This window comes from Lathyrus oleraceus, chromosome 2 (assembly GCF_024323335.1).
Source record: "Lathyrus oleraceus cultivar Zhongwan6 chromosome 2, CAAS_Psat_ZW6_1.0, whole genome shotgun sequence".
Classification (NCBI taxonomy): Eukaryota; Viridiplantae; Streptophyta; class Magnoliopsida; order Fabales; family Fabaceae; genus Lathyrus; species Lathyrus oleraceus.
The window spans coordinates 117303494-117375582 of record NC_066580.1 but is presented as its reverse complement, the minus strand read 5'-3'; the positions used below and the strand labels follow the sequence as shown (position 1 = coordinate 117375582).

At 41.5% G+C, this 72089-nt stretch overlaps 1 protein-coding gene across 1 annotated transcript; it reads left to right on the top strand.

The window, feature by feature from the left end:
• Nucleotides 1–53561: 53561 nt before the first annotated feature.
• On the top strand, nt 53562–57086 carry LOC127122177 (uncharacterized). Its single transcript, XM_051052559.1, has 2 exons — nt 53562–53719; nt 56672–57086. Exons 1-2 carry the CDS (start codon nt 53562–53564, stop codon nt 57084–57086), a joined length of 573 nt encoding a protein of 190 aa, XP_050908516.1.
• The last annotated feature ends 15003 nt before the right edge of the window (nt 57087–72089 follow it).

The following is a 72089-nucleotide window of genomic DNA, read 5'->3' as shown; positions in this document are numbered from 1 at the left end:
AGTGCCATTTTGATTGGTGAGTTTTTGGTAAATGGTGATGACAAATTTGGAAAGAGGGCATCAAATGTGACTTGTAGCATGATTGAGCCATTATGATGATGTTTGACATGTTATATGAGGCTTATATGGACATGATTGAGCCCTCTCAAACCAATTCCCACCATCAAATCACTGATTAAATGCACAGTTGACCAACAGTTGACTTTTTAGGGTTTCTGATGGACTGTGCATTGACTGATGACTTCTGAACCATCAAACCTTGACCAAATCACTTCAAAAGGACCCCTAGGTCATGTGAACATGTTGGACCAACCCTAGGGCCTTGTCTCAATGGAAATTGCACTTGCTTGCTTGATTGACTGATCTCCTGACCAGTTTGACCTAATCTGACTGATGATCTTGTACTTGGGGCAAAGGACAATGCAATGCTATGCAGTGGACTATGTTAATGTTATGACCTAATATGAGAATGTATGTACAAAAGGTAGGTGCAAATTTGAGGTGCTACAGCTGCCCCTATTCAATCAGCTGGGAACCCGAACGGATGATGGCAACGGTTGTCAGACTTTCAGGGTAAACAGGGATTGAATACCAAAGAACCATAGAAATTTGCACCCTGCTGGATATGATACAAGAAGAACCACGTCATTTACCGATGACTGCTGCATGACAATTTTCGAGAAAGCAAAACCATTTACCGATGGTTGGATACTGGAAACTTGATATTTACCGATATCAACTTCAGCGAGACCATTTACCGATGGCTGCTGGGAAACAACTTGATGTAAAAGGAAGCAAGACCATTTACCGATGGTGGCTTCAAAGAAACTTGACATTTACCGATATCAACTTCAACACGACCATTTACCGATGGCTACTGCACTTGGGATCCGATATTTACCGATATCAAAGAAAACGGGGCCATTTACCGATGGCGAATAAAACTGGGCCTTCAATATTTACCGATATCGAAGCAAACGGGGCCATTTACCGATGGCGTCTCCACTTGGGGAGGAACAAAATCTTTGTGGTGTAACGGAATCAAACAAGACGTTTACTGACGACTCTTGGGGATCTTGATTTCATTAACAAGAAAGTGACACACGACCAGACATTTACCGATGACTGGGATGAGACTTGATGTTTACCGACATCGAAAGATGATGTTTACCGACATCCAAAAATGACCAGACATTTACCGATGACTGGGGAACACTTTACTGGGAATAGAAAAACAAATATTCGCAACCGGAAACCAGATAGGACATTTACCGATGACTCTACTGGGGATTTCTAACTGGGGAATTATCAGACATTTACCGATGACTGAAGAAAAGACTCGATGTTTACCGACATCGAGAGATGATGTTTACTGACATCAAATAAAGACGACCGGACATTTACTGATGACTGGAGAGAAAACTCGATGTTTACTGACACCGAAACAATGGTGTTTACCGACACCAAAAATGACCAGACATTTACTGATGACCGGAGTGAGACTCGATGTTTACCGACACCGAAACAATGGTGTTTACCGACACCAAAAAATGACCAAACATTTACTGATGTCCGGAGTGAGACTCGATGTTTACCGACACCGAAACAATGGTGTTTACCGACACCAAAAATGACCAGACATTTACTGATGACTGGGGAGAAAACTCGATGTTTACTGACACCGAAACAATGGTGTTTACCGACACCAATCAAAAAACACACGCGGGTGCTGATATGACACTTACCGGTATCACAAGAACGACATCTTAAGTATGTCAAGGCAAGGCTGATCACTTGCTGGGGATCTCACTGAGGAGAAACAAAATTTCTGTCACCAACGGGTGAGGAAATAAACCTCTGTGGGGATATCAATCCTGAGTACCGTCAGGAGCAACTGTAGCAGACGTGCTGTGCCAATGTTGAACAAAATGATCCGTCTCTGCCGGGGATACAGTCTGATGGGGTTTCGAACACATGAATGCATATGTTTGAATTTTTCTATGGCGTAATGCTCCATATGGAATGGGAATGCTACGCAGTTTGAGCATGCAATGATCACTACATGCAAAATGCAAAATGATGAGAAACTCCGCCGGGGAATACACAGGACGACTGTGCTGAGAAACCTTCAATACAAATCCGCTAGTGGGAATAACAAGGCAACTGCCGGGGGACCATCAATACAACTCCGCTAGGGGGAGACAAGGCAACTCGCTGGGGAGTAATAAAGCAACTTGCTACTGACAAAAACGGCAACTATGCTGGGGACGGCCTAACCAATCCACAAGTAGGATAAACTCCGCTTGGGGAAATAACTGCTCCGCTGGGGAAGATAAACCAGGCAACACTCTGGGGATAATATTCGACGAGAGTAACAAGACGACTTTACCGGGGAGTGATAAAGCAACTTCACTGGGAAAGACTTAAACAAGCCTCAGGTAGGATAAACTCTGCTTTGGGGAATATCTGTTACTCCGCCGGGGACGACCCACGCGATCCACAGGTAGAATAGATTCAAGCTGGGGATGCACACACCGATCTGATACTGAAACCTGTCCAATCCACTGGTAGGATGAATTATGCTGGAGAAATATTTCATGAAACCTGCTCCACTCGGGGACAAACTAACCAATCTATAGCCAGGAGAAAAGCTTTGTTCTGGGAAATAAACTGCTGGAGAATGCTCACAGGTGACGACCTGCACAACGGAATAACGGATGCCCCAGGGGATACATGGACAAGATGTGCTCAAGTGTCCTCAACATTCAAAATGATTTTCAAATGTTTTGATCTTTTGCACGTTATTGTTTAGCCTTCATGTTTTTATATGCAATGTTTATCAAAAATTCGGACGTTTTCGCAAACAAAACAGTAAAAGTAAAAACAAGAGAGCAATTTATCTGAATAACGACTTTTATTGATTGAAAATGTGCCTGAAAAGGCAAATACATTGGGAAGCAATTCCTGGGAAGAGGTAATTGCGCACAAAAGGAAAATAAACTATCCTAATGGCAATGTGAACACGGCATCCACTGTTTCCCAACTCTGTTATAACTCATAGATCATCAGTTTTTTCCCAACTCCTTGCTTTCTGAGAAGACTGACTGGACCGATCACATCTTTCGAGATGGCCGCTGACGAAGCGTGATGAAGTACAGATAACTCAGACTGTAGTCTTCGCTCTAATCCCTCTTTTGCCTGGACCGCCCTTTCGGGTTTTCAATCTGCCGGGATACCCATTTTTGCCTAAGCCGCCCTTGCGGGTTTTCGACTTACCGGGTGTACAAATTTTTTATTTTATCCCTAATTTTTGCCCGAACCTTTTCTTTCTGTTTTTTGGTTCGCCGGGATGCCCTTTTTTGCCTGGACTCTTTTATTCTTTTTGTCCAGCGGGTCAATTTATGCGAAGTATTTTTTGACTACATCTGAGTTAACAGGGGAAGGAAAATCTTCACCATCCATAGTCGTAAGCATCAAGGCTCCACCGGAGAAGACCTTCTTCACAACATACGGACCTTCATAATTAGGAGTCCACTTGCCCCTGTTATCTGTACCGGGAGGAAGGATCCTCTTCAGAACTAAATCACCAGTCTAAAATGTCCGAGGACGCACTTTCTGATCAAAGGCTTGCTTCATCCTTCTCTGATACAACTGCCCATGGCACACAGCTGCTAACCGTCTTTCTTCAATAAGGCTTAACTCATTAAACCTTGTACGAATCCACTCGGCTTCGTCCAGCTTGACATCCAATAATACCCTCAGAGAAGGGATCTCCACTTCAACTGGTAGGACTGCTTCCATACCATACACAAGGGAGTAGGGGGTTGCCCCGGTCGACGTACGCACTGAAGTACGGTACCCATGCAAAGCGAAAGGCAACATCTCATGCCAATCTTTGTACGTTACGACCATCTTCTGCACAATCTTCTTGATATTCTTGTTAGCTGCCTCTACAGCACCATTCATTTTCGGTCTGTAAGGAGAAGAATTGTGATGTTCAATCTTGAAATATCTGCATAGTTCTTTCATCATCTTATTGTTGAGGTTTGAACCATTATCAGTGATGATTCTCTCAGGGACTCCATAACGACAGATGATTTCTTTCTTGATGAACCGGGCAACCACTTGTTTGGTGACACTAGCAAAAGAAGCTGCTTCTACCCATTTGGTGAAGTAGTCAATCGCAACCAAGATGAAGCGATGTCCATTCGAAGCAGTAGGCTCAATCTTCCCAATCATGTCAATGCCCCACATGGCAAACGGCCAAGGCGAGTTCATGACATTCAACGGGCTTGGTGGTACATGCACCTTATCAGCATAGATCTGGCATTTATGGCACTTCCGAGCATATTTGAAGCAATCGGATTCCATAGTCATCCAGTAATATCCGGCTCTCAACAATTTCTTGGACATTGCATGACCACCAGCGTGGGTACCAAACGAACCCTCGTGCACTTCTTGCATCAACATGTCTGCTTCGTGTCTATCCACGCATCTGAGCAAGACCATGTCAAAGTTCCTTTTATACAGCACGTCATCCTGATTCAAATAAAAGCTTCCAGCTAGCCTTCTCAGGGTCTTCTTATCATTCTTTGATGCACCTTCAGGATACTCCTGAGTCTTGAGGAAGTTCTTGATATCATAATACCACGGTTTCTCATCAATCGCAACAGACTCGGCTGCAAACACATACGCAGGCCTCTCGAGTCGATTCACTGCAACATGTGGCACATGATTCCACCAATGAACTTTTATCATAGAGGATAAAGTAGCCAAGGCATCAGCCATCTGATTCTCATCCCGGGGGACATGATACACCTTCACCTTCTTGAAGAACGTCAGTATTCTTCTGGTGTAATCTCTATACGGAATCAGATGTGGCTGGTTTGTATTCCAATCTCCATTGACTTGATTGATCACTAGAGCTGAATCTCCAAATATGTCAAGGGTTTTGATCCTCAGATCAATGGCTTCTTCTATCCCCATGATACAAGCCTCATACTCAGCTTCGTTGTTGGTGACATCGAATGTCAATCTGGCAGAGAAAGGTATATGAGCCCCTTTGGGATTAATGAGCACTGCCCCAACACCGTTACCGTTCATATTCACAGCCCCATCGAACATCAGTGTCCACTTGTCATCAGGATCCGGTCCTTCCTTGACAAGCGGCTCTTCGCAATCTTTTACCTTCAGATACATGATGTCTTCATCAGGGAATTCAAACATCATAGGCTGATAGTCATCGATCGGTTGCTCGGCAAGGTAGTCTGACAGAATACTACCTTTGATGGCCTTCTGTGACGTGTACTGAATGTCATATTCTGTTAAAATCATTTGCCATCGAGCAACGTGCCCGGTGAGAGCCGGCTTCTCAAAGATGTACTTGACTGGATCCATCTTAGAAATCAACAAGGTAGTATGGTTCAACATATACTGCCTTAGTCGGCGAGCAGCCCAGGCCAAAGCACAGCAAGTTTTCTCGAGCAGTGAATATCTTGTTTCACAGTCGGTAAACTTTTTGCTAAGGTAGTATATGGCATGCTCTTTTCGACCAGACTCGTCATGCTGCCCCAATACACACCCCATCGAGTTCTCGGTAACTGATAGGTACATTATCAACGGCCTCCCTGGAACTGGAGGAATCAGGATTGGAGGTTTCTGTAAATACTCTTTGATTTTGTCAAAAGCTTTCTGACAGTCATCATTCCACTTGATTGCCTGATTCTTTCTAAGTAGTTTGAAAATTGGTTCACACGTGGCAGTTAAGTGAGATATGAACCTTGCAATGTAGTTCAACCTCCCTAAAAACCCACGGACTTGCTTTTCCGTTGTTGGTTCAGGCATTTCTTGAATAACTTTGACTTTATCTGGATCAACCTCAATCCCTTTTTCACTGACAATGAAGCCCAGAAGCTTCCCTGATCTCACCCCAAACGTACACTTGTTCGGATTCAGCCTCAGCTTGAACTTGACCAATCTGTCAAACAACTTCTATAGATTAACCAGGTGCTCCTCTTCTGTATGCGACTTCGCAATCATATCATCCACGTACACTTCGATCTCTTTGTGCATCATGTCATGAAAGAGAGTCGTCATTGCCCTCTGATAGGTAACACCGGCATTCTTCAGCCCAAATGGCATCACTTTGTAGCAGAATGTGCCCCAAGGTGTAATGAATGTCGTCTTTTCCATGTCCTCTGGCGCCATCTTGATTTGATTATAGCCCGAGAAACCGTCCATGAAAGAGAATACCGAGGATTGAGCCGTATTATCCACCAATACATCGATGTGAGGTAATGGGAAATCATCTTTCGGACTCGCTCTGTTCAGATCCCGGTAATCGACACACATCCTGACTTTGCCATCCTTCTTTGGCACGGGAACAATGTTGGCCACCCACGGTGGATAACTGGTAACAGCCAGAAAACCTGCATCCCACTGCTTCTGAACCTCTTCCTTGATCTTGACAGCCATATCAGGACTTGTTCTGCAAAGCTTCTGCTTGACCGACGGACACTCTTCTCTGAGGGGTAGTCGATGTACCACAATGTCTGTATCCAACCCAGGCATATCTTGATATGACCAGGCGAATATCTCCACATATTCTCTTAGCATCTCAATCAGCCTCCTCTTGACAGAGTCCTCTAAAGCAGCCCCAATCTTGATCTCTCTTCTGGCGTCCTCAGTACCCAAATTAACAATCTCCAACTCCTCCTGATGAGGTTGGATGACCCTCTCCTCTTGCTTCAGTAGTCTGACCAATTCTGCGGGGAGTTCACAGTCTTCCTCACTCTCCTCTTCAGCTTGGTAGATGGGATTATTGAAATCATGACGAGGCATAACAGAACTGTTCATAGTGGATGCCAAAAGATCACTTCTGCATGTTTAATGTTTTGTTTTTAGAAAAAGATTTCAATAAAGTCACAAAAAAACAAAAACATTGCCATTTTTATTGTTTTTTTTCTTTTTAGAAAAAGTGAAAACAAAAATAGAAAGACAAAGATCTCAAAATTTGATTGCAAAACGTCCTTTATTTATGATAATCATTAAAACATGATGAGGCCCTACAATGAACCACTACGCCTTGGGCAGAACGTAGGGTTTTCATGCAAAATGATAAAAACAAAGGAAAATTACTCTGTCTGAAGAGTAACTTGAACCACTTCTTCAGCCGTCCAATTATTGATAGACTCCCCTGGTGCACAAGGGCGGACCCAGATGTCCAAATCACAGTCACTGTAACAGTCTTCACCACCGGTTGCAAAGACGTCCCCATGATTCATCAGCCCGGCGCTGGTAAAAGTACTTGGACCCACACTCTGCTCTGCTTGGAGAGGCTCATAACCGATACCGAACTTGTCTTCCTTTACTGGCAAGTCTACCATCTTGCCCCAGCCCTCAGCTTTACCGGAGTCAACCACCTCCTTGGCTTGCTTGTACGAAGTAATCGAAGCACCCGGCTTCCTCTGATCAGCATAAGCTACCCTCTCAAGAGCCACGGTCTCAAATGCCTGGCATAAAGTTTCGTGGATCTCGCCATCCACCTCGACGTACTTGAACGAGGATAGGTGACTCACCAGAATCTCCTCTTCGCCACACACGGTCACAATTTGGCCGTTCCAGACATACTTGAGTTTTTGATGGAGAGTCGACGAGACTGCCCCAGCCGCGTGAATCCACGGACGCCCCAACAAACAGCTATAGGCGGGTTGAATGTCCATTACATAGAAAATGATGTCGAAAACTTCCGGACCTATCTTCACTGGCAAGGTAACTTCACCAAACACAGAACGTTTGGATCCATCAAATGCGCGCACAATAAGGTCACTGGGAGTGAGCACAACTCCCTCAACATCAATCTTCTTCGAAATCTGCTTTGGCAGGACATTCAAGGACGACCCGGTGTCTACCAATACGTGAGACAGAATAGCACCCTTGCACTCCATAGTGATGTGCAAGGCTTTGTTATGATTACGACCCTCAGGCGTTAAGTCTAGGTCAGTGAAACCTACACCATGCCTGGTGCTCACGTTGGCCAACACACCCTCCAGTTGGTTGACGGAAATCTCTTGCGGTACGTATGCCATGTTCAACATCTTCAGCAAGGCATCACGATGTGCCTCCGAGCACAACAGCAAAGAGAGAATTGAAATTTTGGACGGAGTCTGGTTGAGCTGATCTACGATCTTGTAGTCACTCTTCTTTATAATTTTCATGAATTCCTCAACGTCCTTTTCAAATGAACCCTTAGCCTCCTTCTGAGCCGGTTCCTCGTCAACAGCAACTTGTTTACCCTTCGCCCTGGCAGATGCCTCAGCATTAGCATCTCTCATCGGCTGAGGAGCAAACAGTCGTCCACTCCGAGTAAAACCTCCTGGTCCACCAACGTTGTCCACCACGGGACTTGCAACCACAGGAGCTTTTACCGGTGCACTGATTGTCACAGGCGCTTGACTTACTGGCCTCATCTGATTATCAGCCCTCCGATTGCTGCGATAGGCATTATCATATCTCCAAGGCACAACCCTACTATTCTCAACTTGTCTTCTGTCAGACGCAACGATAGTAGTCGGAGCACTGATGGTTACCGGAGCGGGAATGGTAACTGGAGCACTGCTTGCTGCTGATGTACCAACAACCCCTTGTCCTCTTCCTTCAGCCGGTTTAAAGTATTTGGTGACAGTCGACACCGACCCATTATCTTTGGCAACCCGACTAAACTGGAGACAACCTTCATCAATCAGCTTTTGAATACCAGCCCTCAACTGGTCACAACCATTGACAGCTTCAATACAACCCAAACAGCCCTTATCACAGCCCGGGTAGACACCCCCCTTCAGCAGACGGCCCTTTACTACCAGTAGAGGAGTCTCAACATCATCAATATTATCAACTAGGTCTTCAGCTTCTCCCCCTTCAATATTGTTCACCCTATGCCCACCATGCTGAGGCATAGGATTGTTCACTACATTGGGCACCGGAGCAAAGTTGATCGCCTTGGCGTCAATCAAGTCTTGAACTTTGTGTTGCAAAGCCCGGCATTTCTCAGTATGGTGGCCTGGTGCCCCAGAATGAAAGTCACAGCGGACGTTCGCATCATATCCAGGTGGCAACACTGTTGGAGGAGCCATTGTACGCAGCTCAACAAACCCTAACCGGAGTAGTTCGGGCAATAATTCGGCGTACGACATTGGCAAAGGATCAAAACGTAGATCAGCCATCCTCTGTCTGGGCTGATACGGACGTTGTTGCTGTTGCGGTTGTTGAACCCTTTGTTGTTGTTGTTGATGAGGCTGAGGTGCAGGAATGGTCACTGCAGCAACTGGACGATACTGTTCTCTATTCACAACCCCTCTGTACACATTCCCTCGGTGAACAGCATTGGTCTCTCCTTCTCTACGGCGAGGTGCCCCAGAGAAGGGTTTCTTCGATGACGAAGAAGAACCCACATCATGAATTCTGCCAGCCTTGATTAAACTTTCTGTTCTCTCGCCACAGATGACGACATCAGAAAAACTTCCGAATGGGCAGCTTCCCATCCGGTCCATATACACACCTTGAAGAGTGCTGATAAACATATCCGTCAACTCCCTTTCCAGCATAGGGGGTTGAACTCTCGCGGCAAGCTCGCGCCATCTCTGGGCGTACTCTTTAAAGCTCTCATTGTTTTTCTGACACAGACTCTGCAGCTGAGTCCGGGTCGGCGCCATATCCATATTATGTTTATACTGTCTGAGGAATGCTTCACCCAAATCCCTCCAGCATCTGATCGAATCCCTCTTCAACTCCATGTACCAGTCCAAAGACGCCCCAGATAGGCTGTCTTGGAAAAAATACATCCACATCTTCTCGTCGTCAGTATACGCCGAGATCTTTCGATAATATGCTTGCACATGAGTGCGAGGACAGGAGGTGCCCTTGTACTTATCAAAGGACGGTGCTTTAAACTTGTGCGGGATTCTCAGTCCTTCTACCAATCCCATATTAGTAACATCAAAACCGAGAGAGTTTTGACATTCCATAGCACAGATTTTCTCAGCAAGGGCCTCAACTTTGCGGTCTCTTTCATCAACCCTCCCCAAGATGTCTTCGTCTTCACTGAGCAGAGTGAACATATCCTCTTGTCTGTCAACAATCGGAGCTTGATTACGGACCGGAGCACGGACTACCCTGGCATTAGCAGCATCTGGAGCAATCGGTTGACCATTGATTCGAATACCTCTTAACTCTTCTCCTACAGCATAATTGTTGACGGGCACAGCCGCAGTAGGGTTATCATTGGTCGGGCCTCCCTCTGGCAGAGCTTGGTTGGGTGGAGGAAGTGCAGCTTCTTGTCTCTGGACCAAGGCTCGGAGTTCTTCTTGTCCTTGCGCAACCCCTTGCATCATGTGCATGAACTGGGCCATGTTAGCCCTCATCTCTGCTAGCTCAGCTTGTACTTGATCCATATTCCTTTGATGGTTGAGTCTCGTTGAGTAGCGGTGCAGTCTCTGATCAGCTATCCTGCCTGAACACAGGAACCAAAGTGAGAAGTCGGCACAAGAACACCTGTTATGCAAATGAGATGAGTATGATGTTTAATGATGCGTATGATGCACATGATATGCTCATTTCTCAGGCATTCAAAGAGCCTGATCCATCCTCAAAAGATGGCAACCTTCAGCAACGAGGAAACAACACAATACAGGGTAAATGAGAACAACAGGGAAATACCACCAAATTTATCTATACATAAGGACAAAAAGATCATACAACCAAGTCAACAAAGATATTCAGAGTACAAACAAATGAATCCCATCCAACAAGCCTGGAGGTGATTCTCAAAATAAGCATCAAAAGTACAATCTAAGACAAACGGTCTTCTGGAATGAGGGTCTTCAGGTACTGGCACTGGTCTATCAACACTGTGCATTCTGAACATTCTGGTAGAGGGGTGATCTTCTCCTTCAATTGTCTTCTAAGCTCCATGACTTCTCCTCCAAGATAGTCCTCTGATGCCTGTCTCAAATCCATCTCTTTCTTCAACTGGACGTCTTTGTCTTTGAGTTGCTTCTCTAGGTCTCTGATCTTCTTTTGATAGTTGGCTTCAGCTCTCTGCAGCCTCAAGCACTCCCGGTGTTCTGCATCCAACATGGATTCCATCTCCTCGTAAGATCTCTTCTTGCTCCTTGCTCTGCTAGCATCTTCTCCTTGCACTTCCCTGAGTTGATGGGCCAAGTTCAACTTATCAGCTTTGGCTTTGTACAACTCCATCTGGGTGTCTTGCTCCTTCTCTCTCAACCGGCGACTCTCCATCAGAGCTTGCTTATAGTGCTCAGCAGGCACACTATCAGCAAGGATCAAGGGTGGTTGCTCCTGCAACGGCTCCATCCTATTGTAGGGTAGCAACAAAGTTTCCACTCTCTTCTTAACCCAATCAGTGTAATCGGGCATAGCAATGGCAAACTTTTTCCCTAAGACAGATCCATCCTTCACTCCAACAGATCTCCAAGCTCTTCCCATCTGCTCCAATCTAGTCGGGTCACTCTGCTTCTCAAAATACACACTTTCAGCTACCTCAGCCTCAAGTGGTTTTCCCTTCATAACAAACCCTAACTGACAAAGAGAAAGAACTGGATTATAATTTATGCAACCCTTGGTCCCCACGAGTGGCACATTCCGGAATTCTCCACAACTCATAATAACATTCTTCACATCCATCCGGTAAGATTGCCATCTGATGTCATAGGAGGTGAGCGACATGACCCTCTGAGTCCACTTAAGAGTGCTCTGAGTATCCATAAAGGGTCCACTGGCTGGCAGAAGGGAGATGAACCATCTGAACAAGAGAGGTAGACAACATCTGATAGCTCCACCCTTACCATGCCTACTGTGAATAGCATAGTAAGTGTCAGCTAAAAGAGTAGGAACTGGATTCCCTCCAATAAAAATACTGATGGCAGCATGGTCAATAAAATTGGGCATGCTTGGGAATAGGACGATCCCATAGATCATAGCAGCAAGCTGGGCATGAAAAACTTCCCAATTCCCCTTCTCGGCTTCTTCTCTAGCAACCCTTAAGAGAAACTTCAACGGCAGACCCACAACTCCCCCACTGGGCTTCCAATTATCACAAACCTCCTTAACACTCAACCGGAGAGCTCTGGCAACAACTCTAAAGTCAACCTCCTTAGGCACGTCCAGGAAAGGAACCTGATGCTGAATCGGAACGCTCATCAGAATGGAATACTCCTCGAGAGTAGGCGCCAACTGGTAGTCTTGAAAGGTAAAACATCTGAGCTCCGGGTCATAGAACTGAAGAAGTGTCTACAGCGGTACCGGATCGACTACTGTCTTCAACAATGTCAGAACATCTCCAAACTGCCCGACAAAACTCTTCAGCTGATCACTAGTCACAAGGTTACCCAACTCTATCAATGAAGTTAACGGCTCATGATGAAAACTGTAGGAACAGGTCTTCCGCTTCGGCTCTGGGACTGTTGCCATCTCTATCAGTAAACCAAGCTCTGGAATGTACCTGAGAAATGATATGCATGCAAAGATTAGTTTTTTTTCTTTTTTCTTTTTTTTTCTCTTTTTTTTTTATCTTCTTTTTTTTTTATTGCGTTTCTTTTGAAAAATAAATATGCTATGATGCACATGATGCATACTGGACTGGCTGGTTGCATCTCTGAATCACAAAGTCGAAGCTTCGGTCTAAACTCATAACCCAAATCCAACTTGAAAACCCAAGGTCAACTGAGAAACCGTTGTCTGAACCCAAAGTCACCAACAGAACCACAAGTCACCAACGGTACCTGTAATAAAGATCAAACCCTTCCCCACTCACGGGTGTCGTCTAGGCCAGGGTAAGGTCGAGAGAAACACAACATAAATAACCTTTCGCAGAATACCATCATATACACACCTGAAGTATGCAACGACAATATCCCACCAGGGTCTGAACTGCTCGTGATATCAATGTTCCGCTAAGTGGCGCAATACCACCAGCTTCCCATGAATCACTCTATTCCTAAGCATCCTAGATTTCACTCATGGTCTGGGTATTGGACCTTTTACCTCAAGTGACTCCCACCCCAACAAAGAGAAACAGACAACCAGCCAGATGAATAATGAATGTGAATACATGCAAACATATGTGCAAACATAAATGCAAACAATAAACAATGAGTGCAAACAAATAAATAATGAATGCAATAACAAAACAGCAAACAGCAACCAAAACCCTAACCTAGAGAGCGCTAGGAGAGACTCGCTTAGGGAAGATGGACCAGCACAGGTCAACCTCTCGTTACTCCCCAGCAGAGTCGCCAGCTGTCGCATTACGCGAAAAACCGGCGGGAAAACAAGAACAACAGAGCCGCCACCGTGCGTTATTTATCCTAGAAGAGGGAAAGGAAACGCTCAGAGTAAACCTGGAAAAGACATGGTCTCGCGACCAAAGAGAATGGGATCGGGAGTCGGTTATGCGAAGGGAAGGTATTAGCACCCCTACGCATCCGTCGTACTCGACGGGATCCGCGCATAATAGAAAGGAAAATGGTTGCTAAAACACTGTTCAAAACACACACACACACACTGGCTGAAAGAGACACAAGAAAACAGACAAGGCGGACTCGGCAGGATGTCGCATCCTGGGCCTACTTAGTCTATCAGGCATAGACATCAGAGTCAAAGTAGTTCGGACTGGGGAAACGACACATGCTCGCTAGGATATCGCATCCTATGCATACGTATCTCCTTGGACGAAGGAGAATCAGAGCATTCGTAGCTCGGCTGACACGCACGCAAACAAACAGACAAGGGCAAACGCGGAGCCCGAATGCCAATCACTGGACTTACATCAGCATTCGAACCAACAAACACACACAGGAAACCAACTGCCAATCGCTGGACTTACGTCGGACTCCAACCAGAAAAGGAGAAACAACTCACACAAACAAAACAAAAGGGCGCCCGGAGAGATCAGCTCATCTCCTGCCTACGTACCTCATCTGGTATGAGGATCAGGGCGACGTAGTTCCCCTACGGAGGGATACAGGACTAGCCTAACCAGATAACAGAGGGAGACACAACTAGGGAGACTACGACTCGAGCCTAGATGTTATCATGCAAAATCATCCCTAAGTTAAGGTTTCTAGCTAACTTGCACAGGAAGCAAGCCTATCCTAATCATGACTCGCACAGGAAGCGAGCCACACCTAACTTGCACAGGAAGCAAGTCTAACTAAACCTAACTTGCACAGGAAGCAAGTCAAACAAACACACAAGCACAAGTAGCACACACTATACGCAAGCAATGGGCTCAAACAAGGGTTAGGCATTGAAGCCAACTGGAATAGGGTTAATGGTGCTCTTAACCTTGCCATTGAGGGGCTAAGGTGAAGCAGATGAAAGGAGATGAGGGGTGTGCCTCATTGCTCTTATCCCTGGCCAGGGAGAGCATTTGAATACCAGAAGGTGTGGGAGTTCAGAAAGTAGGAACTCTCTCCACAAGTTAGACTCTATAGATCTTGGGTTTTTATTCACTATGCATCAACACAGGTAGTGTGAGCAAAGTGAGTGACACACAGAATAGCAGGGGATAGATTGCATATCCCTTGGGTTCTGCCAATTGCCTCTTCACTTAGGAGGACTTTGAATATGTACAAGGACAAATTGTAAATAATCACAAACATTGCCTCTTAAGGAGGACTTCAGACAGTTGCCTGGCCAAGTAACAGGCCAGGTCTTCCAGACTACATGAAGTAAAGAAGTTATACCTCAATGCAAATTGCTCTTAAGCAAACCAAAGCAAAGTTCACAAGGAACTAAAAGCAACTAAAAGGTACCTGAAACCAGTCAGACAACATCAGTATTCAATTCAAAGTTAAATCAAAATGAGATAGAAATCAATAGTCAACACAGTCAGTTAACTGTGCAATGCACAAGGCTCAAGCATATGAGCCAAGCAACCTACAAAACAAACAAGTTAGCCATGATAATCAAATCAAACTCATTCAACTTGTATAAGTTTCTTTGGGCAATTACTTCTTAACCTGAAAAAATGAACTCAAACATGAGCAACAGGACCACTAGGACAAGCCTAGGGTCAAAAGGGGATGAGAAAGTCAAAACAGCAAGTGGAATCCAATCAAAATCATATTTAAACAATCAAGAAACAAACTCAATTGGTTTCACATTCATATCAATCATCATCATCATTTCATAAGCAAATTAGGTCAAAGCATGGCATATGGAAGCTCATAGAAGTCAACAGCAAGACTCAACTCAAAACCAATCATAAACAATTCCAAAAATCATCAAATAAATCATGATCAAACATAATCCCTAGTATGGTAAGCACACCAAATTTCAGCTCAATTGGATCATGGGAAGTAGGGAAATGAAAATCAGAAAGGCAGGGCAAGTTCAAACATGCTCAAAGAAGTCAACCAAACACGCATCAACTTGAATAAATCATAAATCAGTGATAGCAAATGATAAATGAATGGGACTAACACCATGACAAACCTTAAGATGTCTACTAATCACATGTCAAATTTCATGTTCATCCAATAATGTATGAGGATTTCACAAAACAAATGGCATCAAGTGTCACAAAAGTCAACATTTTGGTCAAACAGGGGAGAAAAATCTCAAACAAATGGGAAATACCATCAATAATTCCACAAAAAATCACATATATACAAGACATCCTTAAGTATGTTCATGCAAACAATCAGACCAAGTTGAGTTCATTAGGTAAGGTAGAAAAAATCAAGAAGTTGGACATCAATGGTGTGATACAAATTGTCACACCCTAATTCAAAAAATCATAACTCACAAACCAGCAAAGATAAATTCACAAACTCTATACCAAAATCACCATGAATGTGTCTAGTTTAAGCACAAAAAATTTCAAAGCCATTGGATAAAGCATCATCATTTCACAATTGATTTGGCAAAGTGTACAAAAAATGGACACATGAACAAAACCCTGGCACAATTAAAAATCCACTCATCAAAAAAAACTGGAAAAAATATGATAAAAAACTAGAGGTTGAGATGAACATTTCACAAAAAACCCCATGTATTTTGGATTAAAATTGGATGTGCTATGATTTTTGTAAGTTTGATATACAAAGTGAAATAAAAATTGAAGAAAATAAATGATTTAATGGAAAAATGGCACGGGAGTGGCAAACTTGTAATTGTGCGTTCCTTTTAATGAAACGCTGCGCATTGCCAAGGAGAATGGAATAATCTGATTGGCTCAGGCTTAATGAAACAGTGCTTCCATGCAGCCAACACAAAAACACGATTCAGCATGAAAATCTGGGCAAGGTAGGGTTTGCTACAGTAGCAAGTTCATCTTCTTCAATCAAATCGTGAAAATTATTTTTCCAGAAAATGAAATCAAATACACTATTCGACACATCTAACAACACACATCAACATTCCAACAACCATTTTCAAGGATTCAAGCTAATGAGAAAGAATCGTGTAAAAACATAAATGAACATCAAATTTCAAATCAACATTTCTTCCTAATTACTCAACCATTTTCAGTGATTTAAAGCTCAATAGAATCAGCATGGCAAGACCTATACAAATCATAGCATGATTTAGCAAATGGTTAAGGTCGAAAACTCACCAAATTTGAAGAACAGTTGTGATTCTGATGTTGTTGGGCTATGTGCACTCGAAACAGATGTTCAACAAGGCTGGTATTGATGAATGGTCGAAGAACTTTGGCTCAGGCTTGCTCGATTCAGCTCCAACTCAAGGCTGCCATGGATGAAGCTTCTTTAGAGCAGTAGTGGAAGATGGCTTTACAGGTGGGATACAATGCTTGCTATGAACTCAAAAATGGTGGTGAGTGATGAAGCAACCAAGACCAACTCGTGTTCTTTGGAGTTTTTTCAAGAGAAGTTCAAAAATGCAAAAATGAGGGTTTGAGAGAATATGAGACTTTTTGATCTGTTTGAGAATAGTGGCTAGGGCTTTTCAGAGTGAGAATGAAGTATATATTTGCTGTTTAGTGTTTGTATTAGTTGGTTAATGGAAATGTTAAGCATAATTTGCATAATGACATGTTTGGACCATTTTGCTAAAACCATGCCAATTTACATAGGGTGTATGAATATGCTCGAATTTGGGCTTTGGACAAACTCTAAACATCATTTCTGAACCATTCCAAGTGGTAAAAAACATTGGAAATTATTATTTCAAAAGTTCACTTTTCTACCTCACTTAAATAATTCATGCTACTTCAAAAAGTGCCATTTTGATTGGTGAGTTTTTGGTAAATGGTGATGACAAATTTGGAAAGAGGGCATCAAATGTGACTTGTAGCAAAAAACCCCACCCAATTTGGCCAAATGGTTTGGAAGATATGCCACTTTGAAGTTCAAAAATTTGTGAGAATGATTTGATCATAACTTGCCAACCATACATGGGAATTGAGTGTTCTTGGACTTTTTGGAAATGGGAGAACAATATCTTCAACTTTCATGTTGGGCAAAAATTCATTTGAAGCTTGTATCATGATGTAATTTTGAGGATCAAGACTTTCCATTTTTGGCAAATTCTAATTACAGGTCAACTTTCTATTTTTGGAAATTTCTTGTCTGGCTTCAAATTCTTCCATGATGATGTTTGACATGTTATATGAGGCTTATATGGACATGATTGAGCCCTCTCAAACCAATTCCCACCATCAAATCACTGATTAAATGCACAGTTGACCAACAATTGACTTTTTAGGGTTTCTGATGGACTGTGCATTGACTGATGACTTCTGAACCATCAAACCTTGACCAAATCACTTCAAAAGGACCCCTAGGTCATGTGAACATGTTGGACCAACCCTAGGGCCTTGTCTCAATGGAAATTGCACTTGCTTGCTTGATTGACTGATCTCTTGACCAATTTGACCTAATCTGACTGATGATCTTGTACTTGGGGCAAAGGACAATGCAATGCTATGTAGTGGACTATGTTAATGTTATGACCTAATATGAGAATGTATGTACAAAAGGTAGGTGCAAATTTGAGGTGCTACAACTGGCAAGAGGAAAAACAATATTTATAAAATAAATCTTTCTGATTTAAAAGAACAAAATGTGAAATGTCTGATGTCTGTTCACGAAGAGCAATGGGTATGGCATAGACGCTTGGGCCACATTAGCATGAGAAAATTATCTCAGCTAAATAAACTCGAGTTAGTCAGAGGCCTACCTAAGCTGAAGTTTTCTTCAGATGCTCTGTGTGAAGCATGTCAGAAAGGAAAATTTTCAAAAACATCTTTCAAAAAGAAAAATATTGTTTCTACCTCTAAGCCTCTAGAACTTCTTCACATTGATTTATTTGGTCCTGTGAAAATAGCATCAGTCAATGGAAAGAACTATGGACTAGTCATTGTTGATGATTTCAGTCGCTCGACATGGGTAAAATTCCTAAAGCACAAGATTGAGTCTCACTCTGTATTCACTAGCTTCTGTTCCAAAGTGCAAAACGAATTTGACTCTAAAATTATCAGAGTCAGAAGTGATCATGGTGGGGAATTTGAAAATAAATTCTTTGAGGAATTATTTGACTCTAATGGAATATCCCATGATTTCTCCTGCCCTAGAACTCCACAACAAAATGGAGTTGTAGAGAGGAAGAATAGGACACTCCAAGAGATGGCCAGAACCATGATCAATGAAACAAATGTGGCTAAGCACTTTTGGGCCGAAGCTGTAAATACAGCGTGTTACATTCAGAATAGAATCTCCATAAGACCTATTCTGGAGAAGACTCCCTATGAACTGTGTAAAGGAAGAAAACCAAACATTTCATATTTTCATCCTTTTGGATGTTCCTGTTTTATTTTAAATACTAAAGAACATCTGAACAAGTTTGATTCCAAAGCACAAAAAGGTATTATGTTAGGATACTTAGAACGCTCTAAAGGCTACAGAGTATACAATACAGAAACCAAAATTATGGAAGAATCAATTCATGTCAGATTTGATGATAAGCTTGACCCTGAAAAGTCAAAGCTAGTTGAGAAACTTACAGATTTGGAGATCACTCTTGCAGGATCTGACGAGAAGATTAAAGCTCCAGAAGCAACTGCCATTCAAACCTCAAAAGGAACTAACTCCCCAGCAATCCCAAAGAAAGCTAAAAGTTGCCTCAACATATCTGAAGAGTTGATTCTGGGAAATAAGGACGAACCTATCCGAACTAGGTCTACCTTCAAGACTCCTGAAGAAACTCCTCTGGGACTAGTATCTCTGATCGAGCCTACTTCCTGTGATGAGGCACTTCAAGATAGCGACTGGGTTCTAGCCATGCAAGAAGAGCTAGATCAATTCACAAAGAACGACGTATGGGATCTTGTTCCTAAGCCTAGAGGCACTCACATTATCGGAACCAGATGGGTGTTCAGAAACAAGCTGAATGAGAAAGGAGAAGTTGTCAGAAACAAAGCTCGACTGGTGGCTCAAGGTTACAGTCAACAAGAAGGTATTAACTACAATGAAACCTTTGCTCCAGTCGCCAAGTTAGAATCTATTCGCTTACTTGTATCATTCTCTATAAATCATTCTATCAAATTGTATCAAATGGATGTCAAGAGCGCATTCCTTAATGGTTATATATCAGAAGAAGTGTATGTCAACCAACCTCCAGGTTTTGAAAATTCAAATTATCCAGAACATGTTTTTAAACTTAAGAAATCTTTATATAGACTTAAACAAGCTCCTAGAGCTTGGTATGAACGATTAAGTAATTTTCTTCTGGAACATGATTTTATCAGAGGGAAAGTTGACTCCACACTCTTCTATAAAAACATTAATAATAATCTCATGATATGCCAGATATACGTTGATGATATCATTTTTGGTTCAGCTAACGCCTCGGTATGTCAAGAATTCTCTGAGCTAATGCAGGCAGAATTTGAAATGAGCTTAATGCAAGAACTAAAGGTCTTTCTAGGAATTCAAATCAATCAAACTTCAGAAGTCACGTACGTTCATCAAAGTAAATACATAAAAGACATTCTGAAGAAATTTGATATGGCTGAATGCAACTCTGCAAAGACACCCATGCATCCAACCTGCATTCTTGAAAAAGAAGAAGTCAGTAAAAAGGTTTGTCAGAAGCTCTATCGTGGTATGATAGGCTCCCTTCTCTATCAGACTGCTACTCGCCCTGATATTCTATTTAGTGTTTGTCTCTGTGCCAGATTCCAATCAGATCCTAGAGAAACTCATTTAACAGCAGTTAAGAGAATTCTCAAATATATAAAAGGAACTCCTAATTTGGGCCTGATGTATGAGAAAACATCAGAGTGTAGACTATCTGGTTTTTGTGATGTAGATTACGCAGGAGACAGAAAGGAACGAAAAAGTACATTTGGAAATTGTTAGCTTTTGGGAAACAATCTGATATCCTGGGCCAGCAAAAGACAATCAACCATAGCCCTGTCCAATGCAGAAGCGGAATACATCTCAGCATCACTGTGCACTACTCAGATGCTCTGGATGAAGAATCAATTAGAGGATCTGCAAATCTTTGAGAGTAACATTGCTATCTTTTGTGATAATACTGCTGCCATTTGTTTAAGCAAGAATCCTATTTTACACTCCAGAGCTAAGCACATAGACATAAAACATCACTTTATCAGAGACTATGTTCAGAAAGGGGTAGTAACATTGAAATTCATCGATACTGATCATCAATGGGCTGACATCTTTACTAAACCCTTAGCTGAAGATAGATTCCTCTTCATCCTAAAGAATCTGAACATTCAAAATTACCCTGAATAATATGTGCCTCTGAAGTTGTAAAATGAGATTCTGATGTAAACACAATGGATTCTGCCTCTGACTCTGATACTCCAACCAAGTTAGAAGTTATATGAGTTAGAAATCTCCAGGAACCAATCCTTTGGTATTCCTGAAGATCAGATAAAGCAAACACGTGAGGTACCTGGCGCCTGACCTTGGAACTTCTAGACAATTGTCTAGCAGTAATCAAGGAACAGTCTCTTGAGATCTCCTCGAACAGTGTACTGACTGTTGGGATTAGACATCATTAATGAGCTGTAATCATTTTCCCTCTAAACGTACTAAATTGGTTTTTGTGCTAAACTCTGTTTTGTGTGTCATTTTGCATCCGCCCTAATTTGGATATTTAAACACATTCATTTCACACATTGCACACTTTTCACTCTCACGCACTCTTAAACCTCTGCAAGCTCAAGCTCTCTCAAGGCATTCCTGCATCATTCTTCATCTTCATCCCAACTTTCAACAACATTCATGGATGCTCAACAACAATCTGTTTACAACTTCTCTCAACAAATGGATTCAAGCAAACAAGCTCCAAGTTCAAGCAACCCAAACCCAGCGGTTACCGGAGTTGTCACAACTCCCATCTACAAAGAGCCTCACATTCTTGATCATGAGCCTCACATCAACCTTGCAATGCTAGTTTAGAAGCTGGAAGTGTTATGTGAATCCTTGGTGGATTTTGACAACATGCGTAGAAATGGCATTGACCTCACAGATGAACTCAGAAATCAAGGTTGGGGAAATTACTTCAAGCGCTTGTATGGTCCTGTCTACACAAATCTAGTGAAGGAATTCTGGAGATTCGCTGATGCTGATGATCACTTCATTGTCTCCTATGTTCTGGGAGTCAAAATAGTGATAACTGAGAAGTCCATTGCTGCTCTTCTGGGCATGGAAAAAGATGGAGGCAGAAGAATCTACAACATCAATCCTAGGGAAAAATACATGTCCCAAGAGATTAACCCAACAATCTTCAAGCAGAACGAAGAAGGCAACCCCTCCAAGAACAAGGAGCTACATCAGAACCTCCGTGTCTGGCTGAAGATCCTTCTGGGTACCATCCATCATCGCCCAACGTCAAACTCCTCAGACTACATCAACACAGACCAGAAGTGCATTCTGTACTGCATCCACAAGGGTCTGAAGCTCTGCCTTCCATCACTTCTTTTCAAGCATCTCAGAGACTCTGTACGAGATACAAGAAACAACATGAAGCCCAGAAACTACATTCCTCTAGGAAGGCTAATCTCTGACGTTCTGATTGAAAATCGCCTGGTGGACCACCTGTTAAAGCTCAGACTCATGGAAGACGTGATGATAGACACTAGAAAACCTCTCAACGCCAAAAACCTAAAGAGCATGGGGATTCTGGATCAAGTCAAATTCAAACCTACTCTGGACACCTCCTGGGAAGCTCTAAAAGATCAGAGGGAGATCCCCCATGGACTCTATCTGTTCTCAAAGGAAGACCCCCGAGATGTAATCCTCTATTATCTAGATAATCTGATGAAAGAAGGAGTGGATATCTCAGACTTCAACTTAAGCGATCTACCATATACACCTCAAAACTTCATGAAGCATCCACGAGGACCCTCTGAAAAGGCGAGGCAAGCGAAGAAGGCAAAACTAGGAGAATCCTCCGGATCAAGACCTCCAGCACCTCTGCATGGGCCTTCTGGTAAGTCTGTTTCTATTGCTCCCTCAAAACAAACACACCAAATTGCTTCTTCTATTTCTCAACCAACACCTATCTACACTCACTCAGAAACCCCTCCTTCAACCACCAAAACATCTCATCAATCATCCCAGAAATTCAACCTTGCCACCACCACCTTACCTCTTTCTGACGCAGAAATGCTGAATGAACCCACCTCTTCATCTTCATCCCCAGAATCACCTCCCTACTACAATGTTTCATCAGACACAAAACATTCTGACCCCTCATCTCCCACTCTGGCCCAACTTCACGCTCATACTCTGGCCTCACAACAACCAACACAAACCCCACCTGAACCTGACGTCACTTCACCACTCGCAGAACAACCAAACCCAACACCATCTGACCTTCAACCTTCTGAACTAAATACCTCTGACACACACCCACCAAATACATCCGCTGAACCACAAACTCTCAACCTAAGCCCTCCCACTTCTCCACCTCCACCCTCCTAACCACAAAACACCCTTCCAACCCTAGAGGAAGTAATAGTGTTGTTTGCAGGAGCCTCAGTTGACAAGGTCGAGTCTTTGACCATCAACTCTGGCATCAGTGATGATCCTTCAACTATTAGGACACACTGGAAAAGAGTTATTGGCTGGACGACCTCTGAAGCCTTCAAACTAAAGAGCCTCTCTGAGCAAGTCAGAAACGACTTCATCAGAGATGCTGAAGTAAGACTACAGGAGCGCCTAGCCAGAGAAGCTGAGGAGCAAGCCAGAAAGGAAGCAGAAGAAAAAGCAAGGCAAGAGGAAATACAAAGACTTAAGGAAGCTGAAGCCAAAGCTCTAGTTGACGCTGCTGCTGCTGAAGCTGAAGCAAAAGCTGCTGCTGAAGCTGAAGCTAAAACTGCTGCTGAAGCTGAAGCTCGTCGTGCTAAAGAATCTGCCAACAGGGTAGAACCGGATGCTCTGACTCAGGGGGAGTCTTCCACCTTTGTCCCTCTGGTTCTCAAGACACTTGAAGATCTTTAGAAGGAGCAGAAGGAAGTCTGAGCTAGATTGGATCAACAGGATTCAGTCAATGTCAACATTTAGAATCTGCTGACCCAGCTGCTTCAGAGGATGCCTCCACCTCCAAACCCTTAGGCACCTAGGATTTTCCTTTGCTGATTTGCTTGTTGCTTTCTGATTATGTTTGTTCTCGCTTTCTGCTGTTTGTGTCTTCTATCTGAATATATAAATTTTTTTCCGTTATCTTACTAAGTCTTTTTGATTCTGACAAAAAGGGGGAGAGCTAAAAACAACTCTGATGAAAACATATCTATATCCTTTAGTACTTTGCAAACTTTGTTTAATAAATTGGTTCTAATCCTTTTTGACTTAGAAATTTGCAGAAGAGTATCTAGAAACATCATCTCATGGAAGCTCCGGTAAGAACTTCTGAACTCCCAGGCTTATCTCAGGGGGAGCTCACTTCTATCTAATCTGATAAATTCTTATCTCTAAATGTTTCATCTATTAATTAAGATTGTTTTGTCATCATCAAAAAGGGGGAGATTGTAAGAACAAAATTAGTTCTACAATAGAATTCCAGGATTTTGATGATAACAAAGGATGAAACCAAAAATGGCACCCTAACGAAAATTCTCTAAGTGCGCAGGACTCTGAACAGCAACAAAGGAATCTGATCGATTTATCAGATACAAACTCTGATCAGATACAAAGTACTAGAAGATCAGAAGCATCTGAAGAAGAAGTGCGCTCTAGAAGCTCCGACTCTGAGCATAACAAGACGTAGAAAGACCAGAAGCTCTATGTCGCATTACGCGAAAAACCGGCGGGAAAACAAGAACAACAAAGCCGCCACCGTGCGTTATTTATCCCAAAAGAGGGAAAGGAAACGCTCAGAGTAAACCTGGAAAAAGCATGGTCTCGCGACCAAAGAGAATGGGATCGGGAGTCGGTTATGCGAAGGGAAGGTATTAGCACCCCTACGCATCCGTCGTACTCGACGGGATCCAGGCACAAAAGGGAGGGAAATGGTTGCTAAAACACTGCTCAAACACACACACACTGGCTGAAAGAGACACAAGAAAACAAACAAGGCTGACTCGGCAAGATATCGCATCCTGGGCCTACTTAGTCTATCAGGCATAGACATCAGAGTCAAAGTAGTTCGGACCGGGGAAACAACACATGCTCGCTAGGATGTCGCATCCTATGCATACGTATCTTCTTGGACGAAGAAGAATCAGAGCATTCGTAGCTCGGCTAACACACACACAAACAAACACAGGCAAAGGCAAACGTAGAGCCCGAATGCCAATCACTGGACTTACATCAGCATCCGAACCAAAACACACACAAGAAGGCAAACATGGAGCCTGAATGCCAATCACTGGGCATACATCAGCATCCGAACCAAAACACACACAAGAAGGAAAACATGGAGCCTGAATGCCAATCACTGGGCTTACATCAGCATCCGAACCAAACAAACCCACGCTGGAACCTGAACGCCACTCGATGGACTTACATCAGCTTCCAAGCACACAACAACACAAAACAAAGACACAGGCGCCCGGAGAGATCTGCTCATCTCCTGCCTACGTACCTCATCTGGTATGAGGATCAGGGCGACGTAGTTCCCCTACGAAGGGACACAAGGCTAGCCTAACCAGATAACAGAGGGAGACACAACTAGGGAGACTAACTCGAGCCTAGATGTTATCATGCACAATCATCCCTAAGTCAAGGTTGCTAGCTAACTTGCACAGGAAGCAAGCCTATCCTATAACACAAGCCATAGCAAACAAACACAAACAGCACACACTATATGCACACAAGTGGGGCTCAATCAAAGGGTAAGACTGCAAGAGCAAGTCATCTGTACAGGGGTAAAGGTAGCTCTTAACCTTGACATTGAGAGTCAAGGTGAAGCCAGATGAAAAGTGAGTGAAGATTAGACTTCACAGCTCTTATCCCTGGTCAGGGAGAGCTATAGACAAAGAAGTGTGGGTCCAGAAAGCGGGAACCCTTCTACACTTAAGACACTGACACTGTACACTGTACAAGATCTTGGGTTTGTATCCCAATGCATCAACACAGTGGTGTGAGCAGAGGGATAACTCAACAGAATAGCAGGGGATGGATTGCACATCCCTTGGGTTCTGCCAATTGCCTTATCAGAAGGTCTTTACCTGCTCGGGGACAAAAATAAACAAGCACAAACATTGCCTCTTAAGGAGGACTTCAGACAGTTGCCTGGCCAAGTAACAGGCCAGGTCTTCCAGACTACATGGAGACAAGAAAGTTATACCTCAGTGCAAATTGCTTATCAAGCAAAGCAAAGTAATATTAGCAACTAATGTACCTGAAATCAATCAAATATCATCAGTATACCAATCACAGAACTAAACAGCAAATGGTTCACACTTAACTATACACAGACAAACACAATCCAATGCACCAAAGTGCAAGCAACTCAAAAGAGCCAAGCATCCTACAACATAAAACAAGTTAGTTTACAATATCAAATGACATCTCAATCAAATGTGAATCCACCTCCTTAAGGTATTTTGCTTCTTAACCTGAAAATCACATTCAAACATGAGATACAAGACCACTAGGACAAGCCTAGGGTCAAAAGGAAGTGAAAAAGTCAAAACAGCAAGTGAAACATGATCAACATCAAGATTAATCAATTACCAAGAGAATCCAATTGGCCTCACATCAAAACTATGCACTAAATTCAAATCATGCACAAATTAAGTCAAACTAAGCAATTGTGAACCATATATGAGCAAACAGAATGGTCACACTCAAACAAATACCTAAACAGCTCAATAAATTCCACAAAATTCCAGCCTAAACAGGACACATTCAATGAACTACATATCAATTTTCATGCCATTTGGACAAAAGGAAGTAGGTCAATGAAAATCATAAAGTCAGCAGAAATCCAAACAAGCCAACACATGGTAGCAAAATGAGCATCAACTTCAATCAAATGCCAAACAGTGAAAACAATTAAGAAATGAATGGGACCAAAGCCAAACTTCATCTAAACATGTTATGAATCACTCCATCAAATTTCACATTCATATGATATGGTATGAGCATTTCACAAGACTTGGAAGACAATCACTCAAACAAAACCCTAAAATGTCTAAACAGCAAACAAAAATCTCCATCAAATAGGAAATGGCTCAACAATTCCTACAAAAATTCATGGCAAAACTAGACATAAAGAGGAGATCACATTCAAAATTTGAAGTCAATTGGAAAAGCATAGGCATATCAAATAAAATCATGAAGTTGACCTAACCTAGTGTGACACAAATTGTCACACTCAACTTGCACACATCATAACTTGCAAACCATGAATCCAAAATTCACAAACTATACATCAAAATAACCAGCAATGAGTCAAGAACAAGCATGTGAAATTTCATTCAATTTGGATAATGCATGATCATTTCATGTTAAAAATGGTAAAACATACACAAAATGCATACAAGTCAAAGATCAACAGGCAAAGTCAAAAATTCTCCAGGCACAACTTGGACTACCATGCCTATAAAAAACAAGAGACAATTTGGAATCTAACAAAAAAATTCCCACGCAATTTGGATTAGGGATGAATTAGTTTGGATTTTTTGAAGTTTATTATGAAAATGAAATATTTATTTAACATGAAAAATGAATTAATATACAGGCGTGGCAATTTTGTAATTATTGGAATCAGTAAGCAAAACGCAGCGCATAACTAAATGGCTTGGCGCGTTATGATTGGTGGAATTGAGCGGTAAACACGAAATTTGAATTGGAATCCAGAGAAACGGATCAAAAGCTCGCCTGGAGCTGTTCTTGACCAGAAAATTTCCAGAAATCGCGATGAACATAACTCAACCAAAATTGGCAAATGGCACATGGTTCTCTTCGTCTTTCCACGTACATCAATAATATGCAACTGAAATCTCCTAATTCCTACTGTATTGGACGGATCGAACACGAAAAGGTTTGACATCAAAAGTTCAAATCGAGATTTCTCTCTCAAATCTTGATGAAACTTAATTCTACAAATTGCACTTCATTCTACAATCAAGGATCTACGCAAATCATATCACAATTTGGAGAATCATTAAGGTCGAAATCCAACCTTATGATAATGGCAGTGGAGATTTCGCGCGTTCCAGCTCCAATTCGTGTGAAACAGATGAAGCAAATGGCTCAGGAAGGTGATTGGAACAACTTAGGTAGCTCAGCAATGCTCCAGGTGCTTGAACCTTCAGTTTGCCATGGTTGAACAAGCTTGGACAGTTGGAGTTTGGCGCGGTTTTCTTCCACAATTCCTTCAAACAGTCCTCAATCAATACCTGCAGATGAAGGATCTACCAAGAAACAGCACGAGAATTGATGGATTATTGATGAAAAATGGAAAAAAAAGTGAATGTGCAATGTGTGAAAAAGTGAGAGAGTTTTAGAATTTTGATCTTGAATCTGAGAATTGTGATTAGTCCTTCTTGAAAACAGTTACAATTAACAATATATACCAATGCCTTAATCCAAAATTAATCATGATTAGCAAAATGGAGATGATTAGTGTTAAGTGCATTTTCAAGTGTGTGGCCAAAATGCCCTTTCATGATGCAGCCAACTTTTCTGTCCAAACTTGGTTCACACAAATTCTAAATGGCATATGTGATGTGTTGAAAAAAGTCCCATGTCAAAATTCCATGTAATTTGAAAGTTGGACCATTTTGCCCTTGCTTTTTAATTGGTACACTTGAAAATTGACCTTTTTATGTGAAGGCTTTTGGCAAAATGTGATGATGGATTATGAAAGTACACATCAAATGTGGTTTGCTCAAAGAAAAACCATCCCATTTGGCCATTCCATGTGAAAGTTATGCCACTTTGAATTTGGACATTTTTGGAAAATGAATGGATCATATCTTGCCAACCACTCATGGGAATTTCAAGTTATTGGACTTTTTGGAATGGTGAGATCAAGATCTTCAACTTTCATGTTGGACAAAATTCCATTTGAAGCTTGTATGATGAAGTGATTTTGGGGAGAAAAACTTTCCATTTTGGGCAGTTGAAATTACAGGTCACCTGCTATTTTTGGAAACTTCTGATCTGACCTCCAAATCTTCAACCTTGGTCTTTGATATGTCAAATGAGACTTATATGGACATGAATGAGGCCTTTCAAACCATCTCACACCTTCCAATCCATAAAATCAGGCACAGTTGACCACAGTTGACTTTCTAGGGTTTCTGAAGAAATTTAGCTTGACTGTTGAGCTTTGATCATCCAATCTTTGGCCAAATCACTTCAAAATGATCCTTAGACCATATGAACTTGATAAATCAACCATAGGGCTTTGTTCCAATGAAAATAGCACTTGCTTGCTTGTCTGACCTGATCTCCTGACCAGTTTGACCTAATTTGTCAGTGGGCTTGCACTTGGGCAAATGGACAATGCAATGTTATGCAGTGGCCTATGTTATGTTAATGACCTAATATGAAATGAATGTACAAAAGGTAGGGTGCAAATTTGAGGTGCTACAGCTGCCCCTATTCAATCAATTGGGAACCCGAATGGATGAGAGCAACGGCTGTCAGACTTTCAGGGTAAACAGGGATTGAATACCAAGAACCGTAGAATTTGCACAATGCTGGGAATTTCTTTTCTTGTTTTTGTTATTTTTTCGGAGGCACAACCACATTCAGACATCGACACACGATGAATGGGAACAGAAATCTCAACTAGATGTCAACGGACAACTAGGAAAAACTCAACATTGACCGAGACCAACGGAGAGGTAAATCTACAGGAGGACGACCAGGAAAAACTCGACGTTTACCAAGACCAACGGAGAGGTAGCCAGGCATTAGTGAATGACTGGGAAGGGATACCACCATACGTCAACGGGCGACATGGGAAAAACTCAACGTTTACCAAAACCAACGGAGAGGTAACCAGACATCATCGGATGAATGGGAAGACTCGACCAGACGTCATAGGACGAAAGGGAGAAGCTCGACGTTTATCGACACCAACGGAGAAGGAGAAAACTCAACCAGACGTCAACGGACGAAAGGGAGAAGCTCGACGTTTATCGACACCAACGGAGAAGGAGAAAACTCAACCAGACGTCAACGGACGAAAGGGAGACAGCAACCGGAAACCGAATAGGACGTCTACTGGGGATTCTGGCTGGGAAATCAACCAGACATTAATGAATGACTAGGAATAGGGTATACAATCAGACGTCAACGGACGAATGAGAAAAACTCGACGTTTATCGAAACCAACGAAGAGGTAAATCCGCATGGGGAAGGGTACAACTAGACGTCATCGGACGAAAAGGAAAAACTCGACGTTTATCGACACCAACGGAGAGGAGGACTCTGAGGGGAATCATCTAGATATCAACGGATAACTAGGAAAAACTCGACGTTTATCGACACCAATGGAGAGGTAGCCAGACATCAACGGACGACGGATGAACTGGGAAGGAGATACAACTAGTTATCAGTGGATAACTAGGAAAAACTCGACGTTTATCGACACCAACGGAGAGGAGGATTCTTTTGGGGACGACCCTGTGGGGAAAGATATCAACTATACGTCAACGGGCGCATAGGAAAAACTCGACGTTTATCGACACCAACGGAGAGGAGGAAACTTCACTAGGGAAGGGACAATGTTACGAACATCGAAAGATGATGTTTACTGACATCACAAGCAGACCAGACACTACGCATGACTGGGAAAGCACCGGAAGATGGTGTTTACCGACACCAAAGAAGACCAGACACTACGCATGACTAGGGAATCACCGAAAGATGGTGTTTACCGACACCAAAGAAGACCAGACACTTACGTATGACTGGGGAATCACTGAAAGATGGTGTTTACCGACACCAAAGAAAGAACACACGCGGGTGCTAACGGGATACTGACATCTACAAGATGACAGGGCAAGGCTGACCACTTGCAGGGGGTCTTACTGGGGAGAAACTGGCTTTCCTTTCACCAACGGATGAGGAAGTAAACCTCTGTGGGGATTAATCCTGAACGTCATCAGGAGCAACTGTAGCAAACGTGCCGTACAGGCCTTGAACAAAAATACTCCTCTGCCGGGGATACGGTCTGGTTGGGTTTCGAGCACATGAACGCATATGTTTGAATTTTTTTCTTTTATGGCGTAATGCTCCATATCGAGTGGAAATGCTACGCATTTTTGAGGATGCAATGAATACTACATGGAAAATGCAACACTAGCTAAGGAGCCAAACTGATCAGATACTCCAACTCTGCAGGGAAACTCTGCTTGAAGAATACTCTGCGGGGAGACTCTTATCTGGGAATGCTTTACGGAAAAACATCGACTTCTCACTCATGCTGGAGAAACAAACATTGATGGGGAAATGACAGACTCCGCTGGGGAACATCCTTCTCAGGACCCAATCCACTTGGGGACTCCGCTCGGGGGAAGGAACCTTGCAACCCTGCTGATGGAACACCAGGCGACTACACTGGCGAAGGTTAACCAAAGCGACTGCGCTGGGGAAATCACCTCGCTAGGGAGTAATAGAGCTTTTCCAGGGATAACCAGGTGACTTCACTGGGGAAACCGACCAATCCACAGGTAAGATACTCTGCTTCGGGGAATAACTGCTACTCTGTTGGGGACGACCCACTCCAAATCCACACATAGGATAAACTCAGCTGGGGATACCCACGACATTCCGCTCCGGAATACTTCTTAATCCACAGGTAGGATAACTACTGGAGATATATTTCGTTGAAACCCGCTCCACTCGGGGAATTTGCTGAGGAAGATCTGCCGACACCAATCTCTGCTCGGGAGATCTATTGGGGAAAGCCACCCTGCTGGGGATAACCCACCTCTCTGCTGAGGAAGAGCTCACGGATGACGACCCGCAAAACAGCAAAACACAATGCCCCAGGGTACATGGACAAGATTCGCTCAAGTGTCCTCAACATTCAAAATGATTTTCAAATATTTCATCCTTCTGCAAGTTATTGTTTAGCCTTCATGTTTTATTATATGCAATGTTTATCAAAAATTCGGACGTTTTTGCAAACAAAACAGTAAAAATAAAAAACAAGAGAGCTATTTATCTGAATAACGACTTTTATTGATTGAAAATGTGCCTGAAAAGGCAAATACATTGGGAAGCAATTCCTAGAAAGAGGTAATTGCGCACAAAAGGAAAATAAACTATCCTAATGGCAATGTGAATACGGTATCCACTATTTCTCAATTTTGTTATAACTCACAGATCATCAGTTTTCCTCCCAACTTCCTTGCTTTCTGAGAAGAATGACTGGACCGATCACATCTTTCGAGATGGTAGCTGACGAAGCGCGATGGAGTACAGATAACTCAGACTGTAGCCTTCGCTTTAATCCCTCTTTTGGCTGGATCGCCCTTTCGGGTTTTCAATCCACCAGGATACCCATTTTTGCCTAAGCCTCCCTGGCGGGTTTTCGACTTACCGGGTGTACAAATTCTTTTCATTTTTATCCCTAACTTTTGCCCGAACCTTTTCTTTCTGTTTTTTTGGTTCGCCGGGATGCCCTTTTTTGCCTGGACTCTTTTGTTCTTTTTGTCCAGCGGGTCAATTTACGCGAAGTATTTTTTGACTACATCTGAGTTAACAGGGGACGGAAAATCTTCACCATCCATTGTTGTAAGCATCAAGGCTCCACCGGAGAAGACCTTCTTCACAACATACGGACCTTCATAATTAGGAGTCCACTTGCCCCTGTTATCTGTACCGGGAGGAAGGATCCTCTTCAAAACCAGATCACCAGTCTGAAATATCCGAGGACGCACTTTCTGATCAAAGGCTCGCTTCATCCTTCTCTGATATAACTGCCCGTGGCACACAGCTGCTAGCCGTCTCTCTTCGATAAGGCTCAACTCATTAAACCTTGTCCGAATCCACTCGGCTTCGTCCAGCTTAACATCCAATAATACCCTCAGAGAAGGGATCTCCACTTCAACAGGCAGGACTGCTTCCATACCATACACAAGGGAGTACGGGGTTGCCCCGGTCGACGTACGCACTGAGGTACGGTACCCATGCAAAGCGAAAGGCAACATCTCATGCCAATCCTTGTACGTAACGACCATCTTCTGCACAATCTTCTTGATATTCTTGTTTGCCGCCTCCACAACACCATTCATCTTTGGTCTGTAAGGAGAAGAATTGTGATGTTCAATCTTGAAATCTCTGCAAAGCTCTTTCATCATCTTGTTATTGAGATTCGAACCATTGTCAGTGATGATTCTCTCAGGAACTCCATAACGACAGATGATTTCTTTCTTGATGAACCGGGCAACCACTTGTTTGGTAACATTAACATAGGAAGCTGCTTCCACCCACTTGGTGAAGTAATCAATCGCGACCAAGATGAAGCGATGTCCATTCGAAGTAGTAGGCTCAATCTTCCCAATCATGTCAATGCCCCACATGGCAAACAGCCAAGGCGAGTTCATGACATTCAGAGGGCTTGGTGGTACATGCACCTTATCAGCATAAATCTGGCACTTATGGCACTTCCGAGCGTATTTGAAGCAATCGGATTCCATAGTCATCCAGTAATAACTGGCTCTCAACAGCTTTTTCGACATTGCATGACCACCAGCATGGGTACCAAACGAACCCTCATGCACTTCTTGCATCAACATGTCTGCTTCGTGTCTATCCACGCATCTGAGCAAGACCATGTCAAAGTTCCTCTTGTACAGCACATCATCCTGATTTAAGTAAAAGCTTCCAGCCAGCCTTCTCAGGGTTTTCTTATCATTCTTTGACGCACCTTAAGGATGCTCATGAGTCTTGAGGAAGTTCTTGATGTCATAATACCACGGTTTCTCATCAATCATAACAGACTCGGCTGCAAACACATACGCAGGCCTCTCGAGTCGATTCACCGCAACATATGGCACATGATTCCACCAATGAACTTTTATCATAGAAGATAAAGTAGCCAAAGCATCCGCCATTTGATTCTCATCCCGAGGGACATGATACAACTTCACTTTCTTGAAGAACGTCAGTATTCTTCTGGTGTAATCTCTATACGGAATCAGATACGGCTGGTTCGTATTCCAATCTCCATTGACCTGATTGATCACTAGAGCTGAATCTCCAAATATGTCAAGTGTTTTGATTCTCAAATCAATGGCTTCTTCTATCCCCATGATACAAGCCTCATACTCAGCTTCATTGTTGGTGACATCAAAAGTCAATCTGGCAGAAAAAGGTATATGAGCACCTTTAGGATTGATCAACACTGCACCAACACCATTGCCATTCACATTCACAGCCCCATCAAACATCAATGTCCACTTGTCATCAGGATCCGGTCCTTCCTCGACAAGAGGCTCTTCGCAATCCTTCATCTTTAGATACATGATGTCTTCATCAGGGAATTCAAACATCATTGGATGGTAATCATCAATTGGTTGCTCGGCAAGGTAGTCTGACAGAATACTACCTTTGATGGCCTTCTGTGACGTGTACTGAATGTCATACTCTGTTAAAATCATTTGCCAACGAGCAACACGCCCGGTGAGAGCCGGCTTCTCAAAGATGTACTTTACTGGATCCATCTTGGAAATCAACAAGGTAGTATGGTTCAACATATACTGTCTCAGTCGGCGAGCAGCCCAGGCCAAAGCACAGCAAGTTTTCTCAAGCTGTGAATATTTGATTTCACAGTCGGTAAACTTTTTGCTAAGGTAGTATATGGCATGCTCTTTTCGACCAGACTCGTCATGCTGTCCCAATACACACCCCATCGAAGTCTCGGTGACTGATAGGTACATTATCAGTGGTCTCCCTGGAACTGGAGGAATCAGGATTGGAGGTTTCTGTAAATACTCTTTTATTTTGTCAAAAGCTTTCTGACAATCATCATTCCACTTGATTGCCTGATTCTTTCTCAACAATTTGAATATTGGTTCACACGTGGCAGTTAGGTGAGATACAAACCTTGCAATGTAATTCAATCTCCCTAAAAACCCACGAACCTGCTTTTCCGTTTTCGGTTCAGGGATTTCTTGAATAGCTTTGACTTTTGCTGGATCAACCTCAATCCCTTTCTCACTGACAATGAAGCCTAACAGCTTCCCTGATCTCACCCCAAACGTACACTTGTTTGGATTCAGCCTCAGCTTGAACTTGACCAATCTGTCAAACAGTTTCTGCAAATTAACCAAGTGCTCCTCTTCTGTCTGCGACTTCGCAATCATATCATCCACGTACACTTCAATCTCTTTGTGCATCATGTCATGAAAGAGAGTCGTCATTGCCCTCTGATAGGTAGCACCGGCATTCTTCAGCCCAAATGGCATCACTTTGTAGCAGAACATGGCCCAAGGTGTAATGAATGTCGTCTTTTCCATGTCCTCTGGCGCCATCTTGATCTGATTATAGCCCGAGAAACCGTCCATGAAAGAGAATACCGAGGATTGAGCCGTATTATCAACCAATACATCAATATGAGGTAATGGGAAATCATCTTTCGGACTCGCTCTATTCAGATCCCGGTAGTCGACACACATTCTGACTTTGCCATCCTTCTTCGGCACGGGGACGATGTTGGCTACCCACGGTGGATAAGTTGTTACTGACAAGAAACCAGCATCAAACTGCTTCTGAACCTCTTCCTTGATTTTCACTGCCATATCAGGACTTGTTCTACGAAGCTTCTGCTTGACCGAAGGACAATCATCTCTGAGAGGTAGTCTATGAACCACAATATCAGTATTCAGTCCAGGCATATCTTGATAAGACCAGGCGAATATCTCCATGTACTCTCTCAGCATCTCGATCAACCTGCTCTTGACCTCAGGTTTCAAAGCAGCCCCAATCTTGATATCCCTTCTGGCGTCCTCAGTACCAAGATTCACAATCTCCAACTCCTTCTGATGAGGTTGGATGACCCTTTCCTCCTGCTTCAACAATCTGGCCAATTCTTTCGGGAGTTCACTGTCTTCATCACTCTCCTCTTCAGCTTGGTAGATGGGATTGTCGAAATCATGATGAGCCATAACAGATTTGTTCATAGTGGATGCCATAAGGTCACTTCTGCATGTTTAATGCTTTATTTTAGAAAAAGAGTTCAAGAAAGTCACAAAAAACAAAAACATTGCCATTTTTATTTTTTTTGAAAATGAAAAAAACAAAAATAGAAAGACAGGGATCACAAAATTGTTTGCAAAACGTCCTTTATTAATGATAAAAATTGAAACATGAGGCCCTACAATGAACCACTACGCCTTGGGCAGAACGTAGGGTTTTGTGCAGAATGAAAAAACAAAAGAAAATTACTCTGTCTGAAGAGTAACTTGGACTATATCCTCTGCAGTCCAGTTGTTGATCACTTCCCCTGGTGCACTCGGGCGGACCCAGCAGTCGAGATCACAATCACTGTCAACATCTTCAACATCAGCTGCGAAGACGGCACCATGATTCATCAGCCCAGCGCTGGTAAAGGTACTAGGACCTGCTGCCCCCTGCTCTGCTCGGAGAGGCTCATAACCGATGCCAAATTTGTCCTCCTTGACCGGCAAGTCCACCATCTTGCCCCAGCCTTCGGCTCTACCAGAGTCAACAACCTCATTAGCTTGCTTGTAAGAAGTAATTGAAGCACCTGGCTTCCTCTGTTCAGCACACGCCACTTTCTCAATAGCCACCGTCTCGAACGCCTGGCACAAGGTTTCGTGGATCTCGCCATCCACCTCGACATATTTGAACGAGGATAAATGACTCACCAAGATGTCCTTTTCACCGCACACGGTCACAATCTGACCGTTCCAGACGTACTTGAGCTTCTGATGGAGAGTCGACGAGACTGCCCCAGCTGCATGTATCCATGGACGCCCCAGAAGACAACTGTAAGCAGGCTGGATGTCCATGACATAGAAGACGATGTCAAACTCCTCAGGACCTATCTTTATAGGCAAAGTGATCTCACCAAAGACTGAACGCTTGGATCCATCAAAAGCACGAACGATAAGGTCACTTGGCGTCAGCACAACCCCTTCAACCGGTATCTTCTTCAGTATTTGCTTAGGCAGCACATTCAACGAAGAACCCGTGTCAACCAACACATGAGACAGCACAGCCCCCTTACACTCCATAGTGATGTGTAAGGCCTTATTATGATTCCGACCCTCGGGTGTCAAATCAAGATCTGTGAACCCCACACCATGTCGGGTACTCACATTAGCAATTACACCCTCAAGCTGATTGACTGAAATCTCCTGAGGTACATACGCCATATTTAACATCTTCAGCAAGGCGTCTCTATGTGCCTCAGAGCACAACAGCAGGGAAAGGATGGAGATTTTGGAGGGAGTTTGGTTGAGCTGATCTACAATCTTGTAGTCACTCTTCTTAATTATGCGCATGAATTCCTCCACATCCTTCTCAAACGAGCCACCAGGCACATTCGTTTGAGCAGGCGTTTCATCAACTGCGGCCTGTTTGCCCTTAGCTCTGGCAGATGCCTCAGCATTGGCATCCCTCAATGGTTGAGGCGCAAACAGCCGACCACTGCGAGTAAAGCCTCCTGGTCCCCCCACATTGTCCACAGCAGGACTCACAACTGCAGGAGCTTTACTGACAGGCACACCAATAGTTACGGGCGCTTGATTTGAAGGCTTGACCCTGTTTTCCGCCCTTCTGTTACTTCGGTAGGCATTATCGTACTTCCAAGGCACGGCTTTACTGTCCACGGCCCTTCTTACCGGAGCAATGATGGTTGTCGGAGTATTGGCAGAAACTGGTGCAGATATGGTAACTGGAGTACCACTTGTTGTAGGCGTCCGTCCTTTAGACGGTTTGAAGAATATTGTGACAGTAGACACTGCCCCACGATCTCTATTGTCAGCCCGGCCAAACTGCACACAGCCTTCATCAATCAGACTCTGAACACCAGCCCTCAACAGATCACACCCATCGTCTGATTCTGCACAGCCCAAACAGTCTTCACCACAGCCCGGATGAACACCACTATCCAACAGACGGCCTTTAACCACCAGTAGAGAAGTCTGAATCTCTTCAACACGGACAACCAAATCTTCAGGTTCGACCCCTTCAATACAATTTACCCGGTGAGCACCATGCGCGGGCATGGGATTGTTAACAACATTTTGCACAGGGGCGAAGTTGATCGTCTTGGTATCGATCAAATCTTGGACTTTATGCTGAAAAGCCCGACGCTTCTCAATATTATGCCCTGGTGCTCCAGAATGGAAATCGCACCGGACATTTGCATCGTACCCAGGAGGCAAAACAGTTGGTGGAGCCATCGTTCTCAACTCCACAAAACCTAATCTGAGCAATTCAGGCAATAGCTCAGTGTAGGTCATGGGCAACGGATCAAACCGCCTATCCGGCTGCAGCCTCTGCCTCGGCTGATAAGGACGTTGCTGTTGTTGTTGTTGTTGTCTAGGTTGTTGCGGAGGTTGACGTTGTTGAGGTGCAGGAATAGTCACTGCAACAACCTGTCTATACTGATGCCGATTTCTGTTCGGCCCTCGGCGATGCTGAACAACATTAGTTTCACCTTCTCTACGGCGAGGTGCCCCAGAGAAAGGTTTCTTTGATGAAGAGGAACCCGCATCATTAATCTTCTCGGCCTTGATTAAACTTTCCGTCCTCTCACCACAGATCACTACATCAGAGAAGCTTCCGAATGGGCAACTTCCCATTCGGTCCATAAACACTCCCTGCAGTGTGCCGATGAACATATCAGTCAACTCCCTTTCCAGCATAGGGGGTTGAACTCTGGCAGCAAGTTCACGCCACCTCTGGGCGTATTCTTTGAAGCTTTCGTTATTTTTCTGGCACAGGCTCTGCAGCTGAGTCCGGCTAGGTGCCATGTCCATATTGTGCTTGTACTGTCTGAGAAAAGCTTCTCCCAGATCCCTCCAACATCGGATAGAATCTCGTTTCAACTCCATGTACCAATCCAGAGATGCCCCGGATAGGCTATCCTGGAAAAAATACATCCACATTTTCTCGTCATCTGTATATGCCGAGATCTTCCGATAGTAGGCCTGCACATGAGTGCGAGGGCAAGAAGTACCGTTGTACTTGTCAAAGGTGGGTGCTTTGAATTTATGGGGGATTCTCAGACCTTCAACTAACCCCATGTTAGTAACATCGAACCCAAGAGAGTTCTGGCATTCCATCGCTCTTATTTTTTCAGCCAGGGCATCAACCTTCCGATCCCTGTCCTCCATTCTACCAACATCACCATCATCCTCACTCAGCATTGTGAACATGTCCTCTTGTCTGTCGACAATAGGGGTTGGATGACGCACCGGAGCCCTGGTAGCTCTAACATTGACCTCTGCAGCAAGAGGCTGACCATCAACTCTTATCCCCCTGAGTTCTTCTCCTGTAGCATAACCATGACCGGGAGCAGCAACAACATTAACAGTCTCAAAACCAGGTGGAGCAACAGGTGAACCACGGTTAGACGCCTGAATAACCGTTTCTTGCCTCTGAACCAAAGCACAGAGCTCCTCCTGACCCTGAGCAACCCCTTGCATCATCGTCATAAATTGGGCCATGTTCGCCCTCATCTCAGCTAACTCATTCTGAACCTGATCCATGCTTCGTCGCTGATTAAGTCTTGTAGAATACCGGTGAGGTCGCTGATCCGCTATCCTGCCTGACACAGGAACCAGAGTGAGAAGTCGGCACAAGAACACCTGTTATGCAAATGTTATGAGTATGATGCTAATGCATATGATGCACATGATAATGATCATCTCTCAGGCATTCAAAGAGCCCGATTCATCCTCGAAAGATGACAACCTGCAACAACACAAAGCAACAGGGAGGTACGGAAACAACATACAACAGGGTATTGAATACAGAGAAAATCTCATCTATAAATGAGCGACTGGATCATGCAACAAAGATCCAAATATCCAACAAAGTACAACAAAGAATCCCACCCAACAAGCCTGGGGGTGATTCTCACTAAAAACATCAGGAAATACAAGCTAAGACAAGTTACTTCTAGGAATGAGCGTCTTCAAGTAGTGACACTGGTCTATCAACAGTTCACACTCTGAACATTCTGGCAAGGGAGTGATCTTCTCCTTCAACTGTCTTCTAAGCTCGACAACCTCTGACCCAAGCCGGGCTTCTGATGCAAGTCTTTGGTCGACTTCCTTCTTCAACCGGATATCTTTGTCTCTGAGTTGCTTCTCCAAGTCTCTGATCTTCTTCAGATAACTGGCCTCCGCTTTCTGTAATCTCAAACACTCTCTGTGCTCTGCATCTAGCAAGGTCTCCATCTCTGAATACGATCTCTTCTTGCTCCTCACACCACCAACACATGCACTCTGGGCATCTCTGAGCTGATGAGTCAAATTCAATCTATCAGCTTTGGCCTGGTACAACTCCATTTGGGCATCTTGCTCTTTCTCCTTCAGGCGGCGATTCTCCATCAGAGCTTGCTTATACTGCTCAGCAGGCACAGTATCAGCAAGAATCAAGGGTGGTTGCACTTGTAACGGATTCATCCTATCATAGGGCAACAACAAAGTCTCCACTCTCTTCTTCACCCAATCAGTGTAATCAGGCATAGCAATGGCAAACTTCTTCCCTAAAGCAGATCCATCTTTAACACCAATAGACTTCCAAGCTCTTCCAATCTGCTCCAATCTAACAGGGTCAGTACGCTTCTCAAAATATACACTCTCAGCTATCTCAGCTTCAAGCGGTCTTCTATTCATCACGAACCCTAACTGGCGAAGAGAAAGAACCGGGTTGTAATTGATGCAACCCTTGGTCCCCACAAGTGGCACGTTCCGGAATTCTCCACAACTCATAATAACATCTCGCACGTCCATCCGGTATGACTGCCATCTGATGTCATATGAAGTAAGAGACATCACCCTCTGAGTCCACCTGTAAGTACTCTGAGCGTCGACAAACGGCCCACTGACTGGTAGGAGAGACACGAACCATCTGAGCAAAAGTGGGAGATAACACCTGATAGCTCCACCCTTACCATGCCTACTGTGGATAGCATAGTAAGTGTCAGCTAACAGAGTAGAGACTGGATTCCCTCCAATGAAGATGCAAACTGCAGCATAGTCAACAAAGTTGGGCATACTCGGGAACAGAACGATCCCATAGATCATAACAGCAAGTTGGGCATGAAAAGCCTCCCAATTCCCTTTCTCTGCTTCTCCTCTAGCAACTTTCAGCAGAAACTTCAAAGGTAGACCCACAACATCTCCACTAGTCTTCCAACTATCACTGATCTCTCTGATACTCAGATGAAGAGCTCTAGCAATAACCCCGAAGTCAACTTCCTTTGGCACGTCCAAGAAAGGAATCTGATGCTGAATCGGGATACCCAACAGAATGGAGTACTCCTCGAGAGTAGGCGCCAATTGATAGTCCTGGAAAGTGAAACATCGAAGCTCCGGGTCATAAAACTGAAGAAGAGTCTGCAACGGCACCGGGTCCACTACCATCTTCAACAAAGTCAACAGATCCCCATACTGGTCAACGAACCCCTTCAGATGATCACTAGTCACAAAACTGCCCAACTCAATCAGAGACGTCAAAGGCTCACGGTGAAAGCTGTAGGAACAGGTCTTCCGCTTCGGCTCGGGAACTGTTGCCATCTCTATCAATGAATCAAAGCTCTGGAATGTACCTGAGAAATGATATGCATGCAGGGATTAGTTTTTTCCTTTTTTCTCTTTTTTTTTCAAAATTTTTTTATTGCATTTCTTTTGAAAAATAAACATGCTATGATGCATATGATGCAGACAAGACTGGCAAGCTGTGCATCTCTGAACACAGGATCGGAGCTTCGGCTCGAATTCTGATCACAATCAACTGAAACCCAAAGTCAACTGATCAACGGTCATCTGAACCCAATCTGGAAAACTGAGTCACCAACAGGACCACAAGTCACCAACCGGTCACCAACAGTCACCATCTGTACCTGTTAAAATGATCATTCCCTCCCCACTCACGGGTGTCATCTAGGCCAGGGTAAGGTCAAAAGAAACGCAGCATAAATAACCTTTCGCAGAATATCATCATATACACACCCGAAGTATGTAACGATAATATCCCATCAGGGTCTGAACTGCTCGTGATATCGATGTTCCGCTAAGTGGCGCATACCACCCGCTTCCCATGAATCACTCTATTCCTAGGTTTCCTAGATTTCACTCATAGCCTGGGTATTGGGCCTTTTACCTCGAGTAACTCCCACCCCCAAACAGAGAAACACAGCCAGCACAGTAGATGAAGATGAATGAATGCAAACATTAATGCACACATTGAATGCAAACAATAAATGAAATGAATGCAATAAATAACAGCACAAAGCAACCACAGCCCTAACCTAGAGAGCGCTAGGAAAGACTCGCTTAGGGAAGATGGACCAGCATAGGTCAACTTCTCGAGTCCCCAGCAGAGTCGCCAGCTGTCGCATTACGCGAAAAACCGGCGGGAAAACAAGAACAACAGAGCCGCCACCGTGCGTTATTTATCCCAAAAGAGGGAAAGGAAACGCTCAGAGTAAACCTGGAAAAAGCATGGTCTCGCGACCAAAGAGAATGGGATCGGGAGTCGGTTATGCGAAGGGAAGGTATTAGCACCCCTACGCATCCGTCGTACTCAACGGGATCCACGCACAAAAGGGAGGGAAATGGTTGCTAAAACACTGCTCAAACACACACACACTGGCTGAAAGAGACACAAGAAAACAAACAAGGCTGACTCGGCAGGATATCGCATCCTGGGCCTACTTAGTCTATCAGGCATAGACATCAGAGTCAAAGTAGTTCGGACCGGGGAAACAACACATGCTCGCTAGAATGTCGCATCCTATGCATACGTATCTTCTTGGACGAAGAAGAATCAGAGCATTCGTAGCTCGACTAACACGCACACAAACAAACACAGGCAAAGGCAAACGTAGAGCCCGAATGCCAATCACTGGACTTACATCAGCATCCGAACCAAAACACACACAAGAAGGCAAACATGGAGCCTGAATGCCAATCACTGGGCTTACATCAGCATCCGAACCAAAACACACACAAGAAGGCAAACATGGAGCCTGAATGCCAATCACTGGGCTTACATCAGCATCCGAACCAAACAAACCCACGCTGGAACCTGAACGCCACTCGATGGACTTACATCAGCTTCCAAGCACACAACAACGCAAAACAAAGACACAGGCGCCCGGAGAGATCTGCTCATCTCCTGCCTACGTACCTCATCTGGTATGAGGATCAGGGCGACGTAGTTCCCCTACGAAGGGACACAAGGCTAGCCTAACCAGATAACAGAGGGAGACACAACTAGGGAGACTAACTCGAGCCTAGATGTTATCATGCACAATCATCCCTAAGTCAAGGTTGCTAGCTAACTTGCACAGGAAGCAAGCCTATCCTATAACACAAGCCATAGCAAACAAACACAAACAGCACACACTATATGCACACAAGTGGGGCTCAATCAAAGGGTAAGACTGCAAGAGCAAGTCATCTGTACAGGGGTAAAGGTAGCTCTTAACCTTGACATTGAGAGTCAAGGTGAAGCCAGATGAAAAGTGAGTGAAGATTAGACTTCACAGCTCTTATCCCTGGTCAGGGAGAGCTATAGACAAAGAAGTGTGGGTCCAGAAAGCGGGAACCCTTCTACACTTAAGACACTGACACTGTACACTGTACAAGATCTTGGGTTTGTATCCCAATGCATCAACACAGTGGTGTGAGCAGAGGGATAACTCAACAGAATAGCAGGGGATGGATTGCACATCCCTTGGGTTCTGCCAATTGCCTTATCAGAAGGTCTTTACCTGCTCGGGGACAAAAATAAACAAGCACAAACATTGCCTCTTAAGGAGGACTTCAGACAGTTGCCTGGCCAAGTAACAGGCCAGGTCTTCCAGACTACATGGAGACAAGAAAGTTATACCTCAGTGCAAATTGCTTATCAAGCAAAGCAAAGCAATATTAGCAACTAATGTACCTGAAATCAATCAAATATCATCAGTATACCAATCACAGAACTAAACAGCAAATGGTTCACACTTAACTATACACAGACAAACACAATCCAATGCACCAAAGTGCAAGCAACTCAAAAGAGCCAAGCATCCTACAACATAAAACAAGTTAGTTTACAATATCAAATGACATCTCAATCAAATGTGAATCCACCTCCTTAAGGTATTTTGCTTCTTAACCTGAAAATCACATTCAAACATGAGATACAAGACCACTAGGACAAGCCTAGGGTCAAAAGGAAGTGAAAAAGTCAAAACAGCAAGTGAAACATGATCAACATCAAGATTAATCAATTACCAAGAGAATCCAATTGGCCTCACATCAAAACTATGCACTAAATTCAAATCATGCACAAATTAAGTCAAACTAAGCAATTGTGAACCATATATGAGCAAACAGAATGGTCACACTCAAACAAATACCTAAACAGCTCAATAAATTCCACAAAAATTCCAGCCTAAACAGGACACATTCAATGAACTACATATCAATTTTCATGCCATTTGGACAAAAGGAAGTAGGTCAATGAAAATCATAAAGTCAGCAGAAATCCAAACAAGCCAACACATGGTAGCAAAATGAGCATCAACTTCAATCAAATGCCAAACAGTGAAAACAATTAAGAAATGAATGGGACCAAAGCCAAACTTCATCTAAACATGTTATGAATCACTCCATCAAATTTCACATTCATATGATATGGTATGAGCATTTCACAAGACTTGGAAGACAATCACTCAAACAAAACCCTAAAATGTCTAAACAGCAAACAAAAATCTCCATCAAATAGGAAATGGCTCAACAATTCCTACAAAAATTCATGGCAAAACTAGACATACAGAGGAGATCACATTCAAAATTTGAAGTCAATTGGCAAAGCATAGGCATATCAAATAAAATCATGAAGTTGACCTAACCTAGTGTGACACAAATTGTCACACTCAACTTGCACACATCATAACTTGCAAACCATGAATCCAAAATTCACAAACTATACATCAAAATAACCAGCAATGAGTCAAGAACAAGCATGTGAAATTTCATTCAATTTGGATAATGCATGATCATTTCATGTTAAAAATGGTAAAACATACACAAAATGCATACAAGTCAAAGATCAACAGGCAAAGTCAAAAATTCTCCAGGCACAACTTGGACTACCATGCCTATAAAAAACAAGAGACAATTTGGAATCTAACAAAAAAATTCCCACGCAATTTGGATTAGGGATGAATTAGTTTGGATTTTTTGAAGTTTATTATGAAAATGAAATATTTATTTAACATGAAAAATGAATTAATATACAGGCGTGGCAATTTTGTAATTATTGGAATCAGTAAGCAAAACGCAGCGCATAACTAAATGGCTTGGCGCGTTATGATTGGTGGAATTGAGCGGTAAACACGAAATTTGAATTGGAATCCAGAGAAACGGATCAAAAGCTCGCCTGGAGCTGTTCTTGACCAGAAAATTTCCAGAAATCGCGATGAACATAACTCAACCAAAATTGGAAAATGGCACATGGTTCTCTTCGTCTTTCCACGTACATCAATAATATGCAACTGAAATCTCCTAATTCCTACTGTATTGGACGGATCGAACACGAAAAGGTTTGACATCAAAAGTTCAAATCGAGATTTCTCTCTCAAATCTTGATGAAACTTAATTCTACAAATTGCACTTCATTCTACAATCAAGGATCTACGCAAATCATATCACAATTTGGAGAATCATTAAGGTCGAAATCCAACCTTATGATAATGGCAGTGGAGATTTCGCGCGTTCCAGCTCCAATTCGTGTGAAACAGATGAAGCAAATGGCTCAGGAAGGTGATTGGAACAACTTAGGTAGCTCAGCAATGCTCCAGGTGCTTGAACCTTCAGTTTGCCATGGTTGAACAAGCTTGGACAGTTGGAGTTTGGCGCGGTTTTCTTCCACAATTCCTTCAAACAGTCCTCAATCAATACCTGCAGATGAAGGATCTACCAAGAAACAGCACGAGAATTGATGGATTATTGATGAAAAATGGAAAAAAAAGTGAATGTGCAATGTGTGAAAAAGTGAGAGAGTTTTAGAATTTTGATCTTGAATCTGAGAATTGTGATTAGTCCTTCTTGAAAACAGTTACAATTAACAATATATACCAATGCCTTAATCCAAAATTAATCATGATTAGCAAAATGGAGATGATTAGTGTTAAGTGCATTTTCAAGTGTGTGGCCAAAATGCCCTTTCATGATGCAGCCAACTTTTCTGTCCAAACTTGGTTCACACAAATTCTAAATGGCATATGTGATGTGTTGAAAAAAGTCCCATGTCAAAATTCCATGTAATTTGAAAGTTGGACCATTTTGCCCTTGCTTTTTAATTGGTACACTTGAAAATTGACCTTTTTATGTGAAGGCTTTTGGCAAAATGTGATGATGGATTATGAAAGTACACATCAAATGTGGTTTGCTCAAAGAAAAACCATCCCATTTGGCCATTCCATGTGAAAGTTATGCCACTTTGAATTTGGACATTTTTGGAAAATGAATGGATCATATCTTGCCAACCACTCATGGGAATTTCAAGTTATTGGACTTTTTGGAATGGTGAGATCAAGATCTTCAACTTTCATGTTGGACAAAATTCCATTTGAAGCTTGTATGATGAAGTGATTTTGGGGAGAAAAACTTTCCATTTTGGGCAGTTGAAATTACAGGTCACCTGCTATTTTTGGAAACTTCTGATCTGACCTCCAAATCTTCAACCTTGGTCTTTGATATGTCAAATGAGACTTATATGGACATGAATGAGGCCTTTCAAACCATCTCACACCTTCCAATCCATAAAATCAGGCACAGTTGACCACAGTTGACTTTCTAGGGTTTCTGAAGAAATTTAGCTTGACTGTTGAGCTTTGATCATCCAATCTTTGGCCAAATCACTTCAAAATGATCCTTAGACCATATGAACTTGATAAATCAACCATAGGGCTTTGTTCCAATGAAAATAGCACTTGCTTGCTTGTCTGACCTGATCTCCTGACCAGTTTGACCTAATTTGTCAGTGGGCTTGCACTTGGGCAAATGGACAATGCAATGTTATGCAGTGGCTTATGTTATGTTAATGACCTAATATGAAATGAATGTACAAAAGGTAGGGTGCAAATTTGAGGTGCTACACTCTAAACTTCCACTGGACTCAGTTCTGATGATCTAAAAGACCAGTACTCTTAGAAGCTCTGACGTAACCTCAACGCAATCTCTGGATGACACAGAAACTCCGAGATGACAAAGACTCTGATGAAGATTCTCCAAATCCAGAAAGAGTAACGGAAAGAACTTCTTCAAATGGAAAGAAAGAATTTTTAGAAAGAAGTTATTCAGGGAGACAAATTAGTTATGGCAAGAAACACAAAAGTAATGACATTGAATGCTCATCAAAGGCCAATATTCTGTCATCACTCCAACGATCCTTTCACCACTATATAAAGGACAACATACTTCAGTGAGAGATACACAACAACACACAGAAAAATTCTTTACATTCTCTCTTAGTTTTTCATGAGCTGATGCTCATACATGAAAACATTTGCTTGTTTACTCTGCTAAATTGCTTTTGTTCCTCAAGTGACTCTGCGTAGTCTGTATACTTGGGAGGACTAAGAGATCACTCTCTTAGACGTTTGGTTGTATTAATCTTTCAAGATTAGTGGATTAAGTCCTTTTTGAAGGCGAAATCACCTTGGCCGGGTGGACTGGAGTAGCTTTGTGTTATAAGCGAACCAGTATAAAATTCTGTGTGTTCTTACTTTTGAAAAAGCTTTTATTTTCCAAAACAATTCAAACCCCCTTTCTTGTTTTTCTCACCTTCAGTTTCTTCTTGGGGAACAACTTGATATCATGGTTTAGCAAGAAACAAAATTATGTATCCCTATCCACTACTGAGGCTGAATACATAGCAGCTGGGAGTAGTTGTTCTCAACTGGTTTGGATGAAACAAATGTTGACTGAATACAATGTCACACAAGATGTCATGACATTATACTGTGACAACCTGAGTGCTATAAATATTTCTAAGTATCCTATTTAGCACAGCAGGGCAAAGCACATTGATATTCGGCATCACTTTATTAGAGAACTGGTGGAAGAGAAAATCATAGCCCTGGAGCATGTCCCTACTGAAATGCAATTAGCTGACATATTTACAAAGGCTTTGGATGCTAATCAATTTGAATGTTTAAGAGGGAAATTAGGGATTTGTATCCATGAGAATTTATAGCAATTAATTTGGAGTGGAAAAGGTAATAAAGATATTGTCTGCCCATTTAAAAGAAAGTGCCCCATTTATGGAAAATCATTACCTAGTATTGGATTTACCATCTACAGCATTTTCACACGCAACCTCAGCACAACCACTTCCATCTTCATCAAACTGTATCGACCATCTCTGCTAGGGCAACAAAAATTGTTTCACAAGCTCAACAAGATGTCACAACATCCTTCATCTTCTGGTTCTAAACCTGCACATAAAGCAAGAACACCCTCCATGGATTTTCTTCATGAAGACATCTTGGAAGTTATTCCCCTATCAGTCATCCCAGGCGGCGCCCCTGGTCCTTCTTCCACTGCAGGAAATACTCAAGGTAACAATTCTGATAACCCTCCCTCTAAGGATGACATGCATTATACTGATCGTGTCATTAGGAATCTAGTCACGAGGATCCTAAATGAAGGACACTCAGTCAAGGGAGTTTCGACTCCTCTATCTAGAAGGGACCCCTCACCTGAGGTGGAACCTCACAATGAGAAAGATGATGAGTCATCTAGGTCAGAGAAAGATATAGCGGTTGAGGGACTGTGTTCTTTAGGGCAAAACGTGCCTTGTAAGAAACCTGTAAATGCTTCTTAGTCTAAGAAGCATGAATATGCTGAGAAGGTGATTGATTTGGAAGAAGAGAGCTCAGATGATGAAGATGATAGCTTGCTTCATCACTTGGAGCCAAGGGTTGTTAAGAGAATGAAGACCAGGAAGGGCAGGTCTGTGGCTGAGATGATGACAGCCAGAACTAGTAAGAAGGCTACTACTGTAGGTCCTTCAAAGTCATAGAGTAAAGTAGAGGTAAAGAAGAGAAAGGTAAGAGAAAGTTCTGATTCAGAGGATGATGTTGAAGACGATGTCCCAGACATCTGTCCTGTCAAAAAGCAAACTGTTAGAAAATCTCCTGCTAAGGTTGCTGCTGTGCATTTGGATAACATTTCCTTCCATCTGGAAGATGGTGCAGCCAAGTGGAAATTTGTAATACAGAGGAGAGTAGCTGTGGAAAGGGAATTGGGAAAGGATGTTGTGGAAGTTAAGGAGGTTATGGATTTGATCAAGTCTGCTGGTTTAATGAAAACAGTTAGTGGGTTACCCCAATGTTTTGAAGGTCTTGTTAAGGAGTTTGTGGTGAACATCCCTGAGGACATTGCTGACAAGAACAACAAAGAGTTTTGCAAAGTGTTTGTTAGAGGAAGGTGTGTAAGGTTTTCTCCAACTGTGATCAATAAGTTCCTAGGAAGAGGAACAGAAGGAGCTGTTGAATTAGAGGCCACAGACAATGAAGTCTATAGGACAATAACTGCTGGACAAGTCAAGGAATGGCCAAGCAAAAAGCATCTCTCTACTGGAATATTAACTGTGAAATATGCTATCTTGCATAAGATAGGGTCAGCCAACTGGGTACCAACAAACCACATCTCAACAATCTCTAATGCTCTTGGAAGGATCATATTTTCTATTGGAACCAAGCTTAACTTTGATTATGGAAGGTTCATGTTTGAACAAATTGTCAAACATGCTTCCACAAATGCAGTGAAGCTGCCAATTGCTTTTCCCTCAATAATTTGTGGGATAATCCTAAGCCAGCAACCTGGTATTTTGAGCACAAGTGATATCCCTAGTAGAAGAAAACCTCCATTGTCAGTTCATTACAAGTTAATTGAAGGAATTTATGTCAATGACATTGTCATGACATCTACTATGAAGAAGCCAGCGTCTCAAGGTGGCCTAATTGCTGAACTGAAAGAGACCTGTAAGGAATTAGAGACTGGGATTAGGGTGGCTAAGGCTAGGAAAGAAGATTTAGAGGTTCTAATTAATAGCTTGGAGCAAGGAGATATGGATAATGTTGGTGAAGCCAAGGAAAAATATGCCCACACCTCAAGTGAGAGGTATGAATCTCAAGACAAATCAAGTGGCAGTTCTGGATCTGAAGCTGATGAAGATTTTAGCTCCTCAGATTGAGTTGTGGTGAAGATGGTCCCCCTGTTATGATGATATGTTGTTCTGGATGCTTTGATGATTTGATGTTTTTTTGGCAGTCTTATGACTTGATGTAGTTTTTGGGTTCTTTGTGAATTCCCCGGATTTCTTTTATCTCAGCTGATATAGCTGTGTATAATTATGGTTATGTAACACCTGACATTATGTTTTAACATTCTATATGTTATAACATTCTATGTGACATTCTCTGTTGGACTAATTGACATTTATTTTGTCTAAATTGGTCTCTTTGGTCTATTTTGACTAAAAAGGGGAGAAGTTAATATTTGGAAAGTTGCAGTTAATGTGTGGAGAGCTGCAGTTAATATGTGCTGAAGTAGCTAAGCTATAAATAGATGTATGTGCTGATGTTGAACAGAATGATGTTCTATGTTGTACAGGTGATGTGGAAAGAGATGTTGTACAAGTGATGTTGAAGGAGATGTCAGGTGGGGTGATGGATGTTACAAGCGTTATTGAAGGAGATGTCTGTGTTAAACAGACTTAGGGGGAGAAGAAGCACTTATGTGTTTATTATGTGTTTAATACTAGTTGCTATTATAGCTAGTAATTGTGCGGTGTATTACTTCTACTGCTGCTTAACTGCTGATATGTTTTTTACTCTTGTGAACAAATGGACTGATATATGTTTTAGCCAAAATTTTCCAAAGGGGGAGTTTGTTGGTTCTTGTGTTGGCAGCAATTTTGGTAAAACCTAGAGTGTTCACAAGTTGCCATATGTGTTGTCTTGACATAAGATAACTTGTACCTGCAGGATGTTTAAAATGTGATTATGCAGGATTTTACTGAGATGTCTGACCCGATATCATGACATCTGTATACAGAACATTCAGTCTGAATGTTATGTATTATGTGATTGTGTTTTGAATGAAAATCTGTGTATGATTGATGAGATGATTGGACACGCTATCAATCAGTAATTACAACGAGATTGACTTATTTTTCAAAGAGATATAATCAACTGTCATGAGAAGATATAAATGGAAAATAGTTTTAGGGTTTTATGATGTCCAAGCCCAGCCAAATGCTTCTATAAAAAGAACATGGAAAACCTGATTTTATACACAAGAAATAACGAACGAAATATTGAGAGAGAATAAGGGTTTTATTCTTGTGTGGTCGTGTGAATTGAAAGCCATTCAATTCATCCATAGATGATTGAATTGGTCTGATTTTTGAGTTGTAATTTGTCACTCTAAGCTTTGAAGCATGAGTGTGTATTTACTTGATTGAAGCTTTTAAGTAAGATCAAGTATGTGTCTTTGAAGAGTGTCTTCTTTTCATTGTAATTCTTGTTTTATATCACTGCTATGATTGAGGGGGAGTGAGTAGGATCTCATATCTAAGAGTTCTTAGGTAGAAGTCACAAGGGTAGAGATTAGATGAAAAGACTGTAACTTGAAGTTGTTTACTAAGAGTCTTTGAACTGATTCTATTTAGTGGATTTCCTTCCTGGCTTGGTAGCCCCCAGACGTAGGTGAGTTTGCACCAAACTGGGTTAACAATTGCTTGTGTCTCTTGAATTACTGTTCTTTATCTTTTATCCTATTTGTATTGTTCAGATATTAGTGTCGTGACATTACTTTCGACATCTCATATCTGATACCAGAATTTCAGCTTTAAAGAAAGTCCTTGAAGGAGCTGTTGAAGATTGTGATAAGCTTGAGATGGAAGTTTCTGAATTAAAAGGAAACATTTTTGTTTTGTAAAGAGAAAAGGAAATTTCAACTAAAAAATGTTTAAAACTTGAATAAGCTTTATCTCAAGCCCCACAAACTTCTAACACAATCATATACAAATATGAAAAAGCATTTAAATTTTTTTTGAAAAATGGGCTAGAAAGAAGCAGAATGGCTTCTACGATTTATGGAGTAAGTCAAAATAAAAAAAGAGGAATAGGATATGACTCTGATGAAGACGAGCAAATACCTTCTGCAGATGATAAAACTAAATCTCCTTTTTCTTATCATTACACACATGCACAAACACAAAAATTTACTAATGCCAAAAAACCCAAAGTTTCCAGAAACTCTGGGAGAACTAATCACAAAGGACCCAAAAGATTCTGGGTACCAAAGGATAAAATAGTCTATGTTGCAGATATCCAATGCAGCAGAGTTAAGACACCAATCATGGTACCTGGATTCTAGATGCTCGTGACATATGACGAGAAGAAAGCATACATTCCAAAGCCCAAAACTTAAAGATGTTGGCTTCGTAGGTTTCGTAGGAAATCAGAAAGGAAGAATCAGAGGCTCCAGAACAATTGGTAATGGATCTCTTCTCTCTATCTCTGATGTTCTTTACATGGAAGGATTAATGCATAACCTTTTATTCATAAGTCAATTAAGTGATAGCTGTTATGATATAATCTTCAATCAAAAAACATGCAAAGCAATTAATCAGAATAATGGAACAGTTATTTTCACTGGCAAGAGGAAAAACAACATTTACAAAATTAATCTTTCAGACCTAAAGGATCAAAATGTAAAATGCTTAATGTCTGTAAATGAAGAACAATGGGTATGGCATAGACGCTTGGGTCACATTAGTATGAGGAGAATTTCTCAGCTAAATAAACTCGAGTTAGTCAGAGGTCTACCTAAACTGAAGTTTTCTTCAGATGCTCTTTGTGAGGCATGCCAGAAAGGAAAATTTTCTAAAACTTTTTTCAAAAAGAAAAATGTTGTTTCTACCTTTAAGCCTCTGGAACTCCTTCACATTGACTTGTTTGGACCTGTTAAAACAGCTTCAGTCAATGGTAAGAAGTATGAACTGGTTATTGTTGATGATTATAGTCGCTGGACATGGGTAAAATTTCTAAGACACAAGAATGAGTCACACTCTGTATTCACTAGTTTCTGTTCAAAAGTGTAAAACAAATTTGACTCTAAAATCATCAGAGTCAGAAGTGATCATGGTGGCAAATTTGAAAATGAACTCTTTGAAGAACTTTTTGATTCAAATGGAATATCCTATGATTTCTCCTGTCCTAGAACTCCACAATAAAATAGGGTTATAGAGAGGAAGAATAGGACTCTCCAAGAAATGGCCAGAACCATGACCAATGAAACAAATGTGGCTAAGCATCTTTGGGCTGAAGCAGTAAATATATCGTGTTATATTCAAAATAGAATCTATTTAAGACCTATTCTAGAGAAGAATCCTTTTGAACTGTGTAAGGGAAGAAAATCCAACATTTCTTATTTTCATCCTTTTGGATGCTCCTATTTTATCCTTAACACTAAAGAACATTTGAACAAGTTTGATTCAAAAGCACAAAAAGGTATTATGTTGGGATACTCATAGCGCTCTAAGGGCTTTAGAGTATACAATACAAAAACTAAAATTGTGGAAGAATCAATACATGTAAGATTTGATGATAAGCTTCACTCTGAAAAGTCAAAGCTAGTCGAAAAACTTGCAGATCTGGAGATAACACTTACATGTGCTGACGAAAAGACTAAAGAATCTGAGGAAGATGAAAGGCAAAACCCAAAAACAACCGAACTCTCAACTATACAGAAAAGATCCAGAAATCGACTAAACGTCTCTGAAGAATTGATTCTGGGAAACAAGGATTAACCTGTTAGAATAAGGTCTACATTCAAAGTATCCAAGGAAACCCCTATGGGATTAGTGTCTCTGATAGAGCTAACATCCTATAATGAGGCGCTTCAAGACAAAGAATTGATTATGGAAATGGAAAAAGAACTTGATCAATTTGAAAAGAATGATGTCTGGGATCTTGTACCAAAGCCAAAAGGTACACACGTCATTGGAACAAAGTGGGTATACAGAAACAAACTAAATGAAAAGGGAGAAGTGGTCAGAAAAAAAGCATGACTGGTAGCAAAAGTGTATAGTCAACAAGAAGGCATTGACTACAACGAATCCTTTGCACCAGTCGCCAGGTTAGAGTCTATTCGTTTACTTGTTGTAGCGGGGTATTCGTTACCTTTAGATTTCTTGACTAAATCAAAAGTAAATCATACAATTCGAGTCGCCACCGCACTTCTATTTATCCAAGGGAAAGGTTAGAAAGCGAACAAAAACCGAGAAGTTTTATCAAATAAAAAACTAATAAAAATGTCAGAGATCTGGGTAAGGGGATTGGTTATCCAATGGGAAGGTTTTAAGCACCCAAAACATCCTTAGTACTCTAAGGGAGACCTTTTCACAATGTTGTAAGGTAGGTTGGTATTTGTGAAAATCATTTGTGCAAACATGATTGGGGAGATGAGAGAAGAACGTACAAATTATTTACAATTTTGTGTTTGAATGGATAAACCCATTGCCTACGTACCATCTTAAAAAAGATTAGGATCAAAACCTCGTAGTTCAGGGTAAAAATCTCAAACCCTCAATCCCCCACTCTTGCGCAACTCTAGGCTCACACCTTTTCCACTCAAAACCCATATGCGCCATAAACTAACATTCCTTCACCATCTGAACAACCACCAACACCACCCTTTGAACCTCACATAGAAACTCCCTCCAAAAAACCCATTCCCCAACAATCTAAACCTCCCACTAAATCCATCCCCACACCACCATCACCTATACCTCCTACCTCTGAACTTGAACCCACCCTTCCCACACTGGAAGAGGCAGTAGCCTTATTTGCTGAGTCTTCAGTGGAGAAGATCATATCGCTATCCGAAAACCCTAGAATTGGTGATTGTTGGTTCTAAGTATTGGCAGCAATTTTGGTAAAACAAAGAGTGTTCACAAGATTTTATGTGTTATGCCTTAACATGAGATATCCTATGTACCTGTAGGAGCTTAAGAAACATAATCATGCAGGATTGTTTTAGAATGTCATACACAAGGTCATGGCATCTGATATGTATGTACCTGCTGGAGCTTAAGAAACATAATCATGCAGGATTGTTTCAGAATGTCATACACAATGTTGTAAGGTAGGTTGGTATTTGTGAAAATCATTTGTGCAAACATGATTGGGGAGATGAGAGAAGAACGTACAAATTATTTACAATTTTGTGTTTGAATGGATAAACCCATTGGCTACGTACCATCTTAAAAAAGATTAGGATCAAAACCTCGTAGTTCAGGGTAAAAATCCCAAACCCCCAATCCCCCACTCTTGCGGAACTCTGGGCTCACACCCTCTCCACTCAAAACCCATATGCATCATAAACTAACATTCCTTCACCATCTGAACAACCACCAACACCACCCTCTGAACCTCACATAGAAACTCCCTCCAAAAAACCCATTCCCCAACAATCTAAACCTCCCACTAAATCCATCCCCACACCACCATCACCTATACCTCCTACCTTTGAACTTGAACTCACCCTTCCCACACTGGAAGAGGCAGTAGCCTTATTTGCTGAGTCTTCAGTGGAGAAGATCAGATCGCTATCCGAAAACCCTAGAATTGGTGATTGTTGGTTCTAAGTGTTGGCAGCAATTTTGGTAAAATAAAGAGTGTTGACAAGATTTTATGTGTGATGCCTTAACATGAGATATCATATGTACCTGCTGGAGCTTAAGAAACATAATCATGCAGGATTGTTTTAGAATGTCATACACAAGGTCATGGCATCTGATATGTATGTACCTGCTGGAGATTAAGAAACATAATCATGCAGGATTGTTTCAGAATGTCATACACAATGTTATGGCATCTGATATGTTTGTACCTGCTGGAAGATATAAATGGAATTGTGGAATTATGCAGGAATTGTTCCAGGATGTCAGACCCGATGTCATGACATCTTGTACACAGAACATTCAGTATGAATGTCTGGTGTTTTGTGATTGCACAATTAATGGCAATCTATGTATGATTGAAGATCTGATTTGCAGGCGCATTCAATCATTAATTACAACCTGATTTACTTATTTTCCAAAGAGATCAATCCAGCTGTCATAAGAAGATTTGATTGGAAAATAGATTTAGGGTTTTCAAGATGTCCAAGCCCAGCTGAAAGCTTCTATAAAAAGGGACTTAAAAAACCTGTTTTACAACACAACCAATACTGAGCGAAATATAGAGAGAGAGCTAGGGTTTGTGTCTGTTTAGTTGTGAGACTTGTAAGCCATTCAAGTCATCTTTTGATGATTGAATTGGACTCATTTGTGGTTGTAATTGGTCACTCTAAAGCTGTTAAGCAAGAGTGTATGTCTACTTGATCAAAGCTGTGAAGCAAGATCAAGTGTGTGTCTACTTGATCAAAGCTGTGAAGCAAGATCAAGTGTGTGCCTTCTTGATTGAAACTGTGAAGTAAAATCAAGAGTGTGTTATTGAAAAGTGTTTTCTTTTCTCAAGGGATTGTTGTTTAAGATCACAGGTGTGATTGTAGGGAAGTGAGTGGGTTCTCATATCTAAGAGTGCTTAGGTAGAAATTGCACGGGTAGAGATTAGGTGAGAAAGACTTTAACTTGTTGAAGTGTACGGAGAGTCTTTGAACTAATTCTATTTTAGTGAATTTCCTTCCTGGCTTGCTAGCCCCCAGACGTAGGTGAGTTGCACCGAACTGGGTTAACAATTGCTTGTGTCTTTTGCATTACCATTCTATATCTTTCTTCTGTTTGTGTAACTCAGATATTAGTGTCGTGACATTACCTTTGACATCTCATACCTGATACCAGAATTTCAGTGATGATCCCTCTGCAGTAAGGATTCACTAGAATAGAGTAATCAGATGGGTGACATCTGAGGCTTTCAAGCTGAAAGGCCTCTTTGAAGAAGTCTGAAACGACTTCATCAGAGAAGCTGGAGAGAGGCTACATGATCGTCTGGCCAGAGAGGCAGAAGCAAAAACTTGCAGAGAAGCTGAGGAAAAGGCTCGTCTGGAAGAAGAAGAGAGCGCAAGAGAAGTTGCAGAAAAGGCCGCTGCTGAGGCTGTTGCTGTTGTTGAAGCTGAAGCCAAAGCCAAGGCTGACGCTGAAAAAGCAGCACGCATTGCTACGGAAGAAGCTGGCAAGGCTAGGTACACTGCTCTGACTCAAGGGGAGAAATCTCACTCTGATTTCGCTCCTCTTGTGTTGAAGACTCTGGAAGAACTCCAGAAAGAGCAACAAATTATGAGAGCAAGACTGGATCAACAGGACTCCGTCAACTCCAACATTCAGAAATTGTTGACTCAATTGCTTCAGAGGATGCCGCCTCCTCCGAACCCTTAGGCACACTTAGGATTTTCATCCTATTTTCTCTAAGTGCTTATCTTCTATGTTTTCCTCTAAGTGTTTTCCCTCTGTTATTTTCTGTAGTTTTTACCTGTACTTCTCTTTCATTAATGAATTATGCTTTACCTCATTTACATTGCTAAGTCTTTTTGAGTCTGACAAAAAGGGGGAGAATAAACTTAACAGCCTCTGATGAAATATTATCTAAGCCTCATAATGCACTGCGCACATTTAAAACTATTATTATGAAGTCTTAAGCTCTGCAGGAAGTATCTAAGTTAATTATATGAGAAATAAGCCATACATCTGAGTAAGGAGATCTAGTAAGAACATCTAAAACTTCTTAAGCATCTAAGCTAAGGGGAGATTGCTTATCTCAGGGGGAGTCGTCATACATCTGACTCTGAGATAACTCCTTTAAAATTTTATGAAGTATCATTGTTTCATAATCAGTCTGAAGGTTTTTGTCATCATCAAAAAGGGGGAGATTGTTAGAACAAGATTTTATGTCTACAATACATCTCTAAAGTTTTGATGATAACAAAGGATGAAACAAATTGGTACCCTAACAAATTTATCTAAGTATGCAGGACTCTAAAAGAAAATGGATCAGATAGACAACATCTGACATCACGCAAGTCTGGATAGATAACTTAAAATCAATTGAAGCAACCGCTCTGACTCTGAAGAAAAGGAAGCTCACAGAGTCTGACGGTAGAAGATTCAGACACATATCAAGAACTTCTAAAGAAAATTTACTATCAGCAACTATCTGAAGAATACATGTTGAACAAGAAGATCTGGTTTCCGCGCACTCTGACTCAAGATTAACCACAAGGCTTAGCTACGAAGTATTCCACTTTTTGTATGAATCCTTATTTGGAAAAGAATAAACACTCTCCAAAATTGCTATGTAAAGGACAACGAATTCAATGCCAATTAAAGTCCATCATTGCCAAGATATTCATTATTGCCTCAGTTAACGGTCCCATCTTTAAAAAATACTATATAAAGGCAGGATCATCATCATACCATACACGAAGTATGCTCACAAGAATACTGAAACCTCAATTCCATATTCTCATTCATTCTTGTTCAAAATTTGTTCACGCGAGTTGTTGCTCTAAATGCATAATTATAAAGTTATCATTGTGTTAATACTGCTTACCTAGAAGCACTAAACACTTCACTTTAATTCTAAAATAGTTGTTGAATATTTCTTTAAGTGACTTATGAAGTTTGTAAACTTGAGAGGGCTAAGAGATCTCTACTCTCTTAGACGCTTTTATTGTAATCTTTCTATATTATTGGATTAAGTCCTTGTTGAAGGCGAAATCACCTTTGCCGGGTGGACTGGAGTAGCTTTAAATTTCAAGCGAACTAGGAAAAAAATTTATGTTGATTGCTTTATCTTTCGTGTGTGTTTTATTTGCAAAAGTTTTTATTACCTGTGAAAACAATTCAAACCCCCCTTTCCTATTTTTTTCTACCTTCAGCCTCCTCTAGGTTTTCTTCATTATTGTTATGTTTTATGAATTTTGATGATGATTCTGTAAAATCCATGCTAATTGCCATGTTTAATGTATAATTCTATGTTTTGTATATTGCTGGAATTTATGCATGATGGATGGATATGAACCTGAATATTATGAATGTCATTGTTGCATATTTGGTGTCATGAACATAACCTTGAATTTTTGACTAATTGATGAAAATGGATGATAATTGATGCGTATATGATGGTTTGATTGTTGTATAATATGTATCTATTTTTCTATGGGAATTGGGGGTGCTAAAAGTCAAAATCGGAGCTTCAAATGAGCTTCCATGGCTAAATATGCAGATTTTGGTTTCTACATCAGCATGATGGTCGTTACCAGTGTGACGAGCTTCCGGTTATGTGTTTGGGATAGTCGACGGTCGTTAGTAGGGTGATGGGGAGATCGTCATGGTCCTTAGGCAGGATTTCTCCTATTGGTCATCACATGGGTGATGGGTTATGAAGGGAAGCGGTGATGGGCTGGGTGACGGTCGTCACCCAAGTGACGTGTTGGTCGTCATAACCGCCAATGATCGATTTTGAGTGGTCGGTTCGGTTTTGATGTTGGTTTCACGTACGGTGGATGTTTAGCTACTATTTGAGGTGTTTTATTGAGATTAAATGATTGTGATGAAATATTATGATGAGTTAAATAATGTTCGAGTTATTCACATAATTATAAGTAGAGAATTATAATTACATGTGTAAGTTGTGATATGTTGTATAAATATGGTTATGCAAGGGAGTTGTAAATTGATTATTATAATTACGCGTTATGAAGGTAATTAAAATTATTTGTGTCTAAGTTGGGTAGTTCAGAAGGGGCACTATTGTGAATGTTGTATTGCATGTCATTTATGGTTAGAAGTGGAACCATAAGTGTTGTTATTGATGCATTACTTTGTATGTCATGCATTATTTTGTGCTAGTATGTTGAAAGAGGCGAGTCACAGGTTCAGAAGTGGAGACCAGTGATCGTCTGGGATTTAGAACTGGGGACTTGGGGTTTTAAAGTGGGGAGCCGTTTCAAATGAGGAACCATTGTTGAGTGGACGAGATTAGTAACAAACCTCTAATGTGCAAATTGGTACCACGTGCATAGAGTCTAATTGTGAGTCACATTGCATACGTAAAAGCTACATGAGTTGATTTTTGTGATTTAGTGTAAATTAAATGCGTGTTGTTGATTATGTGATTTAAGCTACCATTGCATTATTTTACATCATTAATATATCTGAGTGTATTATCACCCCTTTCTTGTTTGTTTTGTGTTGCTTTGTACAATTTTCTATAGATACCCAAGAGGAGTAAGTGTTGATGTGAGTTGGAAGAGTACTATGAAGCTCTCTTCATTTTCTTTAATCGTTTTATCATTGTTTAATTGGAACTATTGTCTGCTTTGTAACATTGGAATATAAGTCATTTAATTTGCTGTGTTAATGTTTGAACTTTGTTAATTTCATTAAGTACTTCATTTGAAGATATAATTGAAGTTATGTTATTTATTTTGAGTTATGTTGTGAGTTTTGAAACTAATTGAAAAGTATGCATGTTGTGTTTGATTAGCATCCTAAAATGTTGATTTTATCCTTTAAATTATGAGTCGGGGTTTTAGGGTGTTGCACCATCTCTCCATAAAAGCCTACAGTAAGACATGATTAACATAACCACATTCAATCATGCTTAAATCTTACAACCCAGAGAGTTACATGACATCCTTAAACCATGGCTCATCCGACTGCACCAACTTTACAACCTTCCTACCATGTCTGATATATTTTTAACATATCATTGTACTGCAAAAATTAAATACATCATCTGATAGTTCTAATATTATAACACAAATATTTAAAAGAGAAGTTAAAATATTTATATTACTTCTCCTTCCCACATGTTACTAACATCATAATCTGGATACAAAGAAAACAATGAAATTTCGGAGGGGCCTCTTGGGAAACTTATAGGCATCTAGGGCAAGACGGGCTTCTGGGGAAGCAATAGACACAAGAATTTGAGAAGACGATGTCAGAGACATATGAATCCTTGAAGATGGTCCCTCATTATCAAATGAAGTCTATTAAACTAAAGGTCAAGATAATTTAGCTTCCTTCCTGCAAAGGAAATCATGTTGGGACACTCTACCATGTCTCAATCTTTCCTGGTTTTTAGACATGTGTTTTGCAATCAAACAAGCACAAATAGATGTAAGAACATGATACGAAAACAAGCTAAGCAAAAAATTAGACAACATGCTATTCTAGATTCCAATCCCATGACTAAGAGTCCAGATTTTAAAATTCTGACTACACAGAGAAAGAAGCATGAACCAGAGAACAAATAATGTGAATCCTTAGCTCCAGTGGTCAAAAATTCAATGCAAGGCAGTTCAAGTCAAACACAAATGACCTTTCTACTGAATTTAATCCTAAAATATCACACCTGTAAACAATTTAGGTAAGGCGTTCATGTGAAATCAAGAAAGGAAATAGAATTGGCAACTTATCAATGCAATTGAACGGAACTTCAAATAGTGCAGTGCAATTGAGTAGATACATGATAAGTGTCGCATTACGCGAAAAACCGGCGGGAAAAGAAGAAACAACAGAGCCGCCACCGTGCGTTATTTATCCCAAAAAGAGGGAAAGGAAACGCTCAGAGTAAACCTGGGAAAAGACGTGGTCTCGCGACCAAAGAGAATGGGATCGGGAGTCGGTTATGCGAAGGGAAGGTATTAGCACCCCTACGCATCCGTCGTACTCGACGGGATCCACGCACAATAGGAAGGGAAATTGGTTGCTAAACACTGCTCAAACTCACACACACTGGCTGAAAAGAGACAAAAGAAACTGACTGAAACTGACTCGGCAGGATGTCGCATCCTGGGCCTACTTAGTCTATCAGGCATAGACATCAGAGTCGAAGTAGTTCGGACCGGGGAAACGACACATGCTCGCTAGGATATCGCATCCTATGCATACGTATCTTCTCGGACGAGAGAAGAATCAGAGCATTCGTAGCTCGGTTGACACGCACACAAACAAAACGAAACAACAGGCAAACGTGGAGCCTGAACGCCAATCACTGGACTTACATAAGCATCCGAACCAGAAAACACACGCAGGAAACCAACTGCCGATCGCTGGACTTATGTCGGACTCCGACCAGAACACACACAAGGGTGGTTAAGACACAAAGGATTGAAAAAGAAAAAGGGCGAAAAAAGAAAAAAAAAGGCGCCCGGAGAGATCAGCTCAATCTCCTGCCTACATACTTCATCTGGTATGAAGATCAGGGCGATGTAGTTCCCCTACGCAGGGACAAGGATCTAGCCTAACCAGATAACAGAGGGAGACACAACTCTAGGGAGACTACGACTCGAGCCTAGATGTTGTCATGCAAAAGTCAACCCTAAGTTAAGGTTTCTAGCTAAATGGCACACGGGCCAACCTATCCTAGACAAGGCTTGCACAGGAAGCAAGGGTCTCGATTGCAACTAGGGCAAGAGAAAAGGGAGGTCTCAATCGCAACGAGGGCGAGAGAAGAGAAGAGATCTCAATCACACAGGGGTGAGAGAAAAGAGTTAGTGGTTAGTCAAACTCGGCAAGACATCGCGTCTCGTGCCTACGTATCTCATCTGAACATGAGAATCAGAGTTGCCGTAGTTCGGCCAAACAACTCTAAGCATGGCTCACACAGGGAGTAAGCCACACAGACCTGACTTGCACAGGAAGCAAGTCAAGCATAAACTACCTTGCACAAGGGCAAGTCTAAACTAAACCTAAAGAGGCAAAGCAAACAGGCAATCACAAAAAGCACACTCTATATGCATACAAGAGGCTCAAGCAAAAGGTTAGGCACTAGGGCCAGCTGGAATAGGGTAAGTGTTGCTCTTAACCTTGCCATTGAGAGGCTAAGGTGAAGCGGATGAAAGGATGAAGTGAGGATGAGACCTCACAGCTCTTATCCCTGGCCAGGGAGAGCTAATAGACAAATGAGCATGGGTCCAGAAAGTGGGAACCCTTCTATACTCGAAGACTCTGACACTGTACACTTTGTACAAGATCTTGGGTTTGTATCCCAATGCATCAACACACAGCAGTGTGAGCAGAGGGATGACACAACAAGAGTAGTGGGGGATAGATTGCGTATCCCTACCTTCCACCAATTGCCTTACTTGAAGGACTTTTCCTGCTTGGGACAATTTTAAACACACACAAGCATGGCCTCTTAAGGAGGACTTCAAACAGTTTGCCCGGTCAAATAACAGACCGGGTCTCCAGACTACATGAAGTAAAAGAGATTATACCTCAAGCAAGTTGCTAAAAAGCAAAGCAAACAACTAAAGCAACTAAAGGGTACCTGAGAAAAGTCAAAACAATCAGCAAACAGTTCAAAAGTTTAAATCAAAAGGAATGGGATTCACAAACAAAACAGATGATCAACTATGCAAGGCACAAGACTCAAACACATGAGTCAAACCTACAAAACAAAGGTTAGCATATGGTAAACAATCAAGTTCAAACAAGTTTGAATGATCTTTGAGGCATTGGTGCTTAACCTGAAACAAGAACTCAATTGTAAGCTCAAAAGACCACTAGGACTAGCCTAGGGTCAAGGATGAAAGAAAAAGTCAAAACAGCAAAGAAAAGTCAACCAAAGTCAAGGTCAAACATTTAGTAAGCAATCTCAATTGGATTCACAATCATATCATGCATCATCATCAACTCATAAGCAAAAGAAGGCAAGGCATGGCAAATGAAAGCTCAAAGAAGTCAACAGAATGACTTGCATCAAAAGTCAACCCAAACAAACCCAAAAATTATCAAATAAATCACATTCAATCCTACATCTAGCATGGCAAGCATGTCAAATTTCATTGCATTTGGATGAGAGGAAGGCAGTCAATTAAAATCAAGAAGTCAAACCAAATTCAAGCATGCACAATGAAGGTCAACAAACATGGGTCAACTTCAAAAAATCATATCAAATTGAAAACAGATGAGAAATGAATGAGATTAACACCAATGCAAAGCTCAAGATGTCTAGTTATCACATATGAAATTTCATGATCATATAATATGGTATGAGAATTTCCCAAAGGATATGGCAATGTGTAGCACAAAAAGTCAACATTTGACTAGGCAGGGAAGAAAATTCTCAAATAAATGGAAAACAGCACAATCAATTCCAGGAAAAATCACACATGAACTAGACATGTAAGGGAGGGATCATGCAAAATTTGGGGTCATTTGGATGTAAGTAAGCATGTTAACCAAAATTGGGAAAATGCACACTCATGTTGTGACACCAAATGTAACACCTAACTTCAAAAAATCAAAGCTCACACACCACATATGATAAATGCACAAACTTTATATCAAAACAAAGGTGAATGTGTCTAGTTTTACCACAAAAAATTTCAGGGGCAATGGATACATCATGAGTATTTCACAATTGAAATGGCAAAGGGTGTCAAATGTGCATACATGTTAGGAAACCAATTACCAATTAAAATCCAGCCAATGAAAAATTAATTAAAAATCATAATCAAATACTAGACATCCATGTGAAGATGATGGAAAAATTTTCATGATTTTTGGATGAAATTTGAGAGAGAAATGAATTTTGCAAGTTGGATGAATAATTGGAGCAAGCATGATCAAATAACATGGTTTTAGTGAGTCAACAATGGTCAGCGTGGCATATTTGTAAATAACAAGCCACTAATCCAAAACGCTGCGTTTTGGTACACACAACGAAATGTTGTGATTGGCTACCAGCCAATGGAACAGTGCACGGCCAATTGATGTTCAAAGTTCTGGGTTTAACAAAAACCCTAGGGTTTAACAGCAGCCAGGCATGGGATTTCATGAAGTCAACAAGCAAGATTCGACCAAGCATCATACAACAACATGGCAATGCAACACATCATGCAATCACAAGCGACAATAGTGGCCAACACACATGCATATGCAACAGGATTTCTGGAAAACATGTTAGGGTTTATGAACAGCAGTATGATCTTCATCACCTTCATGCAACTCAAAAATTCAAAATGCCCAGAATTTAAATGTAAGCATGTCAAAAGCATCAGCATACATCAAGCATCACAAATATGGTGTTCATTTTCACTAGCTCATCCTAAACTAACCAAATCGATGGAAAACATATTTGAGTGCACAAGATAAAATCCAGATTTCTCATGATATAGTTAACCATTTTGGATGATACAGGTTGCATTCAAACCAGCATTCAAAGACCTACTTAACACATAGCATGGATTGGAGAATGAAGATAGTCGAAAACTTACTTGTTTTTGAAGAAAAATGAGATGCAGTGGTGTTCTGATGGATGCAGCTCGAAACAGATGGCCCTTGTGCTTTATGTTGATGGATGATGAAGTTCTTTAAGCTCAAGAATGCTTGGAGATGAATAAATCACGATCTGCCATTGGGAGAGCTTGAGGAAAACAGAGAGATATGCTGCAGCACAGTTGAGGTTTAATGCCACAAATCACTTCTAGATGATGTCCATGTGATGAATCAACCAAAGGTTACTCGAAGGTTTTGGAAATTTTGTGCAGAAAATCAGTTTTGGTTCAGATGCCAAATCGAGAGAATGGAGGTTTTCTGTGTGTTTTCAGCTGTGTCTAGGGTTGGAATGAGCAGAAGTGAAGCTTTTATATGACTGTTCAGCAAGGCTTAATCAAGTGGTAAACTTGTTTATGCTAAATGAAGCATTTTGCATTTTTACTAATTGTGAGCAAATGGAAATGGAGGTGTAATGGACTGCCACGAATGGGCTTGATACAGGCTGTAAACAGACCAAGTTTTTGCTGTTTGAAGTCTGCACATAAATTGCTAACCTTGCCTTGCTCAAATGAAGCTATTTGCAAAATTTCCCATTTTGCACCTTTGGTCAGAATAGTGGTATGGTAATGGTATGTGCATGAGTTAGGGCTTGGAACAAGTTTCAAATGACATATGAGACAAATCCCAATTGGCCAAATGGTGAAAAGATCAATAAATCAAAAAGTCAACCATTGGTCAAACTTGATTTTTAAATGAAATAGGTCAAAAAATGCCATTTTGAATGGTAGGGTTTTAGGACATGATGAATGAATTTTTGGAAAGATAGTGTTAAATGGAGATTGTAGGAAAAAATCCCACCAAATTTGGCCAAAGGAATCATGAGATATGCTCATTTGAAGTTCAAAAATTGGTGAAAATGATTTGACCATATCTTGCAAACCACACATGGGATTTGAGAGTTCTTGGACTTTTTGAAAATGGGAGAACAAGATCTTCAACTTTCATGTTGGGCAAAAATTCATTTGAAGCTTGTATCATGATGCAAGCTGAGGATCAAGAAGTTTCCATTTTTGGCAGTTGAAATTACAGGTCCACTTTCTATTTTTTGGAAATTTTCTGATTGGCTTCAAATTCTTCAATGATGTTGATTGCCATGACACATGAGGCCTATTAGGACATGAATAAGCTCTCTCAAACCATTTCCATCCATCAAAACCATAGAATCAACCACAGTTGACCAACTTTGACTTTTCTAGGGTTTCTGACTGTCTGAGCACTTCTGATGAATTCCAAACCCTAGTTCCTTGAGACCTTGACTTCAAATGATATCCCAAGTTGTATGGACTCTTGATTATTGATCATGGTGCCCAAATTCCACAAGAATGGCCACCATCCACTGCTTTGACTGACTGTTGACTTTCTAGGGTTTTTGCCTGGCTGTGCATTAACTGATGACCTCTGAACATCCAAACCTTGGCTTGAACACTTCAAATAGACCTTCAAGTCATGTGAACTTGTTGGACAAACCCTAGGGCCTTGATTCCTTGAGAAACACCCTTGCTTGCTCGGTTGACTGATCTCCTGATCAGTTTGACCTAATTCTTGACTTGCTTGCTCTTGAGGCAACTGGGGACAATGCAATGCTATGCAATGGACCATGATATGCTATGACCTAATATGAGATGGTATGTACAATGATAGGTGCAAATTTGAGGTGCTACAATAAGTTTCAATACAATGGATGAAATTCTGGTATCAGATATGAGATGTCGAAAGTAATGTCATGACACTAATATCTGAGTAAAACAAGCAGGATAGAGATAAAGAATGGTAATGCAAAAGACACAAGCAATTGTTAACCCAGTTCGGTGCAACTCACCTACGTCTGGGGGCTACCAAGCCAAGAAGGAAATCCACTAAATAGAATCAGTTCAAAGACTCTCAGTACACTTCAACAAGTTACATTCTTTCTCATTTAATCTCTACCCGTGCAATTTCTACCTAAGCACTCTTAGATATGAGAACCCACTCACTCCCCCTCAATCACACCTATGATTTTAAACAACAATTCCTTATGAAAAGAAGACACTTTTCAATAAAACACACTTGATCTTACTTAGCAGTTTCAATCAAGTAGACACACACTTGATCTTGCTTAACAACTTTGATCATGTAGACACACACTTGATCTTGCTTAACAGCTTTGATCAAGTAGACATGTACTCTTGCTTACAAGGTTAGAGTGACAAATTACAACCCATAAATCAGACTAATTCAATCATCTATGCATGAATTGAATGGCTTAGAAGTCTCACGACTAAACATGACACAAACCCTTTCTCTCTCTCTCAATATTTCGCTAAGTATTGGTTGTGTGTCAAATCAGGTTTTCCAAGTCCTATTTATAGAAGCATTCAGGTGGGCTTAGACATCTTGAAAACCCTAAAACTATTTTCCAATTAAATCTTCTCATAACAACTGGTTAGATCTCTTTGGAAAATAAGTAAATCAGGTTGTAATCAATGATTGAATGCACTTGCAAATCAGATCTTCAATCATACACAGATTTCCATTAAATGCGCAATCACATAACACCTAACATTCACACTGAATATTCTATGTACAGGATGTCATGACATCGGGTCTTACATCCTGGAACAATCCTGCATAATTCCATTTATAATTTCCAGCAGGTACATAATATCAGATGTCATGACATCGTGTATGACATCCTAAACCAATCCTGCATAATCATGTTTTTCAAACTCCAGCAGGTACAAAGATATCTTATGTTAAGACATCAGATACAACATCTTGTGAACACTCTTTGTTTTGCCAAAATTGCTGCCAACACTTAGAACCAACAAACTCCCCCTTTGGCAAATTTTGGCTAAAACATATATCTGTCCTTTTTGTTCACAAGAAAAACTATCAGCAGTTAAACAACAGTTTAAACAGCAGCAGAAGCAAACACAGAATTACTAGCTATTATCAACTAGTAAAACACACAAATGCACAAGAGGGTACTTCTTCTCCCCATAAGTCTGTTCAATACAGACATCTCCTTTGACAATAACAGCACCTGTAATAACAACACCTGTAACAAATAGAGTCACCCTCTGACATCTGCTCCAACATCACCTGTGCACCACATAACATCACCTGTGTACCACATCAGACATCTCCTTTGACATCTGTAAACAGAACATCATTCTGTCTTACATTAAACACATCTCCTTCAATAATAGTTGTTCATCTGTTCAGCTATACCAGCACATACATCTCCTCACAGCTCCACATATATAACTGCTCCATCAGCACATACATCTCCATACAGCTCCACATAATTACTTCTCCCCCTTTTTAGTCAAAATTGACCAAAGGTGACCAATTAGACAAAATAAATGTCAATCATCCTATCAGAGAATGTCACAACAGATGTCATAACATATAACATGTTAAAACATAATTCTTAGGAGATACAAACCATCATTATACACAGTTGTGAAAGCTAAGATAATGAGAAATCCATGGAACTCATTAAGATCCCAAATATTACATAAAGGCATCAGTAAGGACTGCCACACATTACAAATATTTCAATAAAACAATAAAATATTCAAGCTTCCAAAACAGCCAAATCATCCTCCAGAACAGCACACAGAGCAGCCAAACCAACCCAGTCTTCATCACAACACACAACACACATAGTCTTCATATCAGGGGGGCCCATTACCACTCAGTCTGAGGAAGAGGCATCATCTTCACCTTCAGAATCAAAGTTGCTACTAGATTGAGCATTGGATCTCTCACTTGAGGTATTGGCATCTGAATTCTTGGTCTCACCAACCTTCTCCATCTCTTCCTTCTCTAGGTTACTAATAAGAACCTCCAAAGCCTCTTTCCTTGCCTTGGCAATCCTAATACCATTATCCATCTCCTTGCAAGTTTCCTTTAATTGATCAATCAAGCTACCTTGAGAGGCAGGCTCCTTCCTTGTAGATGTCATGACAACATCATTGACATGGCTTCCTTCAAACAACTTGTAGTGAATGGATAGTGGGGCTTTCTTCTGCTTGGAATATCACTTGTGTTGAGAATGTATGGTTGCTGGCTCAAGATAATCCCACAGATGATAGATGGAAAGGCAATGGGCAGCTTCACTGCATTTGTGGAGGCATGTCTGATATTTTATCAAACATAAACCTTCCAAAGTCAAAGTTTATCCTGGTTCCAATAGCATAAATGATTCTTCCAAGACCAATAGAGATGGTTGAGAGATGATTAGTAGGAACCCAGTTGGCTGAACCAATCTTATGTAAGATGGCATATTTGACAGTTAGCTTGCCAACTAATAGGTGATTCTTACTAGGCCACTCCTTAACTTGGCCAGCAGTAATAGTCCTACAGACTTCATTGTCTGTAGCCTCTAAATCCACACCTCCTTCAGTTCCTCTCCCTAGGAACTTGTTGATTATGGTTGGGGAGAATCTCACACATCTACCTCTTACAAAAACCTTGCAGAATTCCTTGCTACTCTTTTCAGAAATATCCTCAGGGATATTCACAACAGACTCTTTTACTAACCCCTCATAACATTGGGGCAGAGCAACCACAGTCTTCATCAGTCCAGCATCCTTAATCAATTCCATGACTTCCTTCACCTCTACATCCTCCTTTCCCAGCTCCGTTTCAACAGCAACCCTCCTTTAAATGACAAACTTTCACTTGGCAGCCCCATCTTCTAGATGGAAAGAGATGTTATCTAAGTGCACAACTGCAACTTTGCCTAAAGACTTCTTGACAGTCTGTCTTTTAGAAGGAGAGATGTCTGGGACATCGTCTTCGACATCATCATCAGAGTCAGAACTCTCTCTGACTTTCCTCTTCCTAACCTCAACTTTACTCCATGATTTGGAGGGTCCTACACCAGCAACCTTTTTCACTCTTCTTGCTGTCCTCATTTCAGCCACAGTCTTTCCTTTTTTGGTCCTCAATTTCTTTGCTACACTTGGTTTCACAAGATGGACCAAGGTGTCATCTTCTTCCTCAGAACTTTCTTCCTCCAAATCAATAACATTCTCAGCAGTTTCATGAGACACATCTGCTGGTTTCTTACTAGGTAAGGTCTTACCTAGAGAACATAATCCCTCAGCAGCCACCTCCTTCTCTGATCTAGATGAATCATCATCTTTCTCAGCTTGGGGTTCCACCTCAGGAGAGGGGTCCCTTCTAGACACATCTGCTGGTTTCTTATTAGGTAAGGTCTTACCTAGAGAACATAATCCCTCAGCAGCCACCTCCTTCTCTGATCTAGATGAATCATCATCTTTCTCAGCTTGGGGTTCCACCTCAGGAGAGGGATCCCTTCTAGACAGAGGGGTAGAAACACCCTTGACTGCATGCCCTTCATTCAGAATCCTAGTGACTAGGTTCCTAATGGTACGATCAGTAAAGTGCATGTCATCGTTATGAGGAGGTTTATCAGGAATGTTACCTTGATTACTTCCAGCTGTGGAAGAAGGGCCAGGAACGTCGCCTAAAATAACAGAGAGGGGGATAACCTCCAGAATATCTTCATCCAAAAACTCCATGGAGGGAGTCCTTTCTTTGTGAGTGGGTTTTGATCCTGATGATGAAGGATGTTGTGACATTTTGTTGGACTTTTGGAAAGAATTTATTTGCCCTAGAAGAGGTTTTCAGAGAATTTGGATGAAGATGGAAATGGTTGAGTTTAGGTAGCGTGTGGAAATGGCATAGATACTAGTTCCAATACTAGGTAATGATTTATCATTAATGTGGCTCTTTCTTTTAAGTGGACAGACAATATTTTTATTACCTTTTCCACTCCACTTTAATTGCTATAGCTTCACAAGAATCCAAATCCCCAATTTCCCTCTTAAACATTCAAACTGATCCAAAACCCTTGCAAATTTGTCAGTTAATTTCATCTCACGCTTTAGTGCTTTGATTTTGTCTTCCATAAATTTTCTACTTAAGTGATGACAAAAATCATTGTGCTTTGTCCAGTTGTGCTTAATAGGATTTTTGGACATAGTTGTAGCACATAGGTTGTCATAGTACAATGTCATGACATCGTGTGTGACATTGTATTCAGTCAACATTAGTTTCAACCAACCCTGTCGAGAACAGCTACTACCAGCTGCTATATATTCAGCACAGACACCATTTTTATCTTTCAAATATGTAGGAGCAAGTGTCCTTTCACTCTTCATCCTAATCTTCTTAACATTATTCTTGGCACTTTTTCTTTGAGATAGACACATAGACCCTTCTATCTGCTTGACTTGTAGCCCAAGTCCAACAAAGCTCTTTCCAACTTCAGACTACATATGACTAGCAACATGTTCAACCATCTGATCCAACCTCCTATCTATTTGAGCCATCATGAGCTTTTCTCCTTTGGAAGTGATGTTAAGTTTGAGTTTCTGGTGTGACATCCTTGTCTGACATTTCCCACAGACTTGTCTTTCATCACTCTTGAGAGTTCCTCTAGCAGATATACTCATCTTCATCCCTTTTCTTTGACAAAGGTACACTTTGAGGAATAACCAATTTGAGAGCCCCACATGTAACAGTTGTCTTTGGTTCTGACTCCTTTCATGATCACTTCACTTTCTTTGTTAGTAATCAGACATTCAGTTTTAGTGAAGTTAAGATTTAGACCTTGGTCACATAGTTGACTGATGCTTATTAGATTTGCAGTCAAGCCCTTAACAAGTAGGACCTTGTCAAGTTCAGGAACTCCAAGGCACTCAAGCTTACCTATCCCCTTGATTTCACCCTTTGCTCCATCACCAAAGGTTACATAGCTTATGGCATGAGGATGAAGGCCAGTTAACAGGTCTTTATTTCCAATCATGTGTCTGGAGCACCCACTGTCAAAGTACCAATCTTCTTTGGCTGAAACTCTGAAGGGACTGTGAACTATTATACTTGTAACATTAGTCTTAAGATCCCATTGCTTCTTGTTGACAGGCCTGTGATGTTTGGGTCTTGGTTGGTAGTGAGTCTGATGATGAACAAGGCTAGGATAACCATACAGCTTATAGCAGAAGGGCTTCATGTGACCAAATTTCCCACAGTAATGGGATCTCCATCTTTGGTGTTTCCCTTTCTGATGTCTTC

Bases quoted from the DNA above. Each gene is read 5' to 3' on its own strand.
- LOC127122177 (XM_051052559.1), top strand. From the start codon at position 53,562: ATGGGATTAGTGTCTCTGATAGAGCTAACATCCTATAATGAGGCGCTT. The intron at 53,720-56,671 runs GTGGGTATACAG...CGACTTCATCAG, and splicing joins ACACACGTCATTGGAACAAA to AGAAGCTGGAGAGAGGCTAC.